We start from the raw sequence: 63,021 nt of genomic DNA, 5'->3' as shown, positions 1-63,021 counted from the left end.
TAGGCCTGAACAGAGCTGCTTTCTGTCGCCTATGCCTCTGCCCCTTGTTAGAGAGGAGCATCCTGAACTTGGCTGGGAGCTGGCACTGGGGGACAGCGACCTGTCTTAAACTCCCTGCCTTTTGGTTTGATGACTCAGGAAGGAACAGGGCCACACCCCAAGAGCTCGGGCACTAGTGCCAATCTGCGGTGGCCTCAAATGTTTCTTTTTCCAAATTTCAGTCATTCCAGTAATAGCTTCATAACTTTTCTTACCCTAAATTCATCTTGCCTATAATCTTTCTGCATATTTAAAAAAAAACTTGATCCATTCTTTTTACTTAAATAAATTTAGCATCATTGTAAAAAAACAAATCACATTCCTGAGGATTACAGGTTTGATTCATTCAAGACTTTTCCCCCTCTAAACTTAGTGTGTCAGTAAGCACGCAGATGGCAGGTGTGGGTTGGTGTGCCATCGATAAAGCTGACTGTGGAGCGCAGTGAAGAGGTCTGTCCCCGAGGAGACCTCCAGGTCCTTATCTTCTCAGACCCCCGAGGTGGCACAGCCTGGTCCTTCTGAGCCAGCCCTAGCTGCAGAAACACAGAAAGCCTGTCAGTGTCAGAAGAGTTGCCGGGCTTCGTTCCTCACCCTTCCCAGCCACCACGAGCACGAGACCCTTTCCCAGCTGTGGCCGTGGTTTACCTTAGCGTCAGGACAGAAGTCCCACTTAGGTGCTGCCAATCTTCATCTCCTGCTTTATGTGCGCTAAGCATCCCCAACCTGAGGTTCACAGTCAGGGGCTTGGGCAGATGACAGTGTCCAGCTGGAGTCCATCGCATTTGCAGTGTGTGTGGGGGATCCTGAAGTGGTCCCCAGGATTCCAGCCCTGGGGGTACGTCCACCTGAATTATCCTGATCCCTTGAGTGCGGCAGAACTATGCACATGACCTTGGATTCATCCACAGGGAGTCTAACCTGGAGGTCCCTGAGCCCAGGGGAAGTTGCTGCTCTGCGGATGCTTTGCTTGCAGCCTGGGAGACCCTTAGCAGAGCCCAGATCTACGTGAACTGGGCCTGTGCTCTCGACGTGCAGCAGGCACATGGAGGGGCCGTACATCAGTGTCAGTTCACTGAGAAACCCGTTCCACTGCAGAAGAGGATGGAGCTATTGCTTTTCTTATGCAGCTGCTTCACCATTACAGAAACCACCCAAACTGGAAAAGCACTGGACGCATGGAAACTGCCAAGCATCCTGGCTAGCGACCCAGTGGAGTTTCCCCTTGTGATCACTGGTCTGATGGGAGGCTATGCTCAGGGCTACTGCCTGGCATCAGGAGGGAGGACCTGACAGAAATCACCGAAGATCCAAAATCAAAGTATAGTTGTTCTTGAATGTGTGTGGCTTTCACATGAGGGTAAAGCCCAGCCATCCTGCCTGGAGGGCTGGCTATGCACCTAGTTACTTGATACTTGTTTTCTAGTTAGTGTAGCAATGCCAGGTTTCCTTAAGAAATTTTAAAAATTACAGAAGTTAAATGTTTAAAATCAGCATTGAGGGTTAAAAATGGTCCAAATTCTTGGATACTCATTTCACCAAAAGATGGGCTTTGTGTCCCCTCCCTGCGATTGTAAGCGGCCTGTGTCTGTTTCCGTTGAGAGTATAATCAAAGTGACATGATGCGACCTCTGGTGAAAGGCCATGAAAGACTTGTGGCTGCTGCCTGGTGGGCCTGGGACCCTGGTGCTTGAGCTTTCATCTAAGGTCCCTGCTGGAATGGTGTGTAGGCCCCAGCTGCCAGCCTGGTTCAACTCCTAGCCACCAGCCAGGGTCACCGCTAGCCGTGTGAGGCACGACTTGGACCTCTGCCCAGCCAGGCCTTCAGATGGACTCAGTCCCAGCCAGCTCTGACCACAGTGGCATAAAGGACCCCAAGCAAGATGCCCTACTATGCCTTTCTCTCTTCCTGACCACAGCAAAATGAAATGGTTGCCGTAAGCTGTTACATTTTGGGTAATTTGTTATACAGCGAGAGCACCGGGAACAATTGGTGACATGTTCGAGGCCTTCAACAGTCCTAAGTCTAGGACTGTCTGGGACCAACCCTGGGTGAGGTGAGTTTCAGTGAGGAACTGTGGCTTCCCCATCCTCCTCTGCGCGCCTGCCTCACTCACCTCACTCACGGCACAATTTTGCTGAGCACCTGTTGCATACCGTGCCTCGTGGGCCAGTTAGGTGTCTCTGTGGAGCGGAGGGGGCGGCCCACAGCCTAGCTAGAGGGGGGAGGGACACAGGTGAAGCTGACCAATCGCAGCTACACTGCAGGTGCAACAAACCAGAGCCCCAGGAGGCCATGCTGGGTACTTATTCATTTATTCACAAGCACTCCTGTGTCAGGCTCTCCTGTCCAGTTCCTGCCCTGGTGGCGCTGCTTTCCAGTGCTGAGCTGATGGAGTGCAACAGGGGAGGGAGTCTCAGGGGCACGGTAGTCAGCAAAGGTAGGCTGTCAGTGGAGCATTTATGGATCTTATAATTATTTAACAACTAACATCTTAAAAGTATGCACTTAATACACACCAGGCACATGCTAAACATTCTACTGTTTAAATCTCAAAGCGAGGGGATGGTGGGACTGAGATCTCTTGAGGCTCAGGAGGTGAAGGAAGCTGCTGGAAGGGGACAGAGAGAGAGGGCTCAGACCCTGGCCTTTCTGAGTCCAGACCCCAACCCTTGCCCATCACCCTGACCTGCTTTGCTGGGGATCAGCACAACCAAGCCCAAGAGAAGACACTCCAGGTGGAGCAAAAGTTGAGCAAGGTGGAACTCTGCTTCCAGAGCATGGGGGAAGATGAGGAGGAGGATCAGGGTGGAGCATCACGCAGACGGCTGGATGGGGTGGTGACATTAGTGAAGATGCCCAGGCCTCCCTGTCACTCTTTAGTGATGCTTCCCTTTCTTTGTAGGCCTCATGTTCACAGCATAATTGCACCTGTACACACACACACTCACACACACGCACACACACACACAGATGGCCCTCAGCTTACAGTGGGATTATGTCCTGATAAATTCATCGTCGGTCAAAAACACCTTCACAACCTCCAACCTACCAAACATCCAGCCTAGCCTCCATGGTCTCCTGGCTGCATGGGAGCCACGCTTGCTGTCGCCTCCCAGCGTTATGGGAGAGAATCAGACTGCACATCCCTAGCCCAGCAAAAGATCCAAGTGCAAAATCTGAGGTAAGGTTTCTATTGAACACATGCCACTTTCACGCCATCAAAAAATAAAACAACCCTAAGTCAAAACTTTGTAAGTTGAGAACTGTCTGTGTTATGTATATATATATATATATATATATATTTTTATATAATTATATGCATATATAACATATAATAGAATTGTGTTCTAACACAGCACACGTCCTTAGTGAAATCTGGCCCCTCCAAAGCCCTTCTGCCTTGCAGCATGTGGGAAAGCCAGGGCCGACTTCTACTTCTCATCTCAGGTGTTGCTTTGTCCCTGGTGACTCCTGGGACAGTCGGGGATCAGAGACACAGCCTTCGTAGCAGCTGGGGACATGAGGCCCGGGAGGGGAAGGCTCACGCGCAGCTCAGGGGTGGGAGGCCAGACCCGGAAGTTGGGCGCAGTGACACCCCAAGCCTGTGTGGGAGGAGAAGCTGATCAGGTGAGGCCATGAGGGGAAACTTGAAAGGAAAGGGCTGCTCCTAGCACAGACACGCGAGGCACCCAGGCCAGGGGGCAGGCCGTGTGGAGGACGTGCGGGGCCCTATCCCCTGGCACGTGTCCTAGGGAGGAAAATGGCCTCTGGGAGGGTGCTCGGTACCAGGTCAGAGTGCAGCTTTGAACTTTATTCGGTAGGCAGCAGGAGCCATGGGGGTTTTCAAGTGAGAACATGTTGATAAGTGAGTGCGTCAACCTAGAAGGGTCACCTTTACAAAGCTTACTGTCCCTGTGCTTCCTGGGAGCTCAGCTTCCCTACCAGGAGCCCAGGAGACTGAGGCCAGGTTGGAGATGACAAATACCTGGCCCAGGTGTGGTCACCTCCAAGTCTGCCACCATAACAGGCAGCACTAGGCGATCCTTGCACCTTCTCCTATTCAGTCGGGTTCCAGCTTGGCAGAGCCCCAGCCAAGCTCTGCTAATCACACAGAATCAGCCTGGAGGGTGGTCTCGACCAGGTGAGGACGGCACTGCCAATCGCAGTGGAGCAACAGCACTTTTTCCCTTACAGATGCACTTTCACCTCATCTTGGCCTCTGCTCAACTCACCACTCAAGGCATCCATCGTCAACCGCAATCTTCAAGGAGGGAAACTGAGGCACCGGGCAAGTGAGGGGCTTCCCAAAGGCTTCTCAACTCAGCAAAAGCTGTTTCCAGGGCCGGGGATTTGGCTCAGTGGCATCGCGCCTGCCTTGCAAGTGCGAGGTCCTGAGTTCGATCCCTGGTACCACACACACACACACACACACAGCTGGTCCCAGGCTTACACACCAGCACCAAGGCCTGACTCCACTGCTCTCCTAAGTCCCACATGCCCCAGCCTAGTCCCAGCCCCTCTTTGCCAATGTCCCAGCAGTACTGGGGGCTCTCTCCTGTCCCTGGCCACAGCCCTGGTGGTCTCAAGACACAGCACAAGAAGCTTCTGGAATTACTGGCAAGACAGACGCCTGGTTAGTTAGAAAAACATGTGGCTTACTCTTCCCCCTCCTGTCCCTCCAGCCGCCACCACCTTCTAATTCAATTTCCCTTGAAAAACAATGGTTTCAATGAAGGGGGAAACAAGATTTTCCGAAACTTCGTAAAGTTTTGCAAAATAATTACCCCCCAAACTGGTAGGCTCCCTCCCCCTTCCTCCTCAGACGAACGTCTCTGGGACTTTTTCACAGACAGGCTTTCCACCCAGCTAGACACAGCCCTGTCCCCTGACCCCAGAGCCCCTCCGCACGAGCACCTTCCCTCCTGGTGGTGCCTGCCTGTTCCATGAAGGACTGGCCAGGAGAGGAGGATGAGAGGGTCCGGCTGTCTCCCAGGCCAGGCTGAGATAGTTCAAGCCCTAGTGTGAGTCCCCTGAGCTGGCTCTGAGCTCACCCCCATGGTGAGAGCCACCTCACACAGACGGAGCTGAGAACCCGGGGGCAGGTGGACCCCAGACCCCAGATTTTCCATTCCAGCTGCTCTCCAGGCAGCTCCAGGTTGGAGGCCTCCTGGGAATGTGGCCTCTTGGTTCTTACTGTGCGGTCCACATCCTTCTTACTTCTAGGTTCGCCAGGGGCCCAGGGGCTGTGGTTGGCTCTGCTGGCCCCCGGGGGACTGGCAGAGTCTCCTCCCCTCACTCACATAGGCTGGCAGACAGCGGGCACCGAGTCACCCCCAATGACTGCCTCCACTCCAGGGATGCCCCGCGACTCCCTGGATGTCACCCCTTTAATGCTCCCCCCAAGACCATCCTGCTGCTGCTCCCCAGAGGCTCCTCTAGCTGCTCTCTTCTCAGGTCCCTACCAGGTCCCCCACTTGGCTTTCTTTCCCCATAACCCTGGTCCCCCCACTGTCCACCAGCCCCTGCTCCAAACCCCATTCCTCTTCTGTGGCCAGAAGATGGACTAATTCATACAGAGGTGTGACTGGCTGCCCACCCGGGGTCTCCCAGAGAAGATATGCCGGGTAGTCCCACTCCCACCAGAACCTCGTGCTACCACTGGCCCGGTTGGGTTAAGAAAAGTTGCCCCAAACTTGGACACAGCAGAGAAGACAATAAGCTTTCCCACTATCAAGCTGGAGCCTGGACAGGCCCACTAGTAAGGAGTACTTGCTATGGTTTGAAGATTCATGTCCCCAAAGATAAGTCGAAGTCTGATCACTAATGTGTTGGTATTAGGAAAACAGGCCCCTGGGAGGCGGTTAGGTCATGAGAGTTAGCTCTTGATCCCCTTGAGTGGGATTAGTGCCCTTATAAAAGAGGCCCAGAAGCTAGGCGTGGTGGCACGCACCTGTAGTCCTAGTACTCTAGGAGGCAGAGGCAGGAGGATTGCAAGTTTGAGCCCAGCCTGGGCAGCTTAGAGATTTAGTGAGACCCTGTCTCGAAATACAAAACAAAAAAATGGCACGGGATGAGCTCAGTGTGAAGGCCCTGGGTACAGTCCCTCATCAGGCTCGGAGTCCTCAGACTGCTTGACCTCAGACTCCCAACCCATAAAAATATGAGACATTAATTTTTGCTGTTTCTGAGTTACCCAGTTTGTGGAGTTTCAAAGTAGCCCAGATTGACAATGTTTCACGATTCAGAGGTGTGCACCTTTGACTTAGTACGTGCTATTAATGGGATAAATTTTAGAAGTACAGATGTCCAGTGGAAATTATTGATTTTTGACCTATTAGGATATTACATTAAAAAAGATTTTTTTTTTTGTACCAGGGATTGAACTCTGGACCTTGCTCTTGTAAAGCAGGTGACAGAACCACCGAACTAAATCCCTGGCCCACCTGTTAGGATATTAATCAGTTTGGCATCACACTGAGCCATTTTATTCCAACATTTTTTTCTTTGGACGTCTCTAAGTCTGTTTCTGTAGCTCTTTTGAATCAGCTTTATCATTTTCATGAGCTAAAAAAAATCAAAATTCGACCTGTGTTTAATTTATATTTTGGTGAGAGTTAAGCTTTTACTTGATTTTTTTAAAATTATACTGTGATGGCTTACCTATCTCCAGGAATGGAGGGCTCACTACCTATCAAGGAACTCGGGAATCGTAGGGCAGCTCCCATACAGTTTAGAGGTTCTTTATTCGTATAGCTGTGCCTTTAGCCCTGGTCTGTGCTTAAAGAGAGCACCAGGAAGGGAGCCAGAAAAAGCAGGTATTTAATAATAAAAAGGACCGCCATCTACATTTTACTTTTCCCAGGAAGAATGGGTTCAGAGGGGAGGAACTGTTAACGGACATAGCTCTGAGCCTGTGGCTGTGCAGTTAGATGAGCTCCCACTCTGAGCCCCTACCGAATCCTGTCCTCCACGCTCCGGAGTCACCTCACTGGCCACAGCTCCAGAGCCTGGCCCTGGCTCCCCCGCAGTCCTCCTGGCTTAGCATGGAGGTCAGAGAACGGCCATGACCTGTTTGAGGCCCAGCTCCGGACCCTGCTCATCCTTGGCTTCTCACACTCCAGCAGCGCTCTGGCTCCCTTGGGAGCAGCATAACCCTAGTTCACGGGCCTCTGCTCTGACTGTCGGGACGCTGGACTGCACCTAGCATTTCCTGCAGCACTCCCCCCCGGAGCACTCCCCACTGGAGCACTCCCCGCCAGCACTCCCCGACCCCGCACTCCCCTCCGGAGCACTACCCCCTGGAGCACTCCCCTCCTGACGCAGTCCGCTCTTGAAGTACCCTTCTTCCTGGAGCACTCCCCTCCCATCCTCTCCAGTGTGACCCAACAGGGCTCTCACCCCCTACAATCCTCAGGTGATTGCAGAAGGGTTGATAGCTTTGGCCTCCCCTGTGGGCCACAGGTCAGAGGGCAGAGTCCACTTCTGTCCACCCTGCATCTCGTCTACAGGACTCAGCCCAGCACGGTGAGGCACGAATACCCTGAGCCCGCAGGGCCCACAGCCTGGCCCTGAGGAACACGGGTGGGGTTTTGCTGAGCAGCTGGAGGCCGGTGTGGCGAGTGGAGTGCAAGGCCCACCCGGAGAGACGGGGCCCCAGAAGCCCTCCCCACCCCAGCCTCAGGTCGAGGGCACAGTCTGAGTGACTCTGTTGCCTGAGCTGCCACTCGGGCTGTGTGTGAGGCCATCGAATGCTCGCTGTGCTCTCTGAGTTGGACGTCCTGCTGCAGAAGAGGCCTCTTGACACCCACTCAACCCCTACTCAGTCAGAGGGCTGCCTTGGCTAAAAATCTGCATCCCAGTCGAGGCAGGCAATGGAGCACCCTGCTGAAGTGCAGTAGCCATGAAGCGGATACCCCTGTGCCCACCGATCATCCCGACGTGATTGCGATGGCTGCAGCCAGCAGCGCTCTCGGGGGGCTGACTCGGCCAGGCTGTGCTCCGGCAGCCCCAGGGGGTAGGTACTCAATTTTCATTCCCATTTAATGGCTGAGGAAACTAGAACACAGAGAGGTTGAGTATGTTGCATAAGGTCACACAGCCTGTCTTAGTCACCTTTCCCATCACGGAGACACAATACCGGACACCCACAGCTTAAAAGAGGAGAGGTTTATTTTGGCTCATGTTTTAGTCCGCTGTGGGCCGGCTCCAAGTCAGGACAGCATGGCAGAGGGGAGCGACTCATGGCATGGCTGCAGGGAAGCAGAGAGAGAGGAGGGAGGAGCAGGGGAGGCAGGTGCACCAGTCCAGGTCACATACCCTGGCCCTCCTTGACAGACAGGGCCCAGCTCTAGCAGGGAGCCAGCTGTGGGCCCAGCCCAGTCACCACCAGTCTGCCCCTGCCGTGCGAGGTTTCAGGGGAAAATCACACCCCAGCAAGTGGCAGGGCTGGGACTTGAACCCAGATGGGATCCTCCGCAGGCTCTCGGTGTCACCCCCAGTGCCACGGCCATCTGTGGTCCACGGGACGCAGCAGGCAGTGGGGAGGGCAGGGGAGCCCTAGGGCCGAGGACCTCCTCCCAGTGTGGAATTGCAGCATGGACGGCCGTGGGGCTCGCAGGCGTGGCTGGGCAGCCGCTCCTCTCTCCACACAGCCCCTACCGCGTGGGGAGCTGGCTGCCTGCGGCCCCCACCACACTGGCTCGTGGGACCCCAGGAGGACACAGCAGCGGGGGCCGGGCAGGTGGGGAAGCTTCTGTGCCAGGAGAGCCCGGTCAAGCTCACCACAGCCCCTCTGAGCCCGGGGACATGGTCAGCAGGGGCCACTGTCTGAAGCTGCCGCCCCTGCTTCCACAGCTGCGTGCCTCGTCCCTCCTCTGCAGGTGGGGCAACTTTACACACCAGGTCATTCAGTCCTTGCAGGGAAGGCGCGGCTGGAGACACTGAGGCACAGAGCAGCAAAGTGATGTGTCCAGGCATACACTGCAGGGACCTAACTAAGGGCACGTTTTGAAAGATCCCCAGTGCACCTAAAGTTGAGAATTATTGAAGGAGCCAAGTCTCGTAGGTCATTGATGACAGCTCACAGATGGCAAGCAACAGGTTCAAGGTCACACAGCAAGCCAGCAGCACTAGACCAGGATCTCTCTACCCCTCTGACACTTTTCAAGGTTGATGGTGAATGAATTAATGGCACTGAGTTCAGCAATATACTGCCCACCGGTACCCCTGGGCCCCAGTCACCCCAAGCCACACTGCCCCGTCCCCAGATTGATTTCCTTGCCAGACTGGCTCTGCATTCCATGGCAGAGGGAAACTCCACCAGGGGAAACAGTGGCAGGTGTGCGGTTGCTTTGCTGGTGTCTGCGGTTTTTCTTCCTCTTCCTCTCGTGAGCTGGCCTGCAGGGTGGAGAGCAGTGCTCCTTGTGGACCAAGGAGGGGCTGAACTTGTGCAAAGATGCAGGGGTGAGGAGGAGCGGGCAGAGGCTGTCACGTCCTGGAACCCAGCCTGGGCCAGGTGGGTGACGGCCCAGAAAGAGTACAGGCAGCAGAGGAGAGGAGAGGCATGAGGGATGCTCCCTCCCGTCTGGGTGAGCGTGTGCCTCTGCAGCAGCGTAGGGACTGCTGTTCTTGAATGTTCCTGCCAAGCCCCCAGCCTGTCTTTTCCTCTGTACAGCAGAAAAGCATGACTTTTTTGATGCCCGGTACCAAAGAAACAAAAAACATAAAACAAACAAACAAGAACAAGAGTATGACTTCTGGGGTCCTTGTGGCCAGTTCTTTGTGGTTGTTTTTCCTCTGTCCTGTGCTGCCGGCTCTGCTGAAATGAGGCCTGCGATGCTCCCCGGAGTTGGTGATGAGGGGCTGATCCTAAGCCCTCTTTCCCCCTGCAAAGCCGCTCCTCTTGCCCTCCAGATGATTCCTCTTCCTCTGCTTGGGGAGACCGAGCCCAGGGCACAGGTGGAGCCCCCTTGGGGACAGACACCTGCTCTGGGCTCTGAGGAGGTGTCAGGAGAGGGCAGGCCTGACACCCAGGCCTTCTCCCCAGCGGCGGTGGGGTTGTCCCGGGGAGTGAGGGGGGGGCGGTACCATGCAGACATGGGGAGCAGTGGTGGGTGTAAAGGGAGACGCCTAGGGCTGAGAAGCCCTGGGGGGGTTGTCCCGGGGAGTGAGGGGGGGCGGTACCATGCAGACATGGGGAGCAGTGGTGGGTGTAAAGGGAGACGCCTAGGGCTGAGAAGCCCCCTCTGCCTGCACAGGCCCTGGAGCCCAGCACCCACCTGTGTCGCCGAGTGTCAGGTTAACAGCACTGGGCCGTGTACGGTCATTCACAGTCGAGGCGCTGCCCTTCCTCTCCTCAGTGTCAGTCCTGGCCCCAGAGCAAGGCCTGGTTCCCAACACACAGTGCCAGCCGCACCCTGGGGCCCTGACCTTGATCTCGGACAGACCCACAACCACAGCCAGAGCCGTAACCCAAGCAGCCATGTCAGAGAGGACGAGTGGCCAGCTGGACCGGGCAGGGGGCGCCCCTGCGGGCAAAGGTCACCCACATGCCAAGAGCACAACGACACAAAGCCCTTGCTGGCCCTCAAGGGACGTGGCTGTAGCCTTGGGGGACTGGGACACACCCCACCCTTGGCCTGAAGTCCCTCTGCTACCTTCCTAGCTGGGGGCGGTTTCCAGATTGTTCCAGTTCTTGCTGCTCAGGTCTCATTATCCCCTTGGAGGCTCTCCTGGCCTGAGCCTCTCAGCACAGGGGTTGGGCCCAGCCCAGGGGCGGGGTGTATGTAGGGGACAGGAACCTGGTGTTGAGGCACAACTGCCACATCCTAGCCTGGGACTCTGGCGAATCCCAGCCTCTCAGAGCCTCTGTCAGCTTTTCTGTGAGATGGGACTGTTGCGTGGTGTGTGAGATGTTCTGGGCAAGGAGCCCAGTGTGAGTCCAGGTCAGGAAGTCAGGGCTGAGCACGCTGGTCTTCACCGAGCTTCCTGATCCGGGGATGATTTCACCATTCTTCTCTTTCTCGGTGGGGAGACTGAGGCCGAGGTCCTGGCCAACAGACAGGAAACAGCAGAGCTTCACGCCCTTCTCCTCAATCCCTTCTGGGCTCCTTAGATGCCAGCAAGGTGCTCCAGGCCTCAGTTTCCCCACTTGTAAGAGGAGGGAGCGGTACCAGTGGGCTATCCACACGGCCCCCACAAGAAGCCTCCTGCCACCAGAGAGGCTAGGAGCTGCTGGCTAGGAAGTCACAGCAGGATGCAGGCCCAGAGAGGCCTCGGGAATGTGGTTTTGGAAGTTTGGGGCTGCTTTTGCGACAGGGCCCCTTCTCCGTCCTTTTATTTTCATGACACTTCAACAACTGTTTCTTCCCTTAATCCAAACCATTGTTTTTCCAGGATGAAATTTAAATCAAAGCCACATGGTCTCCCAAACAGAGGCCCTCACCAAGTGGGAGCACGACCCGGGGAAGAGTTGCCGGCTGTGGATGGGTGCTGATCCCCTCCGTGGGGCCGTGGCCAGGCTGCCTGACAGCAGGCTGGAGGGGCTTCCCAGACCCTCCAGGATAGGCATGGAGGTTTCGCAGCCTAACTGTGGCTCTGGCTGGAGCAGGGCTGAGCTGATGGTCCATATCAGGTGGGCAGGAGACTCTTTCCTGAGCCCTGGGTCTCCTCCTGTAAGCCATGGGGAGATGGGAGGTGCCCAGACCCAGAGGCCCCTCTGTGATGGGTACAAGGTCAGCACAGCAAAGCATAGCTGCTTAGGTGGCTTGAAATATGAAGCAGTGTGGCTGGTGGAAAAGGACCTGGCTTTGGAGTTGCTTGTGTCTGATCCTTACTTATTTGCTGTTAACCTCAAGGGAGTCCTCAACTTTTCTGAGCTTCAGTTTCCTCGTTGGTAGAATGGGGCTCTTTCCAGAACCCCTGTCTTGGGGCTTGGAGAGAATAATGCGCACAGCCAGTGCGAGGCAGGTGGGGTGTGCACAAAAGCTGCTTGCGGTGCCTGTGCAGGTGCAAGGAGGCTGCTGCACCTTGGAAGGGGGTGGTGGAGCACAGTGGGGGAAGGAAGGGCCAGCTGGGCCCAGCACATGGCTGGGAAGAGCAGGCTGCTTGCTTTAGGAGGCGACAGCAGAGGAGGGCCTGGATGTAACCAGAGGCTATGTCCAGGGCCCTCTCCAGGCCTGGCCTCTGTTTTTGTAATCTACCTCTTCAGCGATCAGGTGGTGCCCTAACTTGGAGAGCCAGGGGTCAGCTCCCATGGCCTCCAGACACAAGGTAAGTGCCCAGGGCTCCAGGCTCTTGTCCACTAAGGCCAGGCCGCTGTGGGTATGCACAATCACGCCCACAGGTGCACAAGTACAAGCACACAGAGACATCATGCAAATACACAGATGTCAGACGTGTGCACAAGCACAGGTCCACCCGCCCTGCATGGGGACGCGTTTCCACAACAGGCCAGACCCAGATGCTGGATATGCAGGTGCACACACACACGCACTCACACTCACACACGCACACGCATGCGTGTGGATGCCCACTGAGCGAGGGCTGCAAAAGCCTCTACTGCACATGTAGTCGGAGCTCCCCAGAGCAACAGTCCAGTCCCCACCCCAGCTCACAGTCTGGCAGGGACAGCAGGATCCTGGCTGAAATCCTGATGACTCCTCACACACTCGCAGAGAAGCCCTACACTCACCCCCTGGAGTCGGGGCGTCTCTATACAGATGGAGGAATGAGTTCAGAGGGGTGGCACCCCCTGCCTGAAATCCCAGAGCCAAGAGCCAAGGCACCTTCAGTGCCAGCTGTCTTCCCAGCTGGCAGGACTGGAGGGGCGGCTGTGGTGTGGAGACCACTGGCGGCCCTCACTCGTGCAATCTGCTCCTGGCTTCTCTGTCCACCAGATCCACAGGAGAGCCTCATATGATGCCCCTTTCCAGACGGCAGTCATCACCTGAAGCCCTAGACTGTACTTTTTCACATTCTGGAGGCGTGGACGAGACAGCACACAGACAACCCCAGGCTTTGTGCCCTAGGCCCACAGAGAGTCTCAGCTGGACCCCCATTGGCTTGCTGTGTAACACTAGGCAAGTCCCTGCCCTCTCTGGGCCTTGGCTTGGATGTTCTCTAAGGGCTGACACTTGGTGAGCCACAGATGGTCCCCAAGAGCTGACCTAGGCCCGGGAGGTGACCTGACTCCCAGATTGTGGTGTCTCTGGAACTCCCTCTGTTTGCGCTCTGAACCCTGCACCCAGGCCCCACGGCTGAGCTGAGCTGCCTGGACATGGAGGGCATTTGCCCACACCCACGGGAAGGACTTCCCAGCCTGTGGGCGTGCAGCAGGTGCGCAGCTTCCATTTCTTAGAATCCCTCCAAGGCCGGGGCTGAGATCATTTACGGGAAAGGGAGACGGGGGGCTCTCTTCACACCCAGCTCTGCTGGGGGGGCAGCAAGTGCGTCAGCAGCCCCAGCACCCAGCCTGCCTCCGGAAACATCGCCCAGCATGCAGTCACGAACCCAGCAGAGCAGGGGGGCAGCCGGAGTGCTGAGGGAGGTCAGGTGACCCTCGAGGAAGCTGGGCTGAGGCCCGAGGCTGCACTAGGGTGCACAATGAGGTCAACTTCCCCCTTCCCGGGCCTGCACCCCCACTCCCAGCTGCCCGGCTGGTTGTCTCTCCAGCTGACTATCAGCCATCTGCTGTCCCTAGGCCCACCCGGGACTCTGGGTCTCTGAAGGCTCCCCTGAGACTGAGTTCCATCAATACCAGCTTCAAAGGGGCTCCTGTGCAAGGGTCCTGGGGCAGATGGAGACCCCTGCGGGCTAGTGAGGACAGCCTGAGCCCTGCCCCTTTCTCCCTCACCTCCCTCCTCCACTTTTGCTGCAGCTATTTAAAGCCCGTGGTGGCCGTGGGAAACTTCTTCAGATGTGTGGTTTCGGCTCCTCCAGCAGGGACCCTGTCTGCCTGTTCTCGAGTCTGGTGACTCATTCAGAGTGAGAAAAGCCTTTTTGTTGTTTGATGCTCGCTCGAGGCTCTGTGGCCTGAGAATGCAGCCTGGCGGGGCCCTCCTGGAAAGACTCAGGAGTGCCCGGAGCCACCATCTGACCCAGGAAGCTCAGGATCCACAGTGTCCCAGGGGCTTAAATGTTCTGCCCTGGCTAGGGTCACCTGCCCAGAGGGTGCCCATCCTCAAAGTTCTCAGCCCCTGCTCCCCCAAGGGACCTGAGTCAACCTCCACCGGGGACTCAGCGCTCTGACCCTCCGTCTTCTCAGCGAGAAACAGGCATTGGGTCTACACTTTCAGACCCAGAATGTGTCCCAGGCTCTGGTGCTCACCAGATCCCCTCACAGAGTGCCTGTTTCACACCACGCACTTCACGTGATGGTCCCCTTTTATCCTCCCAACAGCACCGTGAAGCAGCCACTAGGAATTTTCCGTTCACAGTTGACGAAACTGATGCCTGAGTGGGGAGGCGAGGAGCTTATATATTATCTCACAGGGAGAGACTGGAGGAGCAAACTCGAACCCAGGCCGTGTGGTACCAGTGCCATTCTGTTCCCAGCCTGGGCAACAGCAGACCACCATGGTCTAGGCTCCGAGGTAGGAAGCTCTGCCACTCTGCCCCCTGGCCTGGGCCTCCTCGGGGCTGTTCCTGCTGTTGAAGCCCTGCCCCCGCCCCCGACTGTGTCCTTCCCAGGCCTCAGACCTCCACTTGCTCGCTTCCTCCTGACACCTTCCAGGATGGGCCCCGGGAGGTGTCCTGGTGGCACACAGTACCTCTGTGTACTTATCACAAGTCACACTTTTCTACCTGTGTCCCCACCCAGGCCTCTCTGGTCCTCCTCACAGCCTCTTCCTCCTCAACCCTCACCCTAACCCAGACAGCAGGGGCCCTGGGTGGGACCTGGCCTGAGGAAGTGGGGCTGGTGGCTGTTCCAGCAAAGGGGCCACCCTTTCTGCCCACGCAAGGGGCCACAGCAGCAGCTGCCATACCGTGGCCAATGCCGTGGCCAGGGCCTGCAGCCATGTTGGCATGGGGTGGAAGAGGGAGGACAAATGGCCACGGAAGAGGCCACACCAGGTAGGAATCAGGCAGAGGACAATGCTACGCCAGCCGGAGGATCGCAGCTGGCTTGGCAGGCCGGTGTCCCCTTTTGACGGCAACTGCTTTACGCCTCGTGAGGCTGTCACCCGCCACCATTCCCCCTTTTGCGAGGCTGTCCTGGCTGCCCCAGAGACCAAGTGAGGGGCCGTGTAGGCCAGAAGAGGAGCCAGATCCTCAATCCCAGGGAAGCCATGGGCAGAAAGCCAGAGGATGGTAGGAAAGAGGCCTGGGCCACTGAATGGGTCCCGGATGAGTGCACACTGTAGGACCCCGGAGCTGTCTCTCGGACCCTTAGTCCCTCTCACGGTTTCTTCCCCAGGCCTCTGCCCCCCACAGCGAGCAGGCTCTGTGCTATCCCAGGTCCACACACAGGACACTGGCCCTGAAAGAAGGCTGACGACTGGAAGTCAGAAGATCTGGATGTCGGCTGACGCTTTGGCTGTGGCCTGTCACAGAGGGAGCCTTCCTGTCACTTCCTGCACAGAGAAGTGGGGACTGCAGCCCAGGAAGCCCTCTCCCTCTTGGCCCTCAGTTTCCTTATCTGTGAAGCCTGACACTTGGCTTCCACCACCCCCAGGGCCCTGCCACTTCGGTGGTTCTGCAGGACAGGGACAACAGGGAGGCTGCTCCTCCTGAAGCCTTTGCAAGCCCGTCAGTCCCACGGAGGCCAGAGAAGGAGAGTGACCTGCCAAGGAAGGTGAGGAGGGGAGCTTCACCTGAGGGGGCTGGGGCCTGGGGGCTCAGGCTGGGTGGGGACAGACGGAAGACCCGCAGCTGAGTCCCCCACTCCTAGCCCATCTTCTCCCCGAAATGCTCAGACACAGGAAGAGTCGTCTCTACCAAGCCACAGCTGCAGGCCTCAAATCACAAAGCCACAAATTCTCAGAGCTCTTCGGGGGCTGGCTGGGCCCAGAGCCTGAGTGTCTCCCACTGTACAGAGGGGAAGGCTGAGCCCCAGCAAGCCTGGGCCTGGGCCAGGGCCCTCAAGGGAGGCCACACCAGGGCAGGGGACAGAACCCAGGCACCCTGCCTCAGGAGTCAGCACCACACACACAGACATGGCCAGGCCCGGGTCCAGCTCCGCTCCATCCACGACAACACGTGCCTGCCAGCCACATCTTCCTGCTGCATCCCACCTGTGCCTTCAGGTTCAGCTTTGGCAGCCAGGGGACCAAGCACACGGCCCATTCCCACCCGGGAAAGTCTCGAGAGGCCTGGAGGAGGAGGCCTGGCCAGGCCTGAGCCGAGCGCCGTGTACTGTGAGACCACAGCAGGGCCCGCAGCTGCTTCCAGAAGCTCCGGGCCTGAGGAGGGGCTGGTGCAGCTCACCCTCAGTGCTTTGCAGCTGATAGAACAAAGGTTTCTCCTCGGAGACCTCACCACAACCTCCCACCACGCCGGAGGGTGGACAAGCGAGAAGCCAGAGGCCCCTGTGCAGCTAAAAAAAGACAATAAAAGCAAAATAGGCATCTGCCCTATTTATTTATGTTTGTATGTATGTATGTTTTCTTTTTGGTGCTGGGGTCAGGAGGCTGAGTCCTGCAGGGGCAGAAACCAGGGGAAGATGCTGAGACCAAGGGGAGCATAGACCAGAGAGGGGAAGGCACCTGTCCAGGGTCACACAACGAGTTAGAATTTGGGCCATGCCAGCCAGCATTTAGCGCTCATTGGGCCTGGCTTGCCTGTGGCCCCAGGGCTGTCTGTGCAGGCAAGTCAGGGAGCCTGTCCCCGTGGCGGAAGCTCCGAGCCGGCAAGGGGAATCCCAAGGTCAACAGCACGGGAACCGCATGCCCCCTCCCCACCGGCTTCCCACCCTGCCTTCGCAAATGATAGGACGCCTGCCCAGGGCCTGGCCGGACTCTAGACCAGCCCAGACAAAAAGTTTCCCCTGTGGTTTGGAATGGAGCTTGGCCATCATTTCCTGCACTCTATGAGGGGTGTGGGGCTGGGAAGGGGCTGCACCTGCTGCAGGTGGGGGGGCTGGCATGAGAGGCTGCTTGCTGAGGGCCCCTCCCAGCCAGGACACTGCTGGGCTGTGTGACTTCCGGCCAGTTCCTCTCCTCCCCCAGCCTCTGAGTTGTGTGTTACCGGAGGGCCCAGCCCGTCCAGGCTTCTCCCGTTATAAATAATTTGCCCTCCTGAAGGGCCAGCGGGACACCCTCGAGGTTGGAACAGGCCTGTTAGGGGAGGGGTGGGACTTTAACTCACACAGAACTAAGGTTAAATTCTAGCTCCCTCACTTACTTGCTGTGCGCCCTTGGCCAAGTGACTTCCCCTCTCTGAGCCTCTAGGTCTGCATTGGTGTAATCGCCGCTTTGAGCCCTTCCTTTCTGCCAGACATGGTTCCCAATGATCCTGCCCATCGCCCCTCTGGGGTGGGGGCTCTTGTGATGATGCCTCATGTATGTGTGTTTGGGGGAGAGGCCCAGAGTGAACCCTGGCCACTGATCTCCAGGTGGTCTTCAGTGGTTGGCTACAAAAGCGCCCCCTGGGAGATGAAGTGAGATAATTTGAGAAAAGCTCATATGGGTGTAAGGTTTTGTTATTGTTGCTGCGACTGTCTTCCACGTTCCCGCATCCCAGTGGCGCCCCTCTGCCCAGCCGCTATCCTCCAGCCCCCAAGGCTGCACCCTCGCTGCAAAGTGGGCGGAGGCCACCTCCCGGGCCCCACGGTGCACAGGGCCCCAGCCATCCTCTAGCTCCTCTCCCTGGGCCAGCGGGAAGCTGAGCACTGCGGCCTGGGGGAAGGGATCCCCTCGGTGGGCTGTCTTCGGGGGGAGTCTTGGGTCACTGCCCAAACAACCTCTGCGGTGCCCTCCCTCTGTGCCAGGCAGCACGCAGGGAGCCTCGCAGATCAGCCTTACCCCAAGGAGACCTGGAAGCTCCCAGAAAGGAGCAATGGCGATGCCCAGGGGAAAGGTGGCTCCCCTCAGGGAACCAAGTGGCAGAGCCCAGGGCAGGGCAGCAGGGGGTGGCAGGGGCAGGTGACCACCGGCAAGGTGGGTTTGGCTCTCACCTCGTTGGGGTTTAAAAGGTGGGCAGAGAAATGAAAGGACCACTTCACTTCACCTTGCCTGTGCCTGCCCCTCAGCTGGCTGGCCGGCCCTAGGCATCTGCTCATGCATCAGGCATTTACAAGGCACCTGCCAGAGGCCAGGGGTGCCAGGCTCCTGCAAACACCTGCCTCAAGAGCCTTCCAAATGCTGGCACACCACCGCCTGAGCCCACCCCATCTCTGACCTCTGCTTAGGGCTCTCTGTCCCTGACTCCCCTCACCTGCCCTCGCCTCCAGGGGTGGATGGAGCCAGGCTGGTGGTCCTCTGCTGTGAAGCCGATTTGGGTTCTTTGGGTGAGAATCACACCCACATCAGCCACCCGCAGGAAGGAAGAGTCGGTGTCTGCGTCTTCTGGTAGGTGTTCCAGGCCCCGACCTCCCGCTGCCAGGTGTGATTTGAAACACGGGCTCTCATTAGGTGTCTCCCATGACCTGGGCCCCCTCAGCTCCTGAGAGCTACAGGAAGAGTGGCCTCAGCACAAGGCCCTGAGACTCAACATGCACTGAGCACAGACTGCCGGGCTCCATGTGGTCACCCCTTTGATTCTCAAGCCCCCTTCTGTGCTGGGTGCTAGGGCTCCTAAGGCAAAACTCAGATGTCAAGTGGTGCCCCTGTGGCCACACAGGCATGAGCCCGGATCGGCAAACCCCTAGCCCAAAGCTCAGTCCTGACCCTCTAGGCCACTCAGCCTGGCTCCCAGTGCCCCTTCTCCTGATCCGTAGTGCCTCAGGCTCTTCCCGGCAGCAGGAACCTGGACCTAAGGGGCAGGGGGCACTGGCATCGCTCCGCTCCCGTGGGCACTCAGGAAATGCCTGTTAACAAACAACTGTGCTGTCTGTCATCAAAACAAAACTGCAGGGGCACAGAAAGAAGACGCGGAGGAGACACACCAAAGGTTAATGCCCTGGCAGAGGAGATTCGGAATGCTGTTTTTCTTTTTTCCCCTGTACTTATTTGTGTTTTCAGACTTGGAGACAGAGGGGTCGGGGCAGGGTTGGTCTGCCCTGGTGGAACTGGTCATTTGTATCGAGAAGCAGCAGGGGACAGGACTGGCAGCCTCAGCTTCGAGGACAAGTGGTCGAGCGTGGATCTTGAGGGGCCGAGCGGCTCCCCTGTTAACCTAGTGTTTCCTGAGGGCCTCTGCTGCCTCATCCGCAGAATGGGTCTCTGCAGGGGTCTCGTGGGACCTGAGTGAGACCCCGTGTGCAAAACAATCCAGCGGTCCCTGGCACGACACAATGGTGCCCAGGCAACGCTAATTCTGGGTCACCCCCGGTTGGCAAGCTGGCTGGCAGGATGGGGGCTGAGCCCCTTGCAGTGAGGATCAGAATCTGCAGTTGCGGGAGAGAGGCGTACAGACAAGGCCAGTCTCTGTGCCACACCCAGCTGCTGCTTCCAGGCTTATTGTCCCTGTGTAGAAAACGTGCGTGAGCTGGGCCCCGGAGACAGGCCTCCCTGTAAGGTCTGAACACCTTCCCGGACCGGACCGGGGCCTGTCCCCGTTGGCCCAGCCCGCCAACTCTGCCTCGGCGGGCACAGCCCCCGGGAAACTGGAGGGCCAGCCGAGTTCTCCTTCTCGCTCTCTGTCTGAGTCAGCCGGCGGCACCGTGGAGGTGACTCAGAGGAGGCAGAGCCCCGAGCCACACCCTGCTGATGGAGGCCAGGAGCGTCAACCCAAGGCTAGGGTTCCCAGGGTTGGCCCTGCCCCACCCCAGGCAGAGGAGACCGGAGACTGGAGGGGAGAGGAGGACAGAAAAGAGGAGGGAGGCCAGGGCCTCCAGTATCTGGCCAGGACCCCAGCAAAACCCCAGAGTCCTGGAGAAACTTTGGCTGGTCCTAAAGCCACGTGAACCTGGACCTCACTGTGATCTGGCGGGGACGCGGGGAGACGGGATGCCCCATGCTTCGCGCTGCTGGGCTGCTCATTTGTCCAGCAAGTGCATGGGAAGTGCCCGCCTGTGCCAGGTATTTGCCGGGCCAGTGGGCCGGAGATGAGTCAGATCCGCTCCCCGGGGGGCTCCCAGTCTGTGCAGGAGACAGACACAGAGACAAACATTTAAAGGCACGAATGGAAGGCTCTGAGATAAGACTGGGTTGCTGGATACAGAGACTGCTGAGACAATAAACTCGGCTGGGTGGGCCTTAAACTGGAGGGGTGCTCATAGCTCTCCACAGAGCGGGGGGCTGGGCCAGTGTAGCCCTGGGGAGGCTGGAAACCCCGCTCTTGGTCCATGATTGCCTTGATTGTCACTGTCGCCTATCACCCACCTGAGAATGTCACCCCCCTGTAAATATGTGACAAAAGTTTGGGATCTGAGCATTCAAATAGCTCCACAGCTAGGCCTCAACCTGCGGCCCACTTTCTTCAGGACCTTGAGCCGTCTCTCCCCTGAGCTTCATCTGCTCACTGGCTGCATGGGGGTCCAGACTGGAAGACGACCACAGGAGCAAGTAGTGGCCGGGCACTGACCGTGTGCCATGCATTCCGCCGAGCACTTTGCATACTGACGTCCTCTGTCTCTGCATCTGCCCCGTGAGGTAAATACTATTAATAGAAGAAACCTCTCATCCAATGACAGCAAAAAGCACCAGTTGGCTGATAGAAAAAAAAAAATTTAAAGCAGGAAATCTTATGACACGTAAAATAAGCATTTCATTGAACGTAAGCACAGTTTATTGAACATTGTTGAGACGTTACGCGTGTACTTTTAGTGAATGATGCTCTGGTGTGGGGCCAAGGCTGTCTTTGTGATCAAGGGCTCTGGTAGAAGTTCTGCCTTGTTTTTCTGGCATTAAACAAACCTGAGTAGTAGCACTTACGGTTCTTGATTGGTTTCTTTTTTCTTTTTCTTTTTTTTTTTCTCTCTCCTCAGAAGTACTGAGGATGGAAACCAGTTTTTGTTTTTTTTGTTTGTTTTTTGAGACAAGGTCATGCTAAGCCACTACATTGCCCAGGCAGGGCTCAAGCATGTGATCCTCCTGCCTCAGCCTCCCAGAAGCCTGGGACTGCAGACGTATACCACCACCATTTGATTTCTTAAGGGTGAGTGAGGCCTACGGGAAGCTCATGAGGCAAACAATGCAAACTCCCTCTGGATTTTTAATAATTCCCCCAACTCTTAGCCTATGCCTAATTCAGCCTAAGTCTCTGGAGGATTTTAACGATCGCCATGGGACACTACCCATGGGTGCGTGAGACCACAGGTGTAGTACAAAACCCCGTAGATGCCACATTTGTCCTGCATGCGACCGCAGTTCGCCTACCCCTACATGCTTCGTGCTCTGGCCTTTCATTTGGGGGCCCTTTTAAAGTAGAATAAAGATTACTCGGCACACCACAGTTCTGCGACAGCCCCTCTGACCGCCGATGTGGCTGCCGGGTGATGAGCAGAGGGCGGCTTACACAGTCTGGCGCTGGGTGAGGGATGCTCACATCCTTGCCAGGACAGAGCAGGAGTCTCCTCAGAGCAGCGCACAATGTAAGACTTACAAATTGTTTATTTCTGGCATTTTCCATTTGATATTTTCAGGCTGTGGTTGACCTTGGGTCGCTGAAACTGTGGTGAAACCAGCAATAAGGCAGCAGGACCGTACTGTTTTCCCCGATCCTTGAAAGGTGTCTGGCTCACACCTAATTCAGCAGCATTTTTGCTTTGACACCTCACTTTTCTGTGCTCCTGTCCAAGGCCTCTTCTTCGTTTTCAGGGACATGACAACTCTCTTTCCTGATCTCTCTGAGTCTCAGTGGCTCAGCAGCTACAATCAGTGGCTGCAGTCTAGGAAGAGACCCGCTTGGGTGGCAGGAGCAGCTGCCTGGCTCTTGGACACCCACTGTCTGCCCTGCACAGGAAGGGAGCCAGCTGGACGGGGGCTGAAAGATGCTTCTACTGTTTCACCCCCATTTTACAGGCAAGGAAAATGAGGTGCACAAAGCCACTTTCCTTGGCCTGGCAGGGCTGGGATCTGAACCCAGGCCCATCGGGCTCTGGGTTTCTCCCTGCTCTATGCCGCCCCCTTGGCCGGGAGCCTCTGACTTGCTTCTCTGCTAGGACTGCAGGGACCTGAGAGAGCACTGAGAGAGGCCACTACTCGCCAGCAGGGTCCGAGTCCCCGAGCCCTGTCCTCTGCGGGTCCTTCCGAGCCTCTAGGTAGCTGGGTGGCAGTCAGCTGTGCTCCCTGTGTGTTTGCCCCGTACCTGCTCTGAGGCAGGTGTGGACAGTGTGAGGATGGGACAGGGAGAAGCCCACACCACCCCTGGTCCCACTGCGCTCGGGTCAGCGTATCACCCTTGCTCATACACTGGGAACATTGAACTTGTACCAGATGCACACATGAGACACATCTGGTTTCAAATTCCAGTCCTCACGGGCGGTGTGCGTGACCTGGGCCAACAGAGACCCCACCCCGCAAGCCTTGTTGAGATGTTAATGCCTCGTTCCAGGCCCCCGGGGCACAGACCGCTGTCCGGGCTGGGAAGGGGACACCCCCAGCCCCCTGGGAGGCAAGGTCCCCCACAGGGAGGGGCTGGGACCAGGCGGGCGGCTCTGAGCAGCTTCTGACCGACCGTTGGTGGCTGCGGAGAGGGACGCGGTGAGCGGGGGGGAAATGAAAGGAGGACAGGCGCCATCCAGGCCACAGCACGCAAACACCGCCTCATGCACCCGCCGTCCCTCCCAGGCTGAGAAAGGGGAAGGCGGCCCAGACCGGGAAGTGGTTGGCTTCTGATGACCACCTCACGGGGACCGCGCCAGCCCGAGCAGGAAGTGGTCGGCCCCTTCCCACCCCAGCAGCCAGGCCCAGCCTGAGCTCACACTGGAACCCAGCCGCTCTGGGTCCCTGCTCTGGGTCTGTCTGGGAGCAGCACTTCATTCTTAGAAACCCAGCTCCGGCCAGGGGTCTGCAGACCTGGGTTCTTGTCCAGGCTTTGCCACTTCTGGGCACCAAAGCCTTAGCCAAGTTGCTTTCCTGTCTAGACCTGTCTCTCCTCTGCTCAGTGGTGCTAATCCCCACCTGCCACCATGGAGGGGCAGCGGAAACCGAGCATCCTCAAAGGCCAGTGCTGGAAAGTCCCCGAGGGCTTTGCCCACAAGTTGGAAATGGAGGCAGGGAGGTCCCATTCGCCAGTAAAGCTATTGCCACCGATACCTGCCTCCTTGCACTTGGGCTTCTGCCTACCCAAACCACTTTTCGTGCAGATCAAGAGGGTCCTCCTAGGACTTGAGAGCCCAGCAGCCTTGATGGTATGGCTGGGTCAGGAGTGCGGCTGGACTGGACCAGAATAGCCCTTTCAGGACAGATCCACCAGCCCAGCTGTCCTGTCTCAGCTTGGGTTTGAGGAGCAGGGTCTTGCACAGACAGACCCGCATGGCAAAGCAGACAGAGTTAGAGGCTAGCCCACTGGGGCAGAACGGGCGTCTTCAGACCCGAGGAAAAGCCAGAAGCCTCTAAGTCACATAGTCATAGTATGTGCATTCAGGTACATGTGTGCTTCTGTTTCTCCTGAGGGGGAGGATCCAGTTTTTATAGGATTGTCAAAGATAAAAACAAAAAGTTCAGCACCAGTATCTTGTCTTCTCCTCATTTTATGGATAAGGAAACTAAGGCATGGAGAGTTGATATATCTGCAGCCTGCCGAGCAGGCTAGGAAGAGGATCTGGCATTCTAGTTAAGACCTCCTTTTCTGGCTCAAAAATACTCCCTGGAAAGTGCAGAGGGAGCCATTATCCCATGCCCCTGACCTAGGACTTGGTGATGGCTGAGATTGGAGGATATGAGGCTGAGTCAAGAGGAAAGAAGATAGGTCAGGTCCCCTGAACCAAGCCCAAGAGCTCCTCTCAGTCCTACCACCACCAGCACCACCACCGCCACCACCATCACCACCTCCAGTATCGTCACCAGCATCACCATCACCACTATCACCATCACCAACATTATCAACACCATCATCACAATCACCACTACCAGCGCCATCCACACAGAATCTGTCTTAGAGACCAGGCCGGCTCCTTTGCTCCCATCTCACCCTGAAGAGCAAAGCTCCCCTGTCCTCACTGTGACAGCTCAACCTGCTCAGCTCAGGTCTCTCCTAGACCCTGTGGGGTCAGCCCAGGGGTGAGGGTGAAATCCAGCCTCAAGATCTGCGGTGGCTGGGACATTCAGAGATGAAAATGCCAATTGCAAAATGAACTCAACTGCCCTCACTCTCCTGTACGACTCCTCAAAGATGGACAGGAAAGGAAAGTCTTACTTGAAATTGGAGGAACGTACATGTTGTTCTTTCGATCTTTTCACAAACATTCATTTAAGGTTATTTTAGCTGACAACTAATCTGCATTGATTGGGTACTGTTCTAAGTACTTTACAAACAAACTAATTCAGTCTTACAGGAACCTTACAATGTAGGCTGGATCATTATCCTACACTTGATCTTAGCCAAAAAGGCCGAGAAGCGGCGGATCATTATCCTAATGCTAAAGTGGTGAAACAAAGGCACAGAAGTCAAAAGACTTGTCCAAGGTCAGGCATCTAGTAGATGGGAAGGTCAGGATTTGAACCTAGGCATCCAGTACTCTACTGCATGCTCTTAACCATTATACCCCACTGTCAAGTTGAAGGACTGTGGGCCAGGCCAGAGAAAACCCCCAGATGCTCAGTTCTGCAAGTGAATGTGACCCCCTTGAGGCACAGGCCATATCGTATACACTGGCCTAGTACACATTAGGGGCTTGACAAATGTCTGAGTCAGTGAATTAATTGATAGCCCTGCCCTTAACCCTTCCCCAGCTCATACTCTCTCCTCCCTTGATCCCCACTGGAGGGCGGTCACAGGAGCTGTAGTTCCACTGCCAGCCAACAGAGGGCAGCATACACAACAGGGTAAGATATACCTCCAGCAGTCAGGAAGAAGGAATTAGGAGGAAAAAGAGGCAATACTTTGTGGTAGGCAGGAATATAAATTGAGACAAACCCTGACGGGACACCATGGCTGATCTCTGACAGCTGAGGCAAATGAGGTCCAGGAGAAAAAGGCTCTTGTCCAAGGTTGCAAGAAATGAATGGCAGACTCATGCTTAGAATCCCGGTCTGCTGCTCTTTCTCTACTCAAATGCAACGAACAGCGACAGGATGGAAGACAGACCAGGCCACTCCCTGTCTTCAGGATGCGGTGGGCCCTAGAGTTACCAGCCAAGAGCAACACCCTCTTTGCTCAAAGCCAGGTCGCCCTCTGGTGGCCACAACTGGCAGTTTTTTTTGTTTGTTTGTTTGGTTTTTTTTTGTACCAGGGATTGAACTCAGGTCCTTGCCCTCGCAAGGCAGGCCACCGAACCGCTGAGCTAAATCCCCAGCCAGACAAATGGCAGCTTTGAGGAACAGTCCTGAGTTTGCCCATCCATCAGCCAGTAGGAGACATTTCTGTCTTCTTGGCCTAGGCATGGCCTTGGCCTACTGGAAAGACAGAGGACTAAGAGCACCAGGTTCATCCCTCTAGGGGTTTACAGTCCAATGGAGGAGACAAGATGACCCTGGGAACAGAACACAGAGCTGTGCACCCGAGTCCCAGGGATTTCAGCAGACAGGCATTGAGGCCAGGACTGCAGATGACCCACCAGTCCCTGGCCACATCATCCTATGGGGTAGACGCTCATATTCTTCCTTGATGATGGCCAAGCACTTGGAGGCTCCACAGACCACTGCAGCTCTGAGTAAATGTGGTCAGCTTCACCTGGAACAGACTTAAAAGGGAGGCTTCTCAGAGGAGGTGGTTCTACCATCTCAGAGACGAGACCCAACACCCACTGCCAACAACAGTCACTGCAACAGCAAATACCATTCTTTCAGTACTTGGTGATGGGTGCTGTGGCTTAAGTACTTTACATGGATCACTTATTCATTCACTCACTTAACAAATGTTTACGGAATGACTCTTCCTGGGTCACAATAATGAACTCCTATCCTTGTGAAGCTTATGCTCTGGACAAGTGAGAAAGAAGGTGAGGAAAATAAGTAAAACATACAGTGTGCTAGGTATGATAGCTTCCAGAGAAAAATAAAGTAGGGAACAGGTGTGAACACTTTGGGAAGTGGGTAGATTTTTAAACTGTGGTAGGAGAAGATGCCTCTGAGGTGGCATTAGAGCAGACAACAGAAGAAGCCATGTGAGCATCTGGGGAGAGCATTCCACACAAAGGGAACAGCTGTGCCAAGGTCCCGGTAGCAGTCTCACTGGGTCAGCTCAATGATCTTTGATTATAAACCGCCATGGTTCCTATCTCAAAGATGCTCAACGCAGAGAGTATTTCCCAAGCCTGGCAGGGAAGTGGCGGGGGAGATGGGGAAACGGGTTCAGAAAGCCGAGGCTCCAGTTCGCAAAGCGAATCAGTGGCAGAGCCGGGATCCACCTCTGGTCTTCTGCCTGCCATGCCAGGGTTGTGTTGAAAGTGGTGTAAGAGTCTCTGGTTTCTACAAGCTGTCATCTCTGGTAGAGCTCGGGGAAGAAGAGGGGTAGGATATAGGCTCAGAGATCTGCTCTGCTAAGGACAGGGGCCAATTCTCAGCCTGGTGGGTGCATAGCGAAAGTGGCTGTGCTCAGTCATGAGGGCCTGCAGGGGTGGGAGCTCCTGCTGCCTCTCTGGTGCCCAGGTGAGACTGAAGGGTGCCGGGTGTCATGTTACTAGTGTGGGTAAATGGCCAGGGGGCATTAGGGACTGGCCTTGGCTGAGTAGCCACTACCCAGGAAGCAGAGGTCAGCCTGTGGTCAGAGGGGCAAGGTCAGCAGCCAGCCCGAGTCTGAGGTTTGTGGTGGCACCAGGGGTCAGCCTGAAGCTAGAGTAAAAAGTTCAGCCTGTAGCCAGGTCAAGAGTAGTACATGGTTTGGTTTAGGGATTATTCTTCGAAAAGGAACAGCAGTCATTCTGTGCCCAAATTGGGACTTTATCTATAACCAAGGCCAGTGATCAGATGGGCCAAGGTCGGGCCTAATCATGGCCAGAGGAGTGTACATGACTGGGTTAAAGCCTTCTACGGAGCTCCCTCAGGCCAAAGTCTAACTATCACTCCAAGTGGGGACAAAGCATTAGGTGCTGTAACCACTGGCCTCTCAGCTCTAACAAATTGGGTGCTGGGTGGAGGGGACAAGTCAGTACCCCCTACCCCCAACCTACCTTAGTAAGTCTGAGGGACACAGCTCAAATCTCCCCACCAACCCAACAGTTTAGGGGACTTAGATGACTTAAAATCTGCCAGCTCCCAAATGGATAAACTGAGCCCAGAGAGGGGCCAAGACTCGCCCAACTTCATGCTACAGATAAGAGCACAGAAAGGACTAAGACCCAGAATTCCTGACATCCTGGGCTTTCCCCATCTGAGGTCAGAGGTGGGGTCACCACTGCCTCAGCCATTCCTGAGAAGGGGAAGGTTTAAGGGAGCCTTGTTATGGCTTGTATCTAGATAGCCCCCAAAGCCTCATGTGGTCATTGATAGAGAGTTTTGAAGGTAGTTGGATTAGGGTGTATGAATGTGGATTAAGGATGTGACCCTAGGATTAATGGTGCCAATAAAAGAAGTACCACCTTGGATATGGGTGGAACCAATCAGGATGGCTTACGTTCTGGATGAAATACAAAGGGGCAGAAAGAAAGCAGGCTGCTGCTGCTGCTTGCTGCTCTGGCTGTTTGCTGCCTTCCTGCCTGCTGCACCGTGGACTGTTTCTCCTTGCAATGCCCGTCTGCCATGCTGCCCTGGCTTGGAGCCAGCTGATCATAGATTGAAACCTCTACGAACTACAGCTGAAATAAACCTTTCCTCCTTTAACTTTAGGTGTTGAGCATTTTGTCTTAACAACAAGAAAAGAAACCAAGACAAGCCTCAAGTAGTGACGGATAGGAGTCACAGGATAATGCTCAGTACCGAGTGTGAGATGACTCAGGTGTGCTCTATACCAATTCCCTTGCAAAAGTTAGGATCTTGAGTGGACCTCAAAGTTCCGTGGGTCAAGGGCTTGCTTGGTCTTTAGCTTGGGAGGTGGGGAGAAGGTTAAGAGGTTGGGACTCAGGGAGGGCCCGTAAGTCATTGAGGGTGTGCCCTTGAAAAAACTGTGCACCCCAATCTACCCTCTCTTCCTTCCTGGCTTATGGTGAGCCATTTTGCTCTGCCACATGCTTCTGCCGAGCTGTACCACTATAGCCCCGAAGCAATGGGCCTAACCACCCACAGGCTGAAACTCTAAAACTCTGAGACAAGATAAACCTTTCCTCTTTATAAGTTGATTATCTCAGGTATTTGTTATAGTAATGCACAGCTGACTAACACACTCCTCAGTTTCATCCCAGGACTTAGCCCCAAATGTCTAGAGCAGCAACTAGCTGGGTAATACACTTTCCACTGGCTTCCTCCCCACTCTCCACACAGGTGTTCCCTGAGTTGCAAATGAACTGCCTGTGACTCACATCTTGTTTTAGCACCTGCTTTGGGATCAGCCTAACCTGAGGCGTAGGTATATCACACAAATCATCTCGCTTAGTCTTCACTGCATCCCAAGGAGGTAGGTTCACTGCCCTACTCCACAAAACCAACTTTCAGAGAGATTAAGGTCCTTGTCCAGTCACACAGCAAACCCCTTCCCAGGAAAGTCTTCTCCAGAGCCAGCACTCTCAGCTGTGATGTTATGTGCGGTCTATGTTCAGCACAGATGAGGTCTTAACTGTTGGTCTTTTATGATCTGAGCTTTTGCCCATCACTAAGCAAACCTCAACCACAATGTCACACATGACCGTTTTCTTCTAAAAACTTTAAATATTGTTTTCACACTCAGGGCTTTAAATCATCTTACATTCATGAAGAATTTGGTGTGAGGCAGGGATCTCATTTTATCTTTTCTAAGTATAGTAAATAGCCAGTTGACCTAGCACCATCTTTAATTCCTTGGGCTGTTCTATAAATGCTGATTTCTGCTGCACAATAAGTCCCCACTTATTAGTGGATGCATTTATAGGCTCTGTCTCCCATTCTTTGATTATCCTCCTTTAGTTACTAAAGCCTTCTTCTTGGGCCAGGGATTTAGCTCAGTGGTGCCACCACCTGCCTTGCCAGCATAAGGTCCTGAGTTCGATCCCTGGTACCAAACAAACAAACAAAACAACAAAACAACAACACAGAATTATGGGAATAAATTTAGAGCCATGTATAAATTTACAGGTCAGAAATCTGAAATCAGTTTCACTGCACGGTGTAAGCAGGGCTGCTTTCCTGGGGGCTCTGAGGAAGATCCACATTTTTGCCACTTTCCAGACACTGTAGGCTGCCTGTTTTTCTAGGCTTATGTTCCCCTCCCCTACCTTCAGAGTGTATCGCTCCAATTTCTGCTTCTGTTATCACATCCCCTTTTCCTCTAGAAGGATGGTCCAGGATAACCTCTCCACGTAGGGGTGAGTGGAACTCAGGTGAAATTTTCTCTATGTGGACTTCTGAAACTAGAAAACAAGTTATTGACCACAGAGACACAACAGAAGTACAAGCATGAGAGGCCAGTGATACACATTTCCATTCAGAACGGAAGAAAATGGAAGAGGAGCCACCAATCCCAAACAACTTCAAAATTCAATCAAACAAACTCCATTAGCCTTCAAGGCCTGGAAAAAATCTGCTGTCATTTGTGGGTCCACCATCATTAAGCAAAGCAACAACAGCAAGATAACTTGACCCTTTACCTCACACCATCTAGTGCTATGGTTTGGATCTGGAATGTCCTCCAGGAGCCTCATGAGTGCAGAGGTGGGGCTTTTGGAAGGCGACTGCGTCATAGGCCGAGTCCAGCTGACTTGCTGTGAGGCGGTGGGGCCCGGTTGGAGGTGGTCACTGGGGAGGTGACTGGACTGGACTGGACAGGTGCATTCAGGCTCCCAGCTCCTCCTCTGTCTGCTTCCTGGCTACCATACCTTCCCTCCACCACATCCCCCTATCTGCTGTCCTGTTTCCCTCTCAGAGCCAGCCAACCATGAACTGAAACCGTTCGCCAAACTAAACCTCTTGTCCTTTCATCTGTGTGTGTCTGGTAATTTGTCCCAGCAAAGGAAAAGTGACTAAAACCTAGATGTACATGAATGCAAATGAACGAGGGTCTTTGACATGCATTATGTTACGTGAAAAAGAGCATATGGTTTATGATTCAGTATGCGAACGTTCTAGAAAAGACAAAAACTATAGTGACAGAAAGCTGATAAATGATCGCCAGTGGCCAGGAAGTGGGAGGAAGGCACTGAACTACAGAGTGGTGTGAGGTATCTTTTAGGTGAAAAGAGATGTTCTGTGCCTTGATTGTGGTGGTGACTCACAGTTATTATTGTTTTGAAAAATCATCCACCTGAAGAAGTTATAAACCGTGTTTCAGTATGATTTTTAAACAGCATCTTCGCTTTTCCTGGCGGGAGAGAGGGAGGGAGAGAGTGAGAAAGAGAGAGCAAGAAGAAGAAAAAGGAGGGGAAGGAAGAGGAGGCCGGGGTGGAGGATGAGGGCAAGGAGTAGGAGGAACAGGAGAGGAGAGGAGGTGGGAGATGGATGGGGAAACAGAGCCGAAAGTAAGAGGCCCAGGGTCCAGGGTGGCCTCCCTCGGGAGAGGCCTCTGAAGCACTGGCTGCTGACCCACTGGGGCAGACAGCTCCTGCCCTACCATTCTGGAACAAAAGAGCGACCAGAATGGTCACTTGGGTTTCTGTCCTGGGTCTCCCATCAAGCAATCCCATCCCCTTAGCAACCTCTTCCCTCTTTGCTGTACCTGAGAGCAAAAATTAGAGCCTCCAACTGGAGAGAGGGAGGGAGGGAGCCCACACAGTGGAGGGATGGAGCCAGGATCCCACCCAGCATTCCAGCCCCACGCTCTTTGACCCATAGGCCCAACACGCTTACCGCCTGGTGCCGGGCTCTAGGAGATGGGTTCTTTCTCCGGCTATGAGGACTGGCCTGGTGTCCCTAATCCACAGCGGCCTCAGTGCCTTTGGTTCTCCCCAGTCCAGGACACACTGGGCCTGTTTCCCTCAAAGGAGGCACCAGTAGCTCAGGCTCAGCAGCAGATGGCCAGGGTTCCTCCTCTGCCAGGCTCTGTGGCCAGGGCTTGGCCCATGGAGAATGGTCTCACTGCCCTCCTGGAATCGTGAGGCTCAGATGCTGCTGGGGGGCCCACCATGGGCCACCTGGCTCACTGGTTGGCCTTGTGCTCATGCTGAGGTCCTGCCAGCCCACCCCAGGGTTCCCGTGGCCTCAATCAAGAGTCACCAACCCCAGGGTCTGGCTGGTCCGGATGGCAGGTCCAGCTGGGCTGGGAGCAGATGAGGAGTGAGCCAGGCTCCCAGCCACCGTGGCAGGTACAGGGGCTGTGTTCTGCTGACAGCAGCCTGGGAGGTGACCCTAGGGCAGGTCGGGCTGAGCAAGACAAAGACAGCGGCCCATCTCAGCTATGCCAGTGCCTTGCTGCAGATCTCTGCTAAGCCACATCTATCCAAGCCTCCTTTCCTTCTCTGACCCTCTGCCTCAGGCACTCCCTGCCGTCTGGGGCTCCTCACACTGGGGCTGTATCTGCCTTGACTTCACAGCCCTCGGGAGAACCCTGAGCAGCATCCTGGGATTTTCTCCACTTTTCAGACCGGGAACTGAAACTCACACGAGCCATTGTGCTCCCTCTGTGGGAAGGACAGCCTAGCTGTGCAGTTCATTTCCTAAATGGGGAAACCAAGGCTCAGGGAGGTGACCAGTCTTGCCTAGAGTAATCAGGGACCTGCTAAAGGAGGCCAGGCTCAGTGAAAGGAGCAACCCTCTCTTGACCAGACTCACACCTTGGCAGAACCGCATCTACCCCTCTCAGGCCCCAGTGTTCACATGACATGGATGACACCTCCCACTTGCTGTGACTTTTTCTAGCACTTTCCAATTCTCAAGACTGACACTATAGGGGCAGCTCAGGACATCCTCTGGGCAGTGTCAGCTCCCTCTGCCCCCCACACAACGTCACAGACTTCAGGGTGGTGCTGACACAAGCACTCACCCAGGCCGGCCATCTCCCAGGGCAGCTGCAGCTCAGAGGCACCGGAGACACTGGAGGAAGGGGCTGTGCAGTCCCTGACCCTGGGCAGAGCAGGAGAGTCAAACATTCCAGCCTCAGCCCTGCAGTCACCTCCTGTAGCCTGGTCCCCAAGACACCTGACAGTGTCACCCAGCGACCTGCCCAAGCCTTGTCCAGACCAGCAGTGCCCAGGCCAAGGCTCACAGCTGTGTGACTTCCCAGGGAGACAGTGCCTTATGGACACAGCTTTCTAGAGGACACTTTCAAAGTCCCCAACCTGGCCCCTCCCACCATGAAATCCTGGCCTTGGCGATATCCAGCTCCATGTTTAAGCCTGAGTGAATGTCAGGTGGGGCACGAGGCACTTTAATATACGGTCTCATTTACTCCCAAACGAGCCTGTGAGGCGGGTGCTAAGATTGCTCCCATTTTTTGCAGATGATAGAAATTGGTGCTCCGAGAGGTTAAGTAACTTACCCAGGGTCACCCAGCTAGAAAGTGAAGGGGCCAGGCGTAGCAGCTCTTTTTACACAGATCCTGAGGCCTCCAGGCACAGCCCTCCCCACAGCCCCTTCCTGACGTCTTCCTGGACACAGCCGATCCTGCCTGCCTACGCTGCCCCGAGCAGCCAGTGGACCCCGGCTGCATAGTGCTGCCCAGCCAGCCCTGCGAATTCCCCCTTGCTCTTCTGCACTGCCGGGACCAGGCCTCCCCTCCCCAAGGCAGGGAAGTGAGGGTCCCCCTGCCCTTCACTCTCAGCAGCCATCTTCCTGTGCAGAGCTGGGCATCAGCCCAAGCGCCCCATGGGGTTCTCTGATCCCAGTTCCAGAGGCAGCCAGCGTCTCAGTCACTCCTCTCGCTTCTGCTGCTCGTGCTCAGTGGGGCAGATGATCTGTCAGGAGGCCCTGGGCACCCAGGAGGGGACGCTGATGCTTCTCAGTGCTGTGGAGGCTGTGGGCTGTAGAAGCTCCTGCTGTGGTCAGCCCTGGGGCAGAGGCCAGTGCTGAGGCCATGCTCATGGCCCTGCGGTTAGACCCAGCCCTGCTCACCAGAAAACCCGGGGGGGAGGGGGCCGGGGAGCAGGCAATGCCTTGGGGGCCCCCCGCTACCCAGCCACCTCGGGGACAGGCAGGGCTAAGCCTCTGTCGAAGCCTCCGTGCTCATCAAGTCCCCGGATGTGAAGGTCAATTATGAAGGGTCAGGCCCACCACGCATCAGCAACTCCCAGGGCCCGTGGGCACCTACACCCCTCCTCACTGCCCAGGGTAACCACGGCCACTCACTTGCACCTGCTCTTTCTCAGGGTCCCCGTGTCCCGATGGTACCAACAGTTCTCTTCACTCGCTGGCTCCTTCCTGCAAGTCCTGGTCTCTCCTTGGAGGTGAGCCCTGCTAACAGCTTGGTGTCTGCTCCTCAGATCTCCTGTGATTAAAGATAAAACCCCATAGGTAGGATTTATTTTATGTAAACAAGACATGCTTTACTGACTTGCCTTTTTCTCCTTCTTTTAATAGTAGAGTATAAGTCTTTCCATATTTGTGTGTCCAGATCTGTCATAATTAGCTACTGCAGATTTTATGCTGAAGACACAAAGGCTGAATCACCCATATGCACATATAGCTCTTTTATGCACCTAATTTAAGAAGCAAAAGTCCCGAACATGGTGTGTCTCTCTCAAGTCATTTTCCTGAGAGCACAGAGACAAAGCTGTTCTTTCGGACGAACACACTCATGCTCTTCCAGAGCTGAATCGGGCCGTCCCCACAGCTCTGTAATGAGGGCTTCTATTTAGCAGTCTGTCCTGGAGATGTCTCCAGATCAGAGCCTTCTGATGTTACCTGCTCTGCTTCAGCCACTGGATGCTATTCTCTTGGATGGATGCACCCTGGCGGGCGAATCCCCTAGTCCCCTCTGGCTGGACGTTCAGTTAGCTTCAGGCCTTTGCACCCATGGAGCTGAGCGCCCATCCATCGATGTCGTTGCCCTCTTGCTGAAGTCTGAGGTCCGAGGGACTGGGCACAGTTGGGTGGTGGCAGTGATGGTGAGAGGCTAAGACCACACCTCCCATGTGTGCACACTCACAGCAGCAAAGTGCAAAGCCTGCCAGGAACTCAGCAAGTGGCCAAGCGCTAAAAACAGGCAGGTGAGCGCCTCCGTCCACATTTAGCAAGTGCAGTACAGAACGATATCGTGCAGGGTGACCACAAGCCCTGGTCCCTGAGGTGGGAAGAAGGCAGGAAGCAGCTTCCCAGCTGTCTCCCATCATCCCTTCGCCTTTCACCACCCTGCCCTTCCTCCAGCAGCCTGATCACCGGGGCAGGAGGAGACTAGGGGCCTCCAGACACCCCAACAGGCCTCAAAGACCAGCCTGGGAGAGGAGGACTTTGTGGGTTAATTTCCAGACAAGCAGGGGTTCCCAGCAAGGTCTCTGGGGTCTGGACATCCACGCGACTGCTTTGCTGTCCAATTGCATTAAACCAACATGACCCTAAAGTGCTCTGATATTGAAACAGGAACGCTGGTTCTGCTATTGATCCTCCACTTGTGTGACTTCTGAGACCTGTGTTAGCCACAACCCAGCCAAGAGCAAATGCCAGGGGTGCGGGGAGAGGGAGAAAGGGAGAGAGAGACGCAGGGGCAGTTTCATCACCTGGAGAGGTGAGGAGAACCAGGGTCCCACTTGTGAAGATAAAGTCAGAGGAAGGTGTGGGCCTACCCATCTATCGCTCTAGAAAACTGCAAGAAAAAGATTTGCTGGCAGGAAAAAGGCAGTCAGAGGAGAGAGAAGAGGAGCTACTGGGGCTCACGGATGGTCCTTTCCACAGTCTGGGGAGACAACTCAGGCCTTTTTTTTTTTTTATGGTACTGAGGATTGAACTCAGGGCCTTCACACTGAGCTACAACCTCCGCCCTTATTTTTTTGAGTCAGGGTCTTGCTATGATGCTAAATTGCCCAGATTGGGGTTAAATTTGCAATCCTCCTGCTTTAGCCTCCCTGAGTAGTGGGATTATAGGCGTGCACCACCACACCTGGTTGTCTTTGGGCTGTGTCCTAGAAACTGCCTATGCAGTGCAGGGCATGGGGTGCTCCCCAAAACATGCAACAACCCGGGCAAGGTAGACACCCATGTTCAGAAGCAGAATCTGGAGGTACAGGGCAGAGCCTGGGTGGGGAATGGACCAGCAGTCCCCAAGCCTGGCTGCACATCAGGTTCCTGGGTCACCTGGAGGGATCTGAGGGTGCACGTGGCGGGGCCTGAGCATGGGTGTTGTGAAAACATGTCCAAGCTCAGCACCCTTACTGCCCAACCTACCCATGCTCCCCAAAGTCTTGGGGGTGCAAAGGGACCCAGAGCTTCCACGTGGTGAAGGGAGCTGCTCAGGTGGGACGCCACGTTTCTCCTCTCCTTGGCTACATCACCCCCACACTGGCCAGGTCCATCTGCTAGAAAAGACAGCTTCAATTGTCCATAAGGCACATTGTGGTTTTCTGAATCTAAGGAAAAGCTTGCCTGCTAAACTAAGACAAAGCATAGATTCAGAGATGCGTCCCAACCTCAGAGATATGAAAGGTGAAGCATGCATTTTAGTGTATTGAGGCATCATCCTCCCACGATGTCCTGCAATTCTCAGGGTAGGTCTTCGAATTTCCTTGTGGCAGCTGCAATCTCAGTTGGGTAAAGAGTGTCAGACTTCCCTCTGATGGATGGTAAGCCCTGTGCAAGCAGGGGCTGCCCTGGTTTGACTCGCTAGTGAATCCCTTGCACATAGAAGGTGCCCCACAATCTATTGGGGTGGCACCTGTCCTACCAGCACAGGGCTCCAGATGGCAGTGCCTTGAAGGGGCCAAGTCACAGGCACAGTCTGGGAGAGAGGCTTTGTGGTCCCACACTGGCCTCACTGGCTTGGTCACAAGGAAGGGAGATGGCAGGAAATGGTGCACCTGCACTGTGCCCCACACTTCAGCACCGGCCCTGGGTCTCAGGGCCACCCATCTGCTCAGTCCTGCCTTCCTGTCCCCTCCACTGGCAGATGCCTACCTGCCTTCCACTCAGGAACCAAACCCAAGATGGTCAGAGGAGCGGGGCAAAGATTGCTTGCAGTCTGTCCACCCAGTCAGCTGGGGTGGGAGGTACCCAAGGAGAGACAGTCCTGGGAAGATGTTTTATCAAGGTCTGGGATTTGCATGTGTGTTGTGGCATTATGCATAGTAGTCAAGATATATGGAGTCAATCTAGCTGTCCATGGACAGATGGATGGGTAAAGAAACATGGTACACACACACAGGGATACTACGTAGCCATAAGAGGAATTAAGTCCTGTCATCTGTGGCCACATGGATGAGCCTGGAGGATGTTAAGTGAAACAGGTCAGGCACGGAAGGAGAATACTGCCTGATCTCACATATGAAAACCAAAACACTTGATGTAAGGGAAGAATAGAATAGTGGTCACTAGAGGCTGGAGATGGCAGGAGGAGCAGGCAGAAAAGGAAATCAGATATCAAATACCCCCCAAAACAGGAAAGTAAGTCAAATAAGAGGAGTAGGATCTAGTGTTCTGCTGCACAGTAGGGTGACTACGGTTGATGATTCATAATTTTATAAGGAACTAGAAGAGAGGAGTTTAAAGCTTCCTAACACAAAGAAAAAAAAATGTTCAGGGCCACACTTAGGAAGTGCTAGTTACCCTGATTTGATCATTCCCATTGCATACATGACACATGTGATCACCCTGCACCCCATAGGTATGTGCAATTATTATGTGTCAATTTCAACAAAACAAGGCTGGGATTTGAAGTTAGGCTATCTGGGTTTGAACACCGGGCAAGTTTCTTCCACCTCTCTGGGCCTCAGCTTGCTCTTCTGTAAATTGGGATGACGCCAGCCACTTGGCAGGGTGGCCTGAGGGACACACGTGGCAATGGATGTGATGGAGTGCCTCCTCAGCAGCCCCGGTGCTCTGGGAAGTGCTTGGCACATCGTGGCCTGCCGTGATGGAGGGAGAGCTGTCATTATTCCCCTGCCTGGGGGCGGAGTCTCATCTCCAGGGCCTGCTGAACTTGCATTGACCCGGCTGCCCTCACCGATATGGTCAGGACACCCTCGGGAGCCCCTTGTACACGGACAGGCCAACCTCTGCCCCGGGTGACTGCCCTTTGCCAAGTTCACGGTCTGGAGTCCAGCTGGGCCTCCCACTAATGAGCCCCTCACCCGCCCAGACACCAACTCTCCATCAATCTGGCTTTCCCAGGAAAGCTCCCTCCCCCACGCCTGCCTCTCCAGGGCTGCTGCAGCTTGCTACCCACTCTGGGCCCTTCTGGGCTCTGGCTGGGCCTCTTATGTGGCCCCTTAATCCTAGCCACTGCCTCTAACATGTGTGTTCGGGGCTCAGGCTGTGGACAGGCAATTTGGGTTCAAATTTTAACTTTGTCCCTTGTTAGCCACTACACAGACTGAATGTTTATTCCATAACCCCTATAGTGGCCTTATTTTGAGATGGGAGTTCTAAGAAAGTAATACTAAATGAGGTAGATCCTGTTCCAACAGGATTAGTGTAACTGTAAGACAAGAGCGCCTTCTCCACAAGGCACAAGAATTGTTCAGGGAAGCACAGTGAAAAAGCTCACATCCAGGGAAACCCACCTTGCTGGCATGGTGACCTTGAACTCCCCAGCCTCCAGAATTGTGAGAAATAAATGGCCGATGTTTAAACCAATGCATCTGGATTAGCCAGGTGACTGGCCACACGCAAGCTTCTTGGCCCCTCTGTGTATCCATATCCTCAGGACTAGATGCCCTGAAGCTGTAAGCGAGTGGCAGAGCTAGCCCGGTGTGAGGCCTGCACCTGATGGTAAAGTGACCCATGGCTGTCCCCTGCATACATGCTGCTGAGCCATGCTTCTCCCCTCCTCCTGGCACTGAGCTCCTCCTTTCTCCCACACACAGGACTGTGTGGCCTCCTTCCCTACCCCTCTGGCCCCAGAACTCCTCAAACCCCTTCTGAATGTATCCCAGCCTGGGCACTAGGCTGCGAGGTCCTGGACATCCCTTTCCCTCCCCTATGTAGATCCTGAGCATGCCCAAGGCCATCTCTGTGCCTCAGTTTACTCCCGCCAGGGAGAACATGGTCAGGGCAGATACAGGGGAAGTGCTGAAGACCACAGTGCCTGAGATCCCACCCTGAGGAGTTAGCCCGGGCCTCCTCATCCCACACTCCGGTGAACCTTGTGCTGTCTCCACTTCCCTGGTGGGAGCTGTCAGACACAGACGTGATGATGGCATCTCAGGAGTGGTGACATTGATGAGACTGTCCCTGGTGGGCAGCCACGGCCTTCCTGAATCCTCCCAACCTTCTCCTGGTCCTCAGAAAATCTCCACTTGCAAAGGAGAGAGGGGTAGGGCAGTGCCAGAGGAGAGGCTGGCGGGAGGTGGCAGAGCTGGCCCAGGCCACTCTGAGAGCCAAGCTTGCCAAAGCCAGGTGTGGACCTGGGCCCAGGCCGGAAGGACAGCTCTCTGCCCGCCTGTCCCTCTGGGCTGGCCTGGGCTGCTGCCCTGACTTTCTGCAGAAGCAGTTGTAGCACTGGCCCAGCTGCTTTTCCTTTCAGGGTTTGCCCACATATGTCGTGAGACGCTGCCTCAGGAAACCCAAGGGTGCACAGAGGGAGGGAGGGAGGGAGGGAGAGTGGGATCGAGGACACCCGCCCTCGTGTTGAGGGGACCCTCCCACACAGCTGGACTACCCTAGGAGCCTGTCGCCTTCTCCCTCACCCTGCTCCATGACAGTGCCTCTCCTGGGTGATTTCTTCCTGAGGAGAAGCTGGTACCGGGGAGGCAAGTCAATGCCCAGAAGGCTGTGAGGCTTTGCCGAAAGGAGCAAAGGCGGTGAGGAAAATTCTAGCACAGCTTTGGCTTGACAAAGTCCCTTTACCCCTCCGGGCCTCGGTTTCCCTCTCGGAGGAGGAAAGCAGCAGGGGCTGCCAGCCATGCTTTAGCCTTGATCATGAAAGGTGGGGCTGGTCAGGTGGAGCTGTCCCTCCCAAAGGGCTGCCCTGCCAAGTCCAAGATCAGGTTCCCCAGAGCATATCCACCCTCCGTGATGAAGCCCCCAGCCCCGACCTGCCCTCCCCAGAAGCAGGGAATTGGCGACAGAGAGTCGTCCGTAAGCCATTAGGGCCTGGCGTCCCTGCCCCAGTGGCCGCCCTCCCCCCACTGCATCACAGAGGTAATGATGCTATATTGCACTAAAAGCCAGAGCTGACTTCTCTCAGGACCCTGGAGAGAGGCCTGACAGACCCCAGCAGGGGCCCTGATGGGAACAGGCCCTGAGTTGCCCACCACTGGAGGGGGGCAGTGGCCCCCAGAGAAAAGTTGTTCAGAGAAGCCCTGGGGGCAGGACACCGCCCTTGCCCAGCCTCAGCTCCTGCCTGATCTCTCAAGCTGTGAGTCAAGGTCAGAATTTCTTCTAAGGCAGATCCTTCCAGGGTCAGCCTTGCTCCCAGGGAGGAAAGTTGCCCTGACATTTGGTCCTAACATTGGATCAGGGGTGTTGAAGAGGTAGGAGATAGTGCTGGAAAAAAGGAAATTGAGTTCTGCTCCTGGCTCTAGCTATAATTTGGCGTGTGTCCTTGGGTAAGTCCCACTCAAGTCTCTGTTTCCAGTGGGGAGATGGGTGCGTCAGTTTGATCCCTGTGAGATGTAGTCCTTGGGGTGGGGTTAGGCACGGGGAGCTGGACTGGAGAAGTCTGGGAAGGGTGACAGCAAGTCGGAGCTGTAGAGGCAGGGAGGCCCCGACCTGGATGCAGACCTGGTGCTCAGCTGTGCTCAGGAGTAGGCAGGAGGAGCATGGGGAGGGGACCTTCATGCCCACGTGGCAGTGGGTCAAGTGAGGGGGCAGGTGAGCCCTCAGCCTCTGTACTCCCTGCTCCAGCTTCCAGCAGGACTGCTGAGCGGTGTATGCCCACAGCCACCACCTTGCTGTGACACATGAGGGAGAAACACCGAGCCTGTCCGGGCACAATCACTCCGCAGCCACACTGGGAAGGCTGAGGGCGGGCCTGGAGGTCGAGGCGAGGAGTTGGAGCTGGGGACACTGGGAAGCTCTGAGGCTTAACAGGCCCTGAGACAGGGACAGCCTGCGGGCTGGGCCTCCAGAAGGCCATGCCAGCCTCCAGGACCTGGTAGTTGTGGCTGAGAGGAGCAGGGGCCCTGACAGTGCCTGTGAGGCCTGGGGGTGCAGGGGTACAGGGGACCAGTCTGTGGCCAGCACTTCCCATCTCCCGAGCCACTGGCCAGAGGGTTTTTCCACTCCATACCAGGCCTGTCTGCCCCCCGCCCCACCCAGCCATGGCTCTTACTTCTCCATTCCGGGCAGCTCAGCTCACATGTGGTGGGACAGCAGCCCCCAGGTGCAGGCAGTGGGACTCACCAGAGTGGCCGCAGTTCCCCTGCCAAACCCCAGCCTGCTTCCCTTTCCTCAAAGTCACGGCAGAAAGAAGCCCAGGTTCCCAAGTGTTTGTCCCCCTCTTGGCTCCCAGGTACACCCTCTAACCCCACGCAGGCCTCTAACCCCTGGCAGCTTCTTTTCCTCTCTTCCTACTCATGACAACCATTTGTTAAGCATTTACTGTGTACCAGGAACAATATTGAATGCTTTCCTCAACTAGCCCACTGACATTCTAGTTCAACCCTAGAAATTATCTGCTTTCATTTCTATTTTACAGATGAAGAAACCAAGATCATAGAACTTTACCACCTTGTGCACAGCTAGCCTATAAAACTAGAATTCCAACGCAGATCCTCGGACCCAAAGGGTTACTATGAAAAATTATACTTATCCAGTCATCCCTCAAATCTTCCCCTTTTTGACAGATCTCAAGTGCATTTTATTTCACCTGTACAAGTGATCTCCAATTTGTGGTGAGAAAACTAAGGTCGGAGGAAAAGCAAGAGTCCTGAGCTCCCACAGATAGCCAGGGATGAGCAGGAGGAACATGAGAGAGGATGGCTGGGTCAAGGGGGCAGTAAGCTGGGGACACAGGACATCAAAACCTGAGCCCCTTGGCTGTCCCACACCAAAGAGTGAGCTGAGAAAAAAAAAAGTCTTCTCTGTGACATGTCCATCCCTCCCTTCTGCCTAAGGAAAGACCTGAGACAGCCAAGCAGAGGCCTCCCCAGGGAGTCTGGGAGCCAAAATTTGGAAAGGGGGTCCTCAAGATGCTTTTCAGACTTCTTTTGTATCCTTTCTTAAAACAAAAAAAGTGCCCCATTTAATTACAAAACTAACAATGCACCTTAGAACAGATGGCTACTCTTCCCAGGGATGCTCCCCCAGCCCTCCCCCAGCCCTCCTGCAAAGTGGACCTGTCATACGAGCCCAGGTGTCTGTTTGGTCACAATCTGATCCTTCAGTCCTTGCAAGGTGGAATGGGCCCTGTTCAATTTGTTTTCTTTCTCATAAAGTTGGAGTCCTGCTGTATGTGGTTGAGGAGGATGAAGCAGGAGAACTACAAGTTCAAGGATATTGTTTAGCATTGTTTGGAGTGCTGGTTTGGTACCTGTGAAGTTTCTTGGGTATTCTTTGTCATGGAAATATCTTTTTAAATTTGGGCCCTTCCGCTTGCTAGCAGGTGGCAGAACCACTGAGCTAAATCCCCAGGCTTGGAAGTATCTTATTTCCTTATCTATTTTGAAAGATAATGTTGCAGGATACATCGATCTAAGTTGGAGTTTATTTTCTTTTAGGGCTCGAAATACTTCATTTTAGGCTCTCCTTGACTTAAACCTTTGTGTTGAAAAGTCTGCAGTGATTCTGAGGGCTTGCCTTTGTATGTTTATTTCTTTTCTCCAACTGCTTGTAGGATTTTGTACTTTGGGTTTCTGGGATCTTTAATATTATATGTCTAGGTGTAAATTTTTTTATTATGGATAGTTGGAGTCCTATATGCCATATTTATCTATATGTCAATTTTTTTCCCTTTGCTTGGGAAGTTTTCTTTCATTACTTCTGTGAACAGAGTTTTTATGGCATTTGTACTTTCTCCTGCTTTTTCATAGACTCCTGTCAGTTTTGTGATTCTTCTTTGCATTATTTAGCAGCTGCTGGATTGATTTCCCATGGTCCCTTACTATTTTTAAGAAATCTCTCTTTTTATGGTCACTAACTGCAATCCTGTATTCTATATCTGATATTCTGTCTTCATATTAGCTCATTATGCGGTGGATACTTTCAATGGAGTTTTTAATCTTCTGGATATCTGCTTGAATCTGTTTCATGGATTTCATTTCTTTCCTATGTTGAGAATTCATGGTTTCCATTTCTCTCCTATGCTGGCGTTCATGGCTTCCATTATGGTCCTGAGCTTATCTATTTTTTTTTTATTTGCTGTTCTAGAGTCTCTAATCATGTCTTCCATTCTGTTCACCATCTCTGTAGTTATCTGAGAAATGATTTCTGTTTTGAATTTTTCCAGAGCCTCATTCATCTGTTTTGTTACTTCCCATGCTATCAGTTCAGGGTGTTCAGGTGGTTGATTATCAGATATTTTCCATTTCATTGTCCCCAAACTTTGCCTATGTTGAGATGGAAGTCTGGGTTTGATCCTTGTTTAGGTGTCTTCTCATTTTCATTTTTGTTGTTGGTGCTGTTTTTGGTTTAATTCCTGGATTGATCCTTTAATATTGCTTATTGTGAGTATCTTTATTGCCTGTATTTAAACCTTTATGGAATGATTGCTTCTCAGAGGTGTCTTTCAGGTTTAGCTGGTCTTTCAGCTTTGAGTCTCTAATGACTCAGGCAATTTCTGATTAGATCAATCACTACGACTTAGCCCAAGTGATACAATCAGCATCAACAACAGCATCAAACACACTTAGAAATGACAAATTGTGGTAGCTATTAAACTGCCACCTTTAACCATGTGAACTAGAACAAAATTGAGGACCACCCCAAAATATGTTTGTAGTAAATAAACCTTTCAATGTAGCAAATTTGCCCCTCAGGATGAGGAATTAGAAGGAGCTGGAGAGGGAGGGATAGAGAGATAAGAGCGGAAAAGGTTAGAAGTGATGCTAGAGGACACAGGAAGATCAGGAAAACTTTGGGTAACTGTTGAAGACAAGAGGAAACAACAGAGCGAAGGAACAAAGACAAGAAAAGAACAAACTAGTAGCAATAGGGAAACTGGAGACTGTATTTACCTTCCTATAAGAATAAGGAAAATCGGGCCAGGGATTTAGCTCAGTAGTTTCACCACCTGCCTTGCAAGTGCAAGGTTCCGAGTTTGATCCCCAGTACAAATAATAATAATAATAATAGTAATAATGACAATTGAGAGAAGAAAAGAGAGAAAAGAAATCTGAAATAGGACAGGAACAGGAACAAAGAGGGAGATAAATGAAGAACAAGAAGGAAGAGAGATAGAAAAAGAAAAGAAAGTGTCTTTGCTATCTCAGTAGACAACATGAGCAGCAGTGTGCAGATCTAAGTCAATTAGTCTCAGCAGGCTAGCTGCAGCCCACTGAGATTCAGGCTGATTTCTGGCTGTGAGGCCCAAGTGGAATCTTTGAATTCCTGCAGGATTGAACTCTGCAAGGTTCTACTGCAGGTTCCAGCTGCTCTTCCCCCAAAGTGAGTCCAGTTCCAGTGGGAGGTGCTGATCACCCCAACTTACCAATCATGGTGGTCTGGTGTGTCTTTATTGCAGAGATTTTCTTCACTCTCTCAGTGGACTTCAATTTCCATCGAGGAGCCTCACAGAGGCCCTATCTCTGTTGTTCACTTCTGCTCTATATTCTGGAGCACATAACTATGGCTTTAGGGTCCTGGGTGCCTCTGCAGTGGGCCGGGTGACCCTGGACATCTGTGCAACAGTGCCCAAGGACTACAAGTTCAAGACCAGTCTGTGCTATAAAGTGAGTTCAAGAATAGACTGGACTACACTGTGAGACCCTGTCTCACAGAAAGAGAGGATGATGAGGAGATCCTGGGCACAGCAGCAAATTACTATATTTAGTTACTATATAGTAATACAGGTGGTCTTCAACTTATTTCACCTATTCTTCAACTTTATGATGTTACGAAGTGATGATCATTCCATAGAAATCATAGTTTGAATTTTATCTTTGACCTTTTCCTGGGGTAGTGATATGCTGTACATGCTCTCTCGTGATGCTGGGCTGCACACCCCTCAATCACAAAGGGAAACAGCCAGTGCTCTGCAGTGTGGGGAGTACACATTGCTAGACTGCAGAAAGACCAGGATTCAAACTTGAAAATACAGTTTCTACTGAATGCATGTGGCTTTCACACCATGATAAGGTTGAAAAATCGTGCGTGGAACATCATGAGTTGACAGTTGTCTACACTTCCAGATGTCCTGTGTAATCAAACCTCAAACCCCACACAGACCCCATCTTCCTTCCACCTGGGTTGTTTTCCCCACTCACCGCCCCCATCCGTTATGACTCACTTGCTGGGTGTAGGAGAAGAGCCCAGAAAATGGATCTTAGGGGCAACCCTGCTACCTCTCACTGAGATGTGTGCAGAGCCCAGCAGACAAGAGGTACAGGGTGCAGAGTCACCATGGTGGCACCTCTTTGCAGCAAGCCCCTCCTTGAACTTTGCTCCCTGGGTACCTTACCTGCCTCACCTGAGTCCCAGCCCTGTTCAGTTTATCTGAAAAATGGGCACAGTAGCCTCAGGGAGGGATTCCACAGAGTGAATGGGAGAACTCACTACCCACAGGGGCTTTGCAAACTCCACAATGGGATTTGGGATTATTAAGAAGGGTGGTTGGAGGCAGAAGAAAATGATTATGGTCATAGTCCCTCCAAGACCCAAAACCAGGATTCATTTCCCAGGAGGCTCACGTAGGACCCTGAGAGAGGGTGCTGTGTGTGTGTGTGTGTGTGTGTGTGTGTGTGTGTGTGTGTGTATGTGCACCCAGCAGGGGCAGATAGCACGCTGACTAAGGGTAAAAGATTTGCTTAATACTACCAAGGGCCCCTATGCCCCTCATGCATGGGAAAGAAGCACCATTTGGATGGAAAGATTCTGCAGCAATCACAGGCCCCTAGAATTTGTGTGGGTTGAAGCCTAAGGCACGTGAGTGATGGAAGAGGTTGGCAGTGCGCTCCCAGGCTGTGGCAGGGTCAGACTCAAGTTCAGAGCAGAGAGATAAGGGATGGAACTGCCTGGGCAGGGTGAGGAGCTCAGTTAGCTTTCTCTGGCCCAATTTTCCTGATGCTCCCCAACAAGCCAAGGAAGCCAGTAGGATGGTCAGTTCCATTTTCACGGTGAGGAAACAGGCTAGAGGAGGAAGGACCTGGCTCAGGAACCCCGGGAATCTCACCGCACGGCCCCCTGGAGGCTGGGCAGGTGGAAGATTTGTATTTGACCTTTCGGGGAGAGAAGGGGCAACCTGGCCTCTCTCCCAGCACCCAGAACCCTCCTGTGCTGACTTCAGCAGACACATGCCCAAGGGTCATTCCACTCAGGATGGTTCTGGAGTGCTAGGTACCTGCTGGGCACACCAGGCTGTGACCTCCTCATCCTCTGCCTCTCTCCTCAAGGTCCCCCCACCAGTGACAGCTGGACCCGGCTCATTAGCATCATTTTCCCTAACAGCTGAGGTCTGGGATGGTGTGATGGGCTCCCGTGGGGCCCAGGCAGCTCTCTTTGCTACACAGACTCTACCATCCCCACCACAGAGGCCACAGGCCCCTGCCCCTCCCACTCTGAGCGTTCAAGTCAACCCCTGAGGCCCTTTGGGGCAGCCAGACTCCCACAGCAAAACTGCCCAATGTCTGGGCACTGTGGCACACGCCTGTAATCCAAGTACTCGGGAGGCTGAGGCAGGAGGATTGCTACAAGTTTGAGGCCAGCCTGGGCTACATAGTGAGTTTAAGGCCAGCCTGCACTACATAGCGAGACCCTGTCTTAAAAAAAGACAAAAAATTGCTCAATGGCCTTGGGCTTCAGACAATATTATAACAACCTCCGTGATCCTCAGTATAACAGAAGCACCCATGACCAAGGAAAGGCCCTCAGCGTGCTGGGCACTTTCACAGCAATTCTGAAGCCATATTTACCATACCCATTTGACAGCTGAGTAAACTGAGGTTATTTTCTGTCTCCCCCTCCAAAGAAGAGCTTAGACAAGGCCACTTTGTTTGGGAGATAATAGCAGGAAACACTGGAAAGGAAGTGGGGAAATGAGACAGGGAAGAGAGTCATAAAAGGGTGAGTCATCGAGCAGATTACCGCTGCGGGCAACTGTGGCTCAGTCCATGGGGAAGCTGGAAGCAGGTGTGGGATACACTTTGGAGTCACCAGCCCAGGCTGAGGGGCTGGGACATCTGTCCACCAGCACCCTGTACTCCATTGTCTGAGGGCCACTGCCAAGGGCACCCAATACAGCCCTGTCTGAGAGCACCTGCCTTGCTCACCCAGTCAGCAAGGCCCTTGGCAGAGTCCTGGGGTTGGCAGGCAGCAGCTCCGAGTGTGAAGAAATAAGGGCCAGGGGGTCACAAGCCAGGCATCTGCAGTGTCTTTTCTGGGCTCAGAGTAGCCACTTGCTCAGTGTCACTCATCTTATCAGAGCCAGAGCCCAGATTTCAGTCCACGAATCCCAAATCCTAAGCCACAAGGCAGGAATGGGGCCAGGGCTGGAGGTTGGCTGTGTCTGAAGCCCTGCTGCTCAGCTCTCCACTGGGCCAAGGGAGCCTGTGATCCTCATCCAGGAGGAGGCCAGGAGAGGCACCAGCAGGCTCTGTGTTCTCTGGAAACCCTTCTGACCTATAGGCTGTGGGGACATTCTGCCAAGAGAAGCCGGAACTCTCCTGGACCAAGAGGAGGGACAGGAAGTCCAGGCCAGGATGTGAAGGAGTAAACGGCCAAATGAATGAGTGAGTGCAATCAGCTAGAAGCGGCTCAAAGCTCAAACTCTGATCACAGCTCCCTTCCCCCTCCCCCAACAGCTCCACCCACCACGCCCGGATCCACCACTTGAAGCCCACAGATGACAAATGTAGCATGTCACTGGGCTCTTAAATTTTGGGGGCTTTCTCGACATTTAATACTTGTAAAAGTTCACATCACGTAAAAGCTTTGTAGCGTTGCTTGCAAAAAGCAGAAGCTCTGCCCAGAGGTCCCTGAAAAGCTCTGCCCCCTGTACCAGCCTGGGAATCTCTCTCTCTCTCTCTCTCTCTCTCTCTGTTGCCTCCTGGACACTGAGGCCAACATCAGCTGCCACTCTGTAGCTAGAAACGTGGAGTCAGGCAGGAAAGTACCAGAGCCGGAAACCTGTAGACCCAGGTTCTTTCTTGCTGTGTAGCCTTAAGCAAGTCCCTTCCCCTATCTGTGCTTCAACTGCTTTCTTTATGAGCCAAAGCCCAGACAGGTAACCTAAGAGCCCTTCTTGCCCACTTCCCTGGTACAGGCCTCTTTCCAGGTGTGGGTCACAGCTGAAAGAGATTGCCCACTCCTGTCCTCAAACTCCGGGTGCATCCAGGAGCTCATGAGAACCTGTGAGGCACCGCTGCCCCTCCACAGCCACATGCGGACCGTTTCCCCAGCACGCCAGGGATGCCCGTCCTGACAGATGGCTCATTGTTCTGGGACGGCAGCAGCCTAGCGCTCAGGCAGCAAGAGAAAGAGCTCTCTCCATCCCCACTAACCATGAGTAAGAGGAAGAAATGACCAGCAGCCACAGCAGAGAGCCAGCCACTGGCCACAAGAAAACATTAGTAGCCACTGTTGAATTGGACACCCAGGAACATACTATGGACGTTGGCTCTGCTTGCCCAGCTCCTACGGCCGGCCCCTCGGAAGTCATCAGGCAAGAGAGAAGACTTGGTTGGCACAAGTGCCACTGTCAGAGTGCAGGTCTTACTAGCATAATTTCAACTCAGATGTTTCAAGGCCTTCTCTATGCTGGGCACTGCCCTGGGAGGGCAACCAGTCACTTTCTAAATGTGAGCTAATAGACTCTTTGTCCTGCTGCTGCCACTGTGGTGGGGACCAGCCCCAGCGACCTGCTGAGACTCTCTGAGCCCTCGCTGCCTCCTTCATGGAATCATCTCCTCTTTTTTTGAGCCCTCAGGAGAGTCAGTGGATAATAATGCTGATAACAGGTCCGTGCTAAGCTTTTCTGACCCCAGCGCAATGGGACCTATTTTCCTGTGCCGGTGTGCCCAGCGATGGCTCACACCCACTAGGGCTTCCCTTCCAATTACACACTCACACCCAGCCCCGCTCTTGCACAAAAGTACCCCCAAGCAAGCCTGCAAGCTCAGCCCTCCGGGGCCCAGGAGGCCCCATCAATGGGACCTATTTTCCTGTGCCGGTGTGCCCAGCGATGGCTCACACCCACTAGGGCTTCCCTTCCAATTACACACTCACACCCAGCCCCGCTCTTGCACAAAAGTACCCCCAAGCAAGCCTGCAAGCTCAGCCCTCCGGGGCCCAGGAGGCCCCACCCCCGCCCTCCTCCTCCTTCTCCTCCTCCCGGCACCATGGCGCTGTGGCTCCCCGAAGCCACAGCCTGCCCTGACTCCCACAGCCAAATCGAGTCAAAGACCAATTAATATTCTGATACCTGTGGCCAGCTGAAGTGATGTAGAGCTGATGATTTCTTTTTCCATTTTACTCCAACTGTGGTTTCGCTTTTTTCCCAGCCCTCCTTTGGTCAGTGGTTTTAGGGGCACTAAAGTTCACTTTTGTGGGTAACCTGCATTGTTAGCTGTTGATTTAATTAACTCAGCCTTTCTCTTCCTTGACCAGAACAAGGGCAGCAGGCTGCCTCAGAGACACCCGTTTGGACCGCTGTCGGCAGAGGTGCCTGGCGGCAGGAGCCCATGTGGTCTTGGCAGACACTTACCAGCCCCTGCCATGGGTGGCCCTAGACGGCCTCTGAAGTATCTCCGAGATGCCTGTGCCCGAGACTCCCCACGGTTTGCTTTCATTGGTGGGTGGGAAACTGAGGCCCAGGGGTGACTACCGACTGGCCTAGGATCATAAAGCCAGCAAGGAGTGGAGCTGGGCTTTCAGGCCTCGGATACAGGTGCCCAGGGTCCTCTGCCCGTCATCCTCCAAAGACGTCCTTTGAAGGAGAGGCAGGAGGAATCGGAAGGTGAGGAGGGGTGGAAAGGCAGAATGATGGATTTTGAGGGTGGTGGTAGTGGAATCTCCTGGCCTCACCGGCAGGGTCTTTCCTTACAACAGAGCAAGCCAGCGTCTTTCTTTCCCTCAGAAGTTTCCAGAATCCTTGTAGCCTTCAACCAAGAGGCAAAGGCCTCTGCCCAATGAAAGTTCCCAGCCACAGAAGACCCTGAAGGTAGGGAGCCCCAGGCAGAAGGCAAAAGAAGAGCCTGAGGCACATGACGAAGGAGCAGGGGTCAGGGAGGTGGCAGAAGGGTAGGGAGACATGCAACGGGGCTTGGGCAGGTGTCTCCCTTTCTCTGGACCCACAGAACGTCCAGAGAAGCTCTCAAGGAGCTGCTGTGATCCTTCCAGCCTAGCATCCAGTGTCTTACAGAGCTTGAGCTGGAACTGGAGAAGCTGGCGTAGAAGAGGCCCACAGGAGGGTCCTAAGCCTGGGCCGTCCTCTCCCCTCCCTCCCTCCTCTCCCTTTCCTCTTCTACCTCCTCCAGGAAGCTTCTCACCCCTCACCTATGCTCTTTCCCCAGCTCTGTGTCCAGGGCTCTGCGGACTTTTTTTTTTTTTCTCACCACCAGGGTGAATCGTCAATTGATTTGTTATTTATCCCACTGACAACAAAGAGAGTGAAAAGGTAATAATTCTGGGCCCTGGGGTAATTCAATTCCTGTAGCATCGTCAGCTACATTAACTTACTTCCTGGATCTCAATTCAATTAGAGCAACATTCCCCAGCATTAATAAATCAATACTCATGCCATTTGGATAGATTTTGAATGTCTTTCATTATCCATCGCAGGTCGGGGCTGGCTGTTGAACTGGGAGTTAATGGGCCGGGACAGGGCAGGTGGGGCTGCCGGGAGAAGCTGATGCAGCCACTGTGTCTAATTGCCTCTGCTGCAAACCAGGACGTTGGTAAAACAGATGCCTGGTTAACTGAGCTGAGTCCCGGGGAGTTACGGCAGGTTGCAGCTCCTGTCTGGAAGGCAGGAGCTCTCGCTCGTTCACCCATGACACGATTGCACATACTCATCTCCCGATTTCCTCCTTCGTCCTCTCAGCCTCCTTCATTCCATCTGCTTACTCCCGTCCAGCCCCTGCTCACCGCCCCCAACAAGCCTTTCCATCCTCCTCCTGCCCCTGCTTTCAGTCTTCCTTCCCTTCCACCCATCTTCTTCCTATCCTCTCTTCTCCTTTCTTCTAATTTTCTTTCCATCCTTTCATCCTTCTACTTATCCAGAACATTTTACTGAGCACCTACTAAGCACTAAGGCTCAGACTGGCCTCGAAGCTTCTCTAGGTGTGTAGCATCTGTGTTCCCCCACCTCGGAGACAGACATCTAAACAAGTGCTTCCCATGCAATATGTAGGCATGACAACCCAGCCATCAAAGATACCTCTCTATGCGTGAGCAGCCACAGCAGGCTCCCAGATGATCCAGGGCAGAAAGGTCTGACTCTCTACCTGGAGAAGGCAGGGAAGGAGGCTCCTCAGAGGGGGCTGAGAATGCCTTGACCAGGAGGCCTGGGGGGCATCAGGACTGGCAGAGAACTTAGCACCGCAGGCCAAGGCCATCGGGCATGGGTGTTAATCCAAATCACCCAATGTCGAGCAAAAAATTGGATCCTAGGTTCCTCCTCAGTCTGACCCAGAAAGTCTGAGGAGAAGGAAATCAGGGGCAGTGGCTACCACATTAAACACACCTCCTTAGCAGGTAATCCTACATTGCAAGCAGCTACAACCTGGTGAGCTGAGCGAGTCCCTTAGCCTTCTGAGCCTTCCTGGGTGTGTCACAGAATCTCTCATCTGATACTCACCCTTGAGAGGGGTGATAGAGGAGCTGTGTTCTCCCTTAGAGGACAAATGGGCTGAGCCACAGGTGGGGTTCAGGGCTTCTGCACCTGTTGCCCCCCTACTGTCACTCCACCCGGGATCCAGGCAGTCAGCTTCTCTCCTTCTGTATTTGTATCCATTGCTGTATAACAAATCACCCCAGCCTCTATCCACTTAAAACAACAGAAATTATCACAATCTGTAAGTCCAGAATGCAGATGTGCCAGGCCCTGGCTTGGCTTCCTGACAGGTTGCTGTCAGATATAGATGGGGCCACAGTGGTCTGAGGCTGGCCTGGGCCCCTTCTTGGCTGTTGGCATGAGCTCCTCTCCAGCCCTAGGAAGAAGGAGAGGCTTCCTCATTTTGGGTGTCTTTTCAGAATGACCTGAGGGTCCTCACCACTTAGCAGCTACTCTCTGTACAGAAAGGGTACAGAGAGAGAGAGGGTGAGCCCAGACTTGCAGCACAGTTTATAACCTGCTCCAGAAGCTTATGCCACTGTGTCCAGCATACTCTACTTCTTCAAAGTGAGTCACTAAGTCCAATCTGCACTAAATGGAAGGGAAGTTAGGCTCTGTCTCTTGAAGGGAGGGGTGTTGATGTGTGGAGGTGCTCTGGAGCTGCCATATCATCCTCTGGGCCTTCCCCAAAGTGGTCTTCCTAGAGACACTCTTGCTGTCTGTCCACAGCCCCATTGTCCTCTCTCTCTCTGGCTTTGCTGGATTCCCTCAGTGGTGTCTCTCATCACCTGACATCCTGTTTTAATTATTTATCTTGTTTACTGTCTGCCTCTCCCCACTAGAATAGGCTCCATGAAATCAGACACTGCCACTTTGGTTCACTGCTATATCACTGCACTTGGTCCCTGGCATACAGTGAGTACTTAATAAATAATTGTCCAATGAAAGGACAAAGATGGAGCTAAATGAAGAGCTCAGGCAGGGGCAGCTCTGACCCCTTCAGTGGGAGTTAGACGGTCCTAGCACAGCCTCATTTCTCCACTGGATAGGAGGGTGCTGGATTCCTTCTTCTATTCCATAAGTAGGTCCCAAGCATCTGCTGGGTATCACACAGTACTGTGGGTCAGATCTAGCACCTGCTCTCATGAGGCCAACCCTCTGGAACAGTCTTTGTGGTGCTAGGGACCAGTTTTGTGGAAGACAGTTTTTCCACAGACCAGAGTGGGAGGTAATTTTTTTTAGTTTCCTTTTTTCATTAGTATGTTTACATTGCCCAGAGCTAGCATCACTGCCTCAGCTCCACCTCAAATCATCAGGCATTAGATGGTCAGGGGAATGCACCACCTAGATAGATCCCTTGCACGTGCAGTTCACTGTAGAGTTCATGCTCCTATGAGAATCTAATGTTGACCTGTCAGGAAGCAGAGCTCAGGCAGTAATCTGAGCCTGAAAGCATCTTTGCCATCTACCTCCTGATAGCATCTCCTGTGATCACTCAAGGCCAGGACAACATGAAGGCATCCTCAGGGCTGGACCAGTTGCATCAAGATTAAGACCACCCCAATGGTGATTCTCTGAGCTGTGGCACAAACCCAGGCTCATCAGACTCCCAATTAGGTGCTTCTTGTCACTCCTCCATGGGGAAGGCTCTGCTGTGTTTTCCTGAATGGTTTCTAAAGTACCTTCATGACCAGTGTGTTGTCCACTTAGTCTCAGATGGAGGCCCGAGCAGCTGCCCGATCAGACCAAAGGCACATGCAAGGGCCAGAACCCAGGTCTTGTGCTGCCCAGGCCAGGACTGAGCCCCTGGGGGAGCAGTCCCAGCTCACCCTGGAATGCGCTCCCTTATGCCTTCCCATCCTCCAGTCCCACCACTGCCTCCACAGAGGGCGTGCCTCAGCCCCATGCAGTGGGCTCCAGCAGACCATGTGCTGGGGCCTTCTCTGCAGGGTCTGTCCACTCCTCTCCGTCCTCTGGGAGAAAGCTGTTCTTAGTCTCACTTTTTAGGTGAAGAAGCAGAGGCCGGAGGATGGGAGGTCACTGGTTTACTATCATCACTAGCGAGTGAGTGGCAGAGCAGGGATCTGAACCCAGGTCTGTCCACCCTTAACCACCAAGTCCCAGGTCACTTCAAAGCTCTGATTTGAGTCAGAGCTCGCTCATCCCTTCTTCTTCATTTGCTTAATCAATAATAAATACAATGTCCCCAGGGAGAGATGGATAATGCACAAATAAACAAACCCATATAAAGGTGACTGCGGAGAGGTCAGTGTGTTAAAGGGGGCAAGAGCGGGGTGATGTGACCGAGTGAGAGGGAAAGACAGTTCTTTAGGGGGGTGCTGCCCTCCAGGGAGGTGGACTCAGGTTCCTCCAATGAAGGCAGCCTAGGCCCCGAAACACACAGAGACTGTGCCTCTCCGCACCGAATGCCTGAGCTGAGGCTGGAACAGCAGCTGCTGGTACAGGGCTCCCTCGTGGGTCCTCTCCTAGCCACACCCTCCCTCCAGATCTCCGTTCTATTTTTTTTTTTTTTTTTTTTTTTTTGGTACTGGAGATTGAACTCGGGTCTTTGCACTTACGAGGCAGGTGGCAGAACCGCTGCCCTAAATCCCCAGCCCTCCCTCCAGATCTTTGGACCAAGGCTGAGCAATGGGTTCCCTAGAGAAGCACAAAGCACCCAGGCCCATCAGGTCACTTTATGACTTGACTCAAGTTATTTGTCTATCTGTGGTAATGGGGATTGAACCCAGGGACTTCAAACTGAGTTACATCCATTGTTTTGTTTTGTTTTGCTTAATTTATTTTCTGAGACAGGGTCTCACTAGGTCTGGAAGTTGCCCAGGCTGGGCTTGAACTTGTGGTCCTCCTGCCTGCACCTCCCAGAGTGCTGGGATTACAGGTGTGCTCCATCGCACCTGCCTGACTGAAGAAGGCTTTGATGTGTCATGGGTGGTGGCCGGACATGCTGAACACAGCCAGCTGCAAGGTCCCATGGAAACCGTGGAGAGGGCAGCTGTCCTATGTCTGAGTCTAAACTGTCCTATGACCCCAGAGGGGACAGCCCATGATAGTGCAGGCACGTGGGCTTTAAAATTAAAAAGAAACTGAGCTTAAATCCTGGGTTTCCTTGTGTGATCTTGGGTAGGCTCCCTCACCTCTAGTCCTGTTTCCTCATCTGCAGAACAGCAGTGACACAGGGTACCACCGAGGCCGTGGACAGAGTAACAGGAAGACCACTCCTGGAGCTCAGGAAACTGCCCCCCCATTCCCACTCACCTGAAGTTGAATTTGTGTCCCTCTTCTCCATGCCAGGAACGCTGTGTGTGACCTGACAGGAGACTCTCTGGTCCACACAGAGTTGGGGAGCTGAGGGAACTTCACATTCCATGTCTTATACACATCTTTAGGTAGTGACAAACTAAGGCCCAAGGCCAAAGTCAAAGTGGAGCTTTGGGCTCCACGAGGCCCCAGCAGGGCTGTAAGACCCCAGCCAGGTCTCATCCCTGGCTCCTGGCTATGGAAACCTGAGCCGGTCCTGTCCTTGTCTGTACCCGAGGGGCTGAGTCCTAAGTTTTCTCAGGGCCTGTGTTATCCTGCTGTTTGCCAGTAGTGAGATTCAGTGACTCGGGTCAGCAGGATTGCAGCTTTGGTCACCTTGGAAGCCATCAAGGTTAGTCATCTAGGAAGTCAGATGGACGGCTCCCCTCACCCCACAGCCGGGTCCCCTCACCTCCACGCCTTTGCCTGTGCCACTGTCTGCCGGGAACCTGCTCGACTGGCTTCACAACACGCACACTTATTGCATGTCACTAAAGTGTCACCTCTGACAGGAAGCGTTTCCTGACCGCCATCCCTGCCTATAAAACTAACCTCCCCTCCCTCACACCACGTGGGCCCTGGGCATTAAGCACAGGTCTGCATCCGCCTGCGTTAAGGGGCTCCTTGAGAACAGTGTCTGGGTCTGATCCATCTCTGCCCCTGGCACTGGGTCAGGCACACAACAGACAGGGTAAGAAGCTACTGAACAGATGAACGAATGGATTTGTGAGTGAGTGAATGAATCCTAAGCCACAGTGCAAGACAAACGGCAGCCCATAGGTCTTGCCCCATGGCTTGCTGAAAGCCAGTCCCCGGTGCAGTCCACCAAGCCCAGCACGCGATCCAGGCCCACCTGGGCCTTGGAGTCACTAATGAGCATTGACTGCAATAGGCCCATCCATCACACCGCTTGAGCTCCTTTCCTTAAAGAACATTAGGGAGCAAATGTATCATCGGCGCATGGAGGCCCCGATAAAGCAGGCACCTTGCAAAATTCAGTATTAGACTCCTAAAGGCCTTAAAAGCATTTTTCAATTATGAATGGCCTGGGGGGAGTCGTTCTTTCTTCGCCAGGGGATGAATAAAGATGGAAAATAATAGCATATCAATATTGTTGCAACTTAGCAGGATTAATCAGGAAGAGTTAAAGTCGTCACTTCTCTGCGGCTCACATGCCCAGGTACTCGGGGAAGGACTTGGTCAAGGTGATCTTCACCAGGTTCCCTGGGGACAGAGCCATTTCCCAGGGCGTCAGCACCTCAAGCACCCTGACCCTCTCTCTGTTGCCCCTGCAGCCTCGCCCCAGAACATTCCATGGCTCTGAGCATTTCTTCTCACCCACCTGAGGCCTTCAGTGATCTCAGAGTGATCGGTGGGATTTGTACCACCCTTAGCGGGTAAAGGGGTCTTTACCCTCCCTGCAGTGATGGTTACTCAAACCTACACATGTGGTAGAATGATACACCCCTAAAAAAGTACACGCAGAATCTGGGGAAGTACATAAGGCACGCTCGAAAATGCAAAAAATATTTAAATTTTTAAAAAAATACATTACAGTAAAAAATATTAATCCCCCTCAAAATACCCACACTTATCCCACTGTGTTTGTCAGTTTCTAAAGCAGTTCTGGAAGTTGTTTCCTGGATGTCTTTAGCGGCTGCCTCAATGACCTGAGTCAGTTCAAAACATTTGCCTTTCGTGGTCACTTAGATCATTTAGACTTTGGGCAAGAGCTGGGAGTTACACAGCACCAGATTCAGTGAATAAATAGGTGGATGAGGACACATAGCGATGTTTCATTTTAACAGAAGTTGTTGTAACTGTTTTGAATCAATTCAGAAACATCGAGGCAGCCACAAAAAGACACTCACGAAAGAAGACTTTCAGAGCTGCTCCAGAAAGTGGGAAGAACGATACAACAATCACTTTTGGAGCAAGGGGGAGTATTTTTGGGGGGAGTGTTGATAGCAATGTACCTTTTTCAGTAATAAATGTCTTATTTTTATTTAAACATGCATCGTATTTTTATCACAACTCATACGTTTCAATACTACGTGTACAACTTGCAAATTTTATACTATTTCAAAAGAAGACATCACAATAGAAAATACAAAGATTAAACGACCCATTTTAAAAAGCAGTCCTTGTGCCAGTAAAGGCCATGGGCCTCTCCCAGGAAGGTACGGATAGGCAAAGACCTCTGTACCGGTCTGTTCCCTAGAGCGGTAGGCAGAATAAGGCCGCCACACCCACCCGACTTCCAGAACTTATGAATGTGTCAAATCACGTGCCCAAAAGGAGTTAAGGTTGTTAATCAGCTGATCTGGAACTGTGGAGATTGTGCTGGATAGGATCACAAGGTCTTCATAAGCGGAAGGGGAGAGCAGAAGGGTCAGCCAGGGAAGCTTTGAAGGCGCGACACTGTTGGCTTTAAAGATGGATGAAGTAAGTCAAGTGTTGCAGAAATCCAAACAGGCAAGGAAACAGTTTCTTCTCTACAGCCTCCAACGTGGACACAGCCCTCTTGACACCTTAATTTGAGCTCTGTGAGACCCATTTCACACTGCTTCCTCTGGAACTATACATTAATACTTGTTTTCTAAGTCACTAATTTTGTATTAGTTTGTTATGGGAGCTACAGGAAATTAACATATCTAGTGAATATCATTTCTGAATTATATACCCACCACCCTGACACTCACAAACTTCATTCCTAAAGAAAATCTTTGGTCTGTGTTACAACACGGCTGTGATGTGTGACAAGTACAAGAATGTTCATGGTAATGTTCCCAAGTAATTTTTTAAATAACCCAACTGAAATGACCCAAGTTTCCATCAACAGAAGGATAAGTTCACTACGGAGTGTTCCTGTGGTATAAGACAGGCATGAAAATGTTGAGTTCACAACAGATTTCATAACACAGTGCTGAGTGAGAGAAGCCAACCATATAAGAAGACAAAGCTCGAATGTGGGCAAACCTAATGTACATTATTAAAGGCTTCTTAAGAGGTAAAACTAGGAGGCCGGGGATTTAGCTCGGTGGTGCTGCTGCCTGCCTGGCAAGCACAAGGACCTGAGTTCGATCCCCACTACAAAAAAAAAAAAAAAAAAAAAAAAAAAAAAAGAGAGAGAGAGATAAAACTAGAAGAAAAAGATAACACAGATAGATAAGGTGGGGTTCAGACCCACCGGGAGACTCCAAGGTACAGAGATTTCTTGAGTTGGATGGCAAGATACTGCATTTATTATATCATTGCTCTTATTATAAAGTTATATTAATAACTGTGTATTACTATAATTATTTTTGCTTAAATTGTAGATGTGTGTTTATAAGTCCCTTTGAATGGATAGTGTAGTTCACAATAAAATAAATGCCCTTTAAGTGTCCTTGCTATGAGCCCTCATTTGATCCTTCGTCACACTGTGGCAAGGTGGGAGAGGACCCTTTTCCTTCATTTAATACCTGAGGAGACAGGGGATCTGAGATCCTGCTCAAACTCACACGCCCACTCCCAGCCTCCTCTCTAACTACCCACCCACCCCATCTCTCTCTCCTCTGGCCTTACTGAGGCCAGGCATGGTGCCTGGAATCCCACCACTCTGGAGGCTGAGGCTCTTCCTCAGAATGGCAAACTCCAAGCCAGCCTGAGCAAGTTAGCAACTCTGAGAACTTGTCTGAAAAGACATAGTTTTTTGTAAAGGACTCGGGGTGGAGCTCATTGTGAAGGCCCTGGATTCCAGCCTCTAAAAAAGAAGAAAGAGGAAGAGGAAGAGGAAGAGGAAGAGGAAGAGGAAGAGGAAGAGGAAGAGGAAGAAGAAGAAGAAGAAGAAGAAGAAGAAGAAGAAGAAGAAGAAGAAGAAGAAGAAGAAGAAGAAGAAGCAGCGGTGGAGAAGGCAGTGAGAAAATAGTCGCTTCCTGACTTTTGAATTTCAAAAAGGGGAGTCGAAATCTCAGATCATGGAAAATTTGGGAGATTAGGTAAAAAGTGAGATCAAAATTCCCCATCCCTTGTTGTATAGGAACTCTTGTCCGGAAGTGTAAAATGGGGCAGCACATGGGGCCTGGGGAGAGTCAGACACGTAGCAGTGAGGAGTAATGTAAAGACGGTGGCTCTTTGAGGGAGGAGAGCCTTGGTCAGCTTCCAAGGCAAAACAACAGAACATCAGATAGTAGGTTTTGTGGAACTTGAGGGGAAAAGAAAGTCCATAAATCCCACTTCCAGAGAGTACTCAGGGAGGCAGCAAGACTTCAAAGTATATATGATATACTTTTAGTCCTAGGATAGTTTCATCAAGCTTCCTGGAGCTGGTTTTGTGTAGAAGACACAAACAACCCAAATCTGGAATTTAAAAAAAAAATTGAGGCTGGGGATTTAGCTCAGTGGTTCCACCACCTGCCTGGCAAGCACAAAGTCCTGAGTTTGATCTCCGGTAAAAAAAAAAAAAAAAAAAAAAATCACTACAGACGTTAATTACAAATATTTAATTAGTAAGAAGATGTCTTGTAAAGTTTTACACTAATAAATTTGACAATTTAGATGAACTAGAAAATTCCTCAAACAGTTCAATGAAATAAACCAACAGAGGAAGAAAGAAAAATCTAGACAGCCCTATATATTTTACAGAAAACATACCCATCATTCAATTCCCCACAAAGAACATTTGGGGCACAGATGGCTTCACTGGCAAATTCTTGCAAACATATGAGGAAGAAATGATACCAATCTTACTTCCAAAGGCTGTATTTAAAGATAACATTTTCTACCCCCCCACTTCTGTACTGGGAATCAAACTCAGGACCTTGCACTTGACAGGCAGGTGCGGTGCTGCTGAACTACATCCCTGAATTCAACAGCACATTTTTGAGGCTAATATAACCTTGATACTAAAACATTGCAAAAAGGGAAAATTACAGACCAATCTTTCTCATGATTCATTAATCTTTCTGAGGCTCAGTGGTCAGTGGCTCATTTGTAAGATGGAGATAATAGTAGTTATTATTTTCATGGAGAGCTTTTGTATGGAATATGCACATATGTGTATATGTATATATAATGGAATATATGTTTATATTTAGTGTGGAATATATATATGTATGTGAGTGTGTGTGTGTGTGTGTGTGTGTGTGTGTGTGTATATATATATATATATATATCGTAACAAGTTGAGTTCCCATGAAAATCAATTATTATAGTTAACTGTATTAATAGAGTAAAGAAATAAAAGTCAAAATCAATAATTTCAACACATAAAAATCATTTGATTAAATGAAACACCTATTTATGATTTTAAACTCTTAAAAAAATATAAAAATATAATAAGAAGGAAATTTCCTTAACTTGACTAAAAACATATCTATATAAAACCACAACAAACATTATAAAAAATGGTAAAATAAGCCATCGTTGTGGTGCACAGCTGTAATCCTAACACTTGGGAGGCTAAGGCAGGAAGATGGCTGAGAGTTCAAGGCCAGTTTGGGCCACATAGTGAGTTCAAGGACAACCTGAACTACATAGCAAGACCCTGTCTCAAAAAAAAAGAGGCACTTTTTGCTCAACAGCATCCTGGCAATTCTAGCCAGAGCAATAAGACAAGAAAAAGAAATAGAAGACCTAAGGACTGTAAAGGAAGAAGCAGGAAACAATGTGTGTCCATAGGAAATCTAAAAGAATTTACAGATAATTGAAATTAATTGGCAAACATAGCAACAATTGTGTTTTTATGAATTAGTAACAATAATTAGAAAATAAAATGTAAAAATATGCAATTTACAAAAGAACCAAAAAATCAAATAACTAAAATAAATCTAAAATGAGATATACAAAACCTCTAAACAGAAAATTTTAAAACATTATTCAGAGTAATTAAGGACCTAAATCAATGGGAAGATACTCCATTTTCATGGATTAGGAGTTTTGAAGTTGTTAAATCGTCTTTTCTCCATAAATTGATCTGTAGATGTGATACAATCCAAATCCAAATTCTAGCACATTGTTTTGGTTGGAAATGGACAATTCTAAAAATTTTTATAGAAATGTAAGAGTCAAGAATATCCAAGAAAGCCAGCTGTGGTAGTGCACACCTGTAATCCCAGAACTCAGGTGGCAGATGCAGGAGGATTGCCATAAGTTCAAGGCCAGCCTGGGCCACATAGTGAGTTCCAGACCAGCCTGAATTACAAAGCAAGATCCTGTTTCAACCCCTCCCCAAAGAAAGAATATGCAAGGTAATCTCTTTTTTGTGGCCCCAAGAAAAAAGGCCATTTTCAAAACTAGGGCAAATGGAGACCAGGTTAATTTCACCAAAAAATGGTAGTAAACAAATGCAATTCAATCCAAGAAAGAAAAGCCATTTATAAAACTTGGGTAAGCACAGACCAGGTTAATTAAAAAAAAAAAAAAAGGTACTTGTGCCTGGCCATGCCAAAATGTACTCTCCTGGCTGGGATCACCAAAATGTTATTGAGTAGCTTCTTTCTAAAAGGTGGCTTACTAGGGCCAGGGATTTAGCTCAGTGGTTCTGCTGCCTGCCTAGTAAGCACAAGGACCCAAGTTCAATTCCCGGTATCAAAAAAAAAAAAAAAAAAAAAAAAAAAAAAAAGTGGCTTACTAAACATTACCAAGTTTGGGACCACTCACATCTCCTTCCAGAGTTGGAGTCTAGGTTTTTTAGTCTCAAAAAAAGAATTGATTGAAAGGAGTAAAAAGCAGTGGCAAAGTTTATTCAAGAAAGGAAAAGTGAAGAGTGGGAGAGAAACTGGCTCTGTAGAGCAAGCTTGGGCTGAATAAAGAGAAAAAGAGGGTGACAGCAACAGTGAAATTATATGCTGCATCTGGGAAACAGCGTGGGCTGTCACGGAAAGCTATAACAGCAAGGTCACCTTGAAAAAGTACAAAGTTAAGGAATTTAATCCCTTGTATATCAAGACCTATTATACACCTAAAGTAATTATGAAGATGTGGTATTAATTCAAAAAATGACCGATAGATGGATGGAACCTAAAAATATGGAATATTACATTTCTTGTACACCTAAGTTCATGGAATGAAGTTTTCACCCATGACACAAGCCTGAGTGCCCGAAGGCTATTTAATGAGTAGGCCTTGACTTTGTCGTGAGGGTCAGGAATATTTCCTTGAGGAACTGGTGACAGACCTGAGCTCTAAAGGGAAAACAGAAGGAACAGGTGCAAAAGCACGGTGGGTACAGGCAATCCAGCCCATCCAAGAAGCCGAAAGAAGATTCACGAAGCTGGGATACTGACAGGGAAGGAAAGAGTCAGGGTAGAAACTGTGACCAGAGAAGTCAAAGGCCTTGAGGATAACAGTAAGATGACCTCATTTTCACGTTTGTAAAGCTTCTTTCGCCTGTTCAGGGTCTTGCTTCCCATACGACTGTGCACTCCATCAGGATAGAGACTGTGCCCCTGCTATAGCCTGGAACTTGAACGGCCTTCGAAGCACCATGTGTTAAAGGGTTAGTCCCCAGAGAGGCACTCCTGAGAGGTGGTAAAACCTTCAAGGATGGGGCCTTATGTGAGGTCCTTCGGTCATGGAGAGCATGCTCAGGGAATTGTGGGACCCCAGCCCCTTCCTCTTCCTCTCTTCTGCTTCCTGACCACGAGGTGAGTGGTTTTGCTCCACCATGTGCTCTCTCCAAGATGTACAGCCTCACCACAGGCCCAATTCAACAGGACGGACTGGTCAAGGACTGAGACCTCCAGAGCTATGAGCCGAAAGAAACCTTTTCTCTGTATAAGTTTGATTACCACAGTATTTCATTTTAGTAATAGGATGCTGGCTGACACAGTCACCTCAGTGATGGGGGAAGGTGTGCAGAAACATGTAAGCAATGCCTGACATGCAGAGTTGTGACAAAAGCTAGGGGTAGTGACCTAGTGACGGCTTGTTCAGGGCTCTTTTTGTTCGAGACTTTGCTGGAGACCCTCAATCCCTCTTCCCTTAAACACAAGAAAAGGAAAACTCTTTGGTTTCCTCACAGTCCTGCCTTATCCCCTTGTCCTTCCTGAGAACCCAGGCTCCAGAGGCCAGAAGCCTACATCTGTCCCTGCTTTTGTCGCAGGCCCACAAATGCAGGACAACCAGCAGATGCCTGAGGAAACATGTCGTAAAGACTGTCCTCCAATCCCAGCTCTGCCTCTTTTCCTCCCTTGTGAGCCTGGGCCATTCAACTGGTCCTCAGGGACGCACGTGGGCATGAAGACAGCCATTTTCTTCTATGGATTCCTGTGAAGGGGGCATGAAACAATGTAAAATGACTTTTGAAGACTGATGTATTTTAAGTGCTCAAGAAATGTTAGCTGCTATTCTTACCATTACTCTGGGCTTCTGGTTTCTCATCTATAAAATGGACAAAGATATAAATATGTGAATGGTATCGGTAGATCTACTTTATACATTTCAGTCATGGTTAAATTACCCATTAGACTTTTTTGTTGCTTGAATACCAATAATTCTTATCTCCTGCCATAGTCATAAGGGTTAAACCA

General features: G+C 52.4%; 1 protein-coding gene across 2 annotated transcripts; it reads right to left on the bottom strand.

Moving 5' to 3' along the window:
- Nucleotides 1–8,052: 8,052 nt before the first annotated feature.
- Nucleotides 8,053–13,891, bottom strand: LOC109118360. Of its 2 annotated transcripts, XM_019208938.1 has the most exons (3): nucleotides 10,696–13,891; nucleotides 10,318–10,406; nucleotides 8,053–10,034 (listed from the first exon to the last, which is right to left on the bottom strand). In XM_019208938.1, exons 1-3 carry the CDS (start codon nucleotides 10,749–10,751, stop codon nucleotides 9,277–9,279), a joined length of 903 nt encoding a protein of 300 aa, XP_019064483.1. In that variant the 5' UTR covers nucleotides 10,752–13,891; the 3' UTR covers nucleotides 8,053–9,276. The 2 variants fall into 2 exon arrangements, with proteins under 2 accessions (XP_019064483.1, XP_019064482.1); XM_019208937.1 differs by lacking the exon at nucleotides 10,696–13,891 and having other exon boundaries at nucleotides 10,318–10,686.
- Nucleotides 13,892–63,021: the final 49,130 nt, after the last annotated feature.

Source organism: Fukomys damarensis, unplaced genomic scaffold (genome assembly GCF_012274545.1).
Source record: "Fukomys damarensis isolate Sample0158 unplaced genomic scaffold, DMR_v1.0_HiC HiC_scaffold_23, whole genome shotgun sequence".
Lineage (NCBI taxonomy): Eukaryota > Metazoa > Chordata > Mammalia > Rodentia > Bathyergidae > Fukomys > Fukomys damarensis.
This window is presented reverse-complemented; position numbering and strand designations above follow the sequence as displayed.

Bases quoted from the DNA above. Each gene is read 5' to 3' on its own strand.
- LOC109118360 (XM_019208937.1), bottom strand. From the start codon at position 10,522: ATGGCTGCTTGGGTTACGGCTCTGGCTGTGGTTGTGGGTCTGTCCGAG. The intron at 10,035-10,317 runs GTGGGTGCTGGG...ACACCTCCTCAG, and splicing joins CCTGACACTCGGCGACACAG to AGCCCAGAGCAGGTGTCTGT.